General features: G+C 39.2%; 2 protein-coding genes across 3 annotated transcripts; one reads left to right on the top strand and one right to left on the bottom strand.

Annotated features, from left to right (window-relative positions):
* Window positions 1–20,620: 20,620 nt before the first annotated feature.
* Window positions 20,621–50,753, bottom strand: EPDR1 (ependymin related 1). 2 transcript variants are annotated; one of them, XM_028525763.2, is made up of 4 exons: window positions 50,160–50,753; window positions 23,396–23,604; window positions 22,042–22,234; window positions 20,621–21,096 (listed from the first exon to the last, which is right to left on the bottom strand). In XM_028525763.2, coding segments are annotated over exons 1-4 (702 nt in total). In that variant the 5' UTR covers window positions 50,459–50,753; the 3' UTR covers window positions 20,621–21,095. The 2 variants fall into 2 exon arrangements, with proteins under 2 accessions (XP_028381564.1, XP_028381563.1); XM_028525762.2 differs by having other exon boundaries at window positions 20,621–22,234; window positions 50,160–50,750.
* A 2,922-nt stretch (window positions 50,754–53,675) lies between these two features.
* Window positions 53,676–64,163, top strand: SFRP4 (secreted frizzled related protein 4). The gene is made up of 6 exons (XM_028525754.2): window positions 53,676–54,768; window positions 56,073–56,153; window positions 56,249–56,314; window positions 58,236–58,434; window positions 61,410–61,473; window positions 63,391–64,163. Exons 1-6 carry the CDS (start codon window positions 54,324–54,326, stop codon window positions 63,574–63,576), a joined length of 1,041 nt encoding a protein of 346 aa, XP_028381555.1. The 5' UTR covers window positions 53,676–54,323; the 3' UTR covers window positions 63,577–64,163.
* The last annotated feature ends 7,926 nt before the right edge of the window (window positions 64,164–72,089 follow it).

Below are 72,089 nucleotides of genomic sequence, written 5' to 3'. Positions count from 1 at the left end.
CATAACTGTATCACTACCTGGCTCTGTGATCTTGGACAAGATACTTAATCATTCTGTGCTTCGACTCCTTAACTATAAAATAGGTAAGGAAGATATTCATCTAATAGGACCACTATGAGATAGATGAATTAGTACTTGTGAAATACTTAGGACAGTGCCTGATGATTAGCAAGTGCTATAAACAAGCTGCCCGTTACTATTATTATAACTGGAAAGAGAGCAGAGTCCCAACTTCATCAGGGCAAAATAGGATATTGCCCAAGGCTTCTTGGATAAAAGTGAATACATCTATAACCAAATAAATATATTTTAAAAAGAACATTCAATACACCACTTCAACAGGTCATTCCGAGAAATCCTCCTGAAAAGAAAAGAAAAGAAAAGAAAAGAAAAGAAAAGAAAAGAAAAGAAAAGAAAAGAAAAAGAAAGGAAATCTCCAGAGGAGATACATGAGAAATGTTGGTTTTTAAAAACTTTTCCAGTAAGAGCTAATTCCTTTATTTACATCTCTCATTTCCCTCTTGTTTCCCCACAATTTCATTAATGATCTGGATAAACTGAACACTACCATCTTTGTTCCATGATTATCTACCATTATTACTGGAATCCTCAAGTAAAACCCATCCAGAGAATTTTAGAGAAGCCTCACCATCATTAAATTCTTCAACCTCAAAGTTTACTCAGCTTATCCTCAGCTATAAGTGGGATAATGGAAAGATAGGGATTTAGTGACATTCATTAATGGTCAAAGCACAAATCCAAAGTTGTAGCTGTGGTTGTAGACTCAGAACTTTCTATAGGTGCTTTCTTCTCAGAGTTTAGTGATTTATAAATTCAATTCAATTAGCAACTCTATATTGATCATTGTGCAAATAATTTGGGGGATTTCAAGAAAAGTTAAAGATGGGGTCTTGCTCTTAAGGAAAATAAAATCTAGCTGAGAAACCATGAATTGATCTCACATTAATAATAGAAGTGACTGTTGGAGTCTGGCTGGCATATTAAGAAGATAGTGAAATACTTCTTACACACTGACTAAAACATAATTGACACTTTTGCCCCCCAAAATCAGATGATTACTTGTCCTGCTCACCTTAGGAATAACTTGCTCCAGGCCAGTGATTCTCCAACAGCATCAGCATCACTTGGGAACATGTCATAAATGCACATTCTCAGGCCAAAATCAGATCCATCAAATCTGAAACTCTTGGGGTGGGGACCAGCAAACTATTTTATCAACTCTTTCCAGTAATTCCAATTTATGCTACAATTTGAGAAGCACTGCTGTTGAAATTTTACTCTGATCAATCATCTCAAACTGTGTTAAAGACCTGTGGAGGACACAATGTGATTTTTGCCTGAATACATGTGTTTTGAAGAAGAGAGGATTTAAAGATTCCATGGCCAATTGATGGAAGACCAAGATTTTAATAGCCCATCAGGTTGAATTAACACCCTTTGATCAAAAATAGAAAAGTAGCTCTGGGTGATGTGGCTCAGTGGATTGAGTGCTAGCCTGTGAACCAAAGGGTCTCTGGTTCAATTCCCAGTCAGGGCATATGTCTGGGTTGCAGGCAAGGTCCCTAGTAGGGGACATGGGAGAAGCAACCGCACATTGATGTTTCTCTCCCTCTTTTTCTCCCTCCCTTCCCCTCTCTCTAAAAATAAGTAAGTAAGTAAATAAATAAATAAATAAATAAAATCTTTTAAAAAATAGAAAAGTGATAGAGCCCTGGCCAGATTGCTCAGTAGGTTGGAGTGTCACTCTGTACACCAAAAGGTTGTGGGTTCGATTCCAGGTCCGGGCACATCCTAGGTTGCAAGTTTAATGCTTGATTGGGGTGTGTACAGGAGGCAATAGATCAATGTTTCTCTCTCATATATGTTTCTTTCTTTGTCTCTCTCCCTCCCTCCATCCCCTTCTCTCTCTCTAAAATCAATAAATACTCAATACATCCTCAGGCGAGGATTAAAAAATAGAAAACTGATGGATGGAAAGTTGCTCCAACTCTCAAGGATGAGTTGAATGAGTGCCAATGCATTCTTTAAAAAAATAATGTGGGAAAAAATAACATGGAGCCTATGCCAAGAAATAGTCAAATAAGTCATTAAAACTTAAAAGTTCTACAGCACACAGCCATACTGCAAGAATTCAGCTATAATGTGTTTAAAGTTGATCATGCCAAATCTTTGTCACAATCATTTAGGGACTGGGGTGGGAGATGGAGGCATAAGAAATTTTATAATGTTCTCAATTTCATATTATCAAAATTCATTCCAGAAATGCACCAAAGGGCAGGTCACCAGCTGTGTCTCAGAGCACTTATTTCATCATTAAAACCCTCTAACATCTTTGAGGATTATGAGCTTTTTAATATTTAAATGTCAAAGAAGGTGTAAATGGCATTGTATTGTTGTTTAACCTGCATATATTTCATTACTACTAAAGTTAGACATTCAAAATTGCTTATTAGCCATATTTCTTTCTTTGTGAATTGTCTATTTGTGTCTTTTGCTTATTTCCCAATGAACTATAAATATTAATTGATTAATAAAGTGTCATATTATGTAGGAAGCACAATGTAAATTTTTTCTAGTTATCAATTGTCTTTAATCTTCTTTATGATATTATATATGTGATACTATAATATTATATAATGTAATATTCTATATCTATTACATTTTACATTACTATATCATATTTATAATACTATTCATATATTTTTAAGTATACAACTTTCTATAGTAAGTTGTTTCTCCTGTGTGATTTCTTTCAATGCTCCTTTTTTTCCTTTTTTGCTTAAACTTTTAATTCCAAAATCAGGATGTTTTTATGTATGTTTTTAGTAAGCTTAAAAAATTCTATAGTGGTCTTATACTATTTATATATATGTATACACACACATATATATCTTTAATGCACTACAATTTATTTCTATGCATGGTATGCGAAAAACTACAAGTAGATTTTGTTTCTGAAAGAAATGGATAGGGAGTACTTGTCAATATGGTAAGTAGGGTATTCGAATCCTCCCACAGCCACATCAAAATTACAACTAAACTACAGAACAACCATCAATCAGACCCACCTGAAATCTAGCTGAAAAGAAGTCCTACACTTAAGGATTTAAAGAAGAACCTACATTGAGACTGGTAGGAAGGGCAGAGATGTGGAACAGTCTGGTCCCACCCCCATGTGTGTTAGAGAAGAATCTAAAGGGATATCTAGGCTGAAAAAAAATCCCCCCTGAGGAGTCATATTAGGCAGCCCAGCCCAAGGTTCCAGTGCCAGGAAGAGAAAAAGTCCTAATAACTTCTGTCCATAAAAACCAGCGGGGGTTGTGGCTAAATAAGATGGAAGGCTTCTGGGGTCCCAGGTTTTCCTCTTAAAGGGCTCACACATATATCTACTAACTCACTCTGAGCTCCTGCAATGGGACAGCAGCTCAAGAGATATGAGGGACAGAGAAGGAAGAACTGAATTGTCTGGTTTGGGGATGAGAGCTGGAGGGGTAGCTTTCTCCCAGACAGAAGTGATAGCAGAAGGCATTGTTCCTTTGCTGAGCCCTCCACAGAGCCAGCAGGCAGGCACCATTTCTGAGTCTCCAGTAATCTGGCTAATATTGTTTTAGCCCCACCCTGGTGACTTTCTGAGACTCCATCTGATCCAATTTTCAGGGCCCATCCAAACTATTTCTAGTGGCTTTTCTATACAAACAGCCTCTCTTGGATCACACTGGGTGAATCTCTCAAACAAACAACAGCAGTCCTTAGCATAATCCATACTTCTTGTTAAGTGACCCCACACCTAGCACTAGCAGGAACCAGCCTCAGTTCACAATTTGGATCCTACCAGGCACCTCCAAGTCCAGCACATTTATCATCCATCTGTAGATCACTGTGTAGCTCATGCAGCTGGCCCCAGGCAGGGCTCAGGTGGTAGATGATATAGGAGACCATTCTGCGTGGCATGGGCCCAGCCCCCAGTGGCAAACATTTACTGCAAAATAACTTTCTAAAAACCATGTTAAACCTTCCAAGGACCAGTGTAACCACTTCAACCACTTTTGCCTTTTAATTTGCAAATATCCCTCTTCTGTGATGTGATTACCAGCATCCTCTCCTTTGTTTTCTGTATAAGGTAACCACCTAAACTGAGCCTATGCATAGTTAGTAAGGACCTTCATGTAATGTGCCCAGTAAGACAATAAAAGCCCATCAAAGCAAGGGCTGAGGATTTTGCTCCCCTTAGGAGAGAAGCTGCTTACCCTTTTTTCCCACAGGATTCAGTAGTCTGTGTGAATTTCTTTTGTTTCAGCTATAACACCGTGGACCCCACAAGTGGGGGTCCATGACAGCTGGTGCCCAGGAACAGGGACCCAGAGGCTATGAGCCATTGTTGTGGACAATACACCAACTTGGTTGGAGTGCATGTATTAGCCCAGGTAAGGGCCGATAACACCAAGCGCTTTTCGGTAAGGTTGTACAGTGTGTTGGATTACAGAGGAAAAGGGTTTTCTTCCTAGGTCGCTGTCTCTTGTGACCATTTTGCAACTGTGCCTTCTTTAATAAGATAGGAACCTTGCTCTCTCTCCCAACCTCGCAGGCATGGGTCAAGCAGTTAAAAGCCACAAGGGTGCTTGCCACTAGAAGCCACCCATGACAGGATTACCTGGTATGTGGACCAGATTAGAACACTAAGTTTCCTGCCAGGTGCAAGTAAAAGTCCATGCAATGCAAGGCACACTGTAAAAACACTCACAAGCCTATCCCTACAGCACAACCAACATCTAGGTCTAGGCTTGGGAGAAAGAGCAAAGATTTTTCCCTTTAATTGGCTTTAAAAATATCAACTAGTTACAGGACAATTTACAAGCATCTCAGCAACTTTTTTCTTTTAAGCCGCCTCTTGCAGTCCTTTTGATTTTGCCTTTTCTTGCTGTCCACCTGCGTAAGGAAAAACAGATAGTGAATGAGTGTTTCTGTTTCGACCAGACTCCGAAGATCGATTTCCAGAAGAATTTAGTGTTAGTTACGGGCTTTTTATGAGAGCTTTTGACATTCACCAAGCTCTGAAGACAAAAGGCACTTCCTCCCCTCACCTGAGAAATCGGGTGTTCCCACGTGAGTCAGAACCTTGCGAGGGTGTCTGGGATAAATTCCTGAGTTGTGCAGGGGCCTAACAGCGACCTCCAACACTGGTTAATATAACTACTGGCTTGTCTTGGAAGTGCCATATAAAAGTTGGTCACCTAGCACTAGGAGCCCACCCCCGCCCCCACAGTCCTAAATGCTTGGGAAGGAACCCAAAACCCATAAGCGGAGTGAGGATACTCGGAAAGTCTGATATCCCTCTCCCTGACTGTCTTTCACCAACAATACATCTAGACCCACCACACTATATCCCTCAATAGCTAACTAGTTAGGGTTCAGCACAGGCAGCAGAATTTGAAAAGACAATAATCGAAAGTGAAAAAGAGCCTTTTAATAGTAAGAATAGGCTCTAATTCATTTAAAGAGCGAGAAGTTTATCTGAGGATATTACAGCAGCCCCTCAGGGGAGTGGGCTACAAGGTGAAGGAAAAGCATCTCATTCAGCTTTTAGAAATTATAAAGGAATACTACCCTGCTTTTCCTGATGAGGGAACCTTAGATATAAAAACTTGGGAAGAAGTAGGCAATAGGTTAAGAACTTTACAAGATGTCGGTGTTTTTATTCGAACTCAAACCTTTGTAACTTGGGGGCTGGTAAGGAATGCTCTCATGCCCATATGGTCTGGGAGATCAGAACTAGTCAAAAGGGAAGATAAAGAGTTTAATTCAGAGGAGAAAGTTGTATGTGATATAGTGGAAGAACCAGCTATCAAAGTTCTGTCTACAGCATCACCTGAGGACCTGCTTCATAACCATCACTCCTTACATCAACCCTGAGAGAATTCCTCCTCACAGGATTACTCACCACCAAGGGAACCAGAAAATCTAGAGAGATATCCTCTTAGGGCCATGCAACAGTGCCTTCAACAGGCAGCAGAGGCTGGAGATTTAGATGCCCTTTCAGCCTTCCCCATTATAGCCAGGGGTCAAAAAAAATCCACGAGCCCCTTCCTTTTTCCCTTTACAAGGATCTAAAAAGGAGCATTAAAGAAAATGGGCTTCAGTATCCTTTTACTACTGGACTATTTCAAGCCATCACTGACAGCTATAGAATGGCCCCTGTGACTGGATTGCTCTGGCCAGGACAGTCTTAACCCCAGCTCAGTTCACAGTCTGGCATTCGGAGAACTCTCAGTGAGCCGGCCACCAAGCAGCTGAGAATGCACAGATGAATAATCCTGTCACCCTCCCTATGCTGTTTGGGTCTGGTAATTTTGTCACCGCTGCGGCTCAAGCCAGGCTTGATCCTCATGCTTATAGTCTAAGTGCTCAAGTTGCTCTTGGCCTTTGAGGGCTGTGCCTGAGTAATTGTAGCTCCCACTGGTGTCTGGGGACCACTACCCCCCCAAAACAGTAGGTTTAATCTTAGGGAGATCCAGTATTACTACCAAAGGCATTTTTGTTCAGCCAGGGGTCATTGACTCAGACTATCAAGGGGAAATTAAAATCACGCTTAAAGCTTCTGGTTCTCATGTTATTCCTGCCCAAACTCGTATTGCCCAGCTGCTCCTGCTCCCCTATATAATCTCAAAGACTCAGAATACAGTGAAGGGGGAGGGAGGCTTTGGTAGTACAGGCAATCAATCAGTTTTTTGGACAGAATCAATAAAATTAAATAAACCAATCTTACAAGTAAAGATAAAGGATAAAACCTTTCATGGCCTCATAGATACAGGAGCCAACATCTCTGTTACCTCAAATCAGTTTTGGCCTCCAGAATGGCCTCTTAACAGACAGCAGAATGCCTGTAACAGGGGTTGGAGGAGTTTCTCAACCACGAGTCAGTGTATGGTCTCTTAAGTGTTATGGACCAGACGGACAGATAAGGATAATTCGACCATATATCCTGCCTATGCCCATTAATATTTGGGGTGGTGATCTCCTCAGTCAGTGGGGGATGCAAATCTCTCTGCCACATTTTCCCTAGTGGTCACTGCTCTTATAACTCCCCTACTGCTTACCTGGTTCTCCAGTATGCTGGTATGGGTTGATCAGTGGCCACTTAAAGGAGAGCAACTTGAACAGACCTGCCTTTTAGTTAAACAACAATTAGAAGCAGGTCATATTGAACCCTCTAACAGCCGTTGGAATACACCTATTTTTGTTGTGACAAAGAAATCTGGCAAATGGAGGCTTATTCATGATTTAAGAAAAATCAATGAATCCGTCCAACCTATGGGCCCTCTGCAGCCCAGAGTCCCCAATCCAGCTTGCATTGGAAAGGATTGGCCACTTTTAGTTATTGACCTAAAGGATTGTTTCTTTACAATCTCTCTAGCAGAAAAGGATTGGGAGCATTTTGCATTTTCCCTCCCAGTCATTAACAATTCTCAGCCTTTACAGAGGTTTCAATGGAGAGTTTTGCCTCAGGGAATGCTTAATAGCCCAACAATCTGCCAGCATTTTGTTCATACAGCCATTCAGCCAGTAAGAGATCAGTTTCCTAATTCAATTATCTATCATTATATGAATGAAATCCTGATTGCAGCTCCTTCACAAGATATTTTAGCAACAACTTCCTTTCTTAAAAATTCTGTAGCTTCTGCTGGACTAGTAATTGCTCCAGAAAAAATCCAGCAGTCAGAACCTTGGAAATAGTTAGGCTATATTCTTTAATAGGACAATTCGGCCTCAAGTCCTTCAAATTAATCCTCCCAAAGATTTGACTCTTAATTGCCTCCAACAACTCCTGGAAGCAATCAACTGGGTGCAACCCAGCCTTGGAATACCTACCCAACAATTAACTCATTTATTTAATGCCCTTAAAGGGGACCTGGATCTTAATTCCCACAGAAAACTATCCTCCGAGGCCCTACCAGAATTAACTATAATAAATCAACATATTCAGCAGCGACAACTAACTAGAATTAATTCACAGTTTCCTGTCTGGCTTTTCTGCTTTCCAACTTTAGGCACACCTACGAGCCTTATAGGACAGTTATATCCTCATTTAACTATGATAGAGTGGCTTTTCCTGTCTCGCCAGCCACAATGCACTATTACCACCTATATAACTGTGTTGTGCCATCTTATTATAAAAGAACGTGAGCGAACACAGTGGTTATTTGAATACAATCCTGCTTTCATTCACGTCCTCTTAACTCAAGTCTATTTACAACAATTGGCAGCTCAGTCTTTACAATTTCAGTGCGCCATAGCTGACTCTGTAGGAGGACTGGAAATCAACCTGCCCTCAGATAAATTGCTTCAAAACATTCTATTCCTTCAAATAAGGCTAGCAGAAAAAGTCAGCCCAACGCCAGTAACTGGGGAGCCAGTTAGAGAACTGTGTTTCTTGATGGGTCTGGAAAAAATAGACAGGCTGCTATTGCCTGGCAAGAGGGCAAAAACTGGAGAAATTTTGTATCCTGAGGACATTCCTCTACTCAAAGGGCTGAGCTTTTCACTGCAATCATGGCCCTTCAGCAATGACCCCAAGAACCTCTGAATATAGTCTGTGACTCAGGATACACTGTTTATACTATTCTGCATCTAGATCAGGCATTAATTAAGACTTCTATTGACCCCAATTTACTTAACCTATTTTTGACCCTACAGTCCATCCTTGACAAGCGAGAACACCCCCTCTTTATTACTCATATTCGATCCCATTCAGGCTTGCCTGGCTCCCTGGTGGATGGTAACAATAAGGCAGATACCTTAGTCAGTGTCCTTACTGTGTTCCAGGAAGCAGCAGCTTCTCATCAGTTTTTTCATCAAAATGGCCAGGCACTCCAAAAACAATGTAATATTCCTCGTCCCAAGCTAGGCAAATTATTAAAGAATGTCCCGATTGCCAAGCCTTTAACAAGGCACCCCCATCCACAGGAGTTAATCCTCAAGGACTAAGTTCTGAAATAATTTGGCAAACAGATGTCACTCATTACGCTTCTTTTGGAAAATTCAAATACGTTCATATTTCTATTGATACATACTCTGGTGCCCTACATACATCTGCCTTGACAGGGGAATCTGCTAAAAATATACAAGCCCATTGGCTTGAGGCCTTTAGTCTCTGTCAAAAATCTGCATCAAATTTTGCATTAAGCTTGAACATCCTCCCACCCCCAGAAACTATTCAAATGATTCAAAAGCCTGCAGCTATGGACAGCTAGTGATTAGCAGCTTCATCATGACAACATGCCTGTTCATGCATCACATCTCATGCAGAGTTTTTTGGCAAAACATTAAATCACCCAGGTGACTCAGGTCCACAACAGCTCAGATTTCATGCCCTTCGACTTCTCTTTTCCCAAAACTAAAATCACCTTTGAAAGGAAAGAGATTTCAGACCACTGATGAGATTCAGGAAAATATGGGGCACCGGGTGGTGACTGGGAGAACTGTGTGAGATCCCAAGGTACCTACTTTGAAGGGAACTGAAGCATCACTGTCCTATGTACAATGTTTCTTGTATCTTGTATCTTCTTCAATAAATGTCTCTATTTTTCAAATCACATGGCTGAGTACTTCCTGGACAGATTTCAATGTATATTATCCATAAAATGTTCTCCAAAGTTCGAATAGTTTACACATACACACACAGCTAGATACTACACTGAGGGAAGATTTTTTTCCTGTTCATCTCTGAATCTGAGATAAATTTAATCATGACTTACACTTGACTGGGATTTCCTTGACTCCTTCTTCCTCCTCACTTCCCACACCTAATCCATTAACATGTCTCACTGACTTCCAAACATATTCTGATCCTCTCCCTTCTTCCCAGCTCACTGCTGCCACCCTCATGTAAGCTTCCTTCCTTTCTCTCTCTCCTGGTGGCTGCAATAGCCTCCACTCTTCTTGCTTTCTCTCCCATCCCCTACCATCTACTTTCATACAGCAGAGGATCTTTTTAAAATGTCTTTTTATTTTTATCATACATTTCATAATCAGATTTTTTTTATTTTCCTCATCTCCCCATTGTCTTTAGAATAAAGTCAGACTCCTTGCTCTGTTCCACTAGCATCCAGGATTCTTCCCTTTTCTTTCTCTTCATCCTCATCTGGAATCACTCTCTTTGAAGGTCTTGATGACAAAGCTCCTTCTACTTGGGCCTGTATGTTTCCTCAAGCAACATGAACTCATTGTAAACTGATTCTGGATCTTTTCATGACTAGCTGCTTTTTGATGTTGAGATCTCTAGTTAAAAGGCACCTCCTCAGAGAGGCCTTCCCTGACCATTATCTAACGTAACTATTCACTCTGTGCTATTACTTTCTTTTCATTCTCTTTTTAGTTCTTGTCACTCTCTGGATTTTTAAATGGCCTCTCTGTTGCTACCCCTCAATACACATACACCAGAATGGAAGTTCCCTGAAGTCAGGACCTTGCCCAACCAGTCCTCCATTGTATTCCAGTACCTCAGAGAGTCTCTCATGTAGGAGGGTCTCAGTAAAGTTGAATGAATGGATGGATACCTGATCTTTTCAACAGGTAACAGCCCTTCTTCAGCCTGAAAGCTGCAGTTCCCAGAAACTGTCCTATTTCATCCTTGTCTGCTGCTAGAAATAGTATTACTTGGAATTGACTCAGTAAAGTGATGCTGTTGAGGAGTGAAAATAGAGAATAAATGGATGGCTTCAGTTGTCCTAGAAATTTTCTCTCCCAGTAGGGAAGATACATGCTCATTTTCTGACTGATCAAGCCAGACCTTTGGCAGAAGTGGTTACAGTGGGTAGGGACATTTTTCTGTTATTTTGGCTTGCTGTGGTGCTTTTCAGAGCCTAGTCATGAAATGGTCATGGTCCCTGCTCAGCTAGCCCCTCTGCTAGCTAGTTAATGATAACTTTCGCACCAGTTGGCAAACTGCTGATGGATATTTCTTGTTTCCCACACTATTGTGACTTTATATCTTATCTTTCTTTCTTTCTTCACTTGTATAAGTAGTCATTTGACCATGAAACTTGGGAAAAGATAAGAAGGTGCCATGACAACCCAGAAGTTCACAGGTATTGCTATCAATCAAACAAAGATGATTTTGACATAGTTTTATATTGAGACCATGTTCAAAATTGGCAGTAAAGAATGTGTTTTTAAGACTTCCGGCAAGATGGAGGAATAGGTGGACGCACCGTACCTCCTTGCACAACCAAGATTAGAACAACAACAATTTACATCTAGAATAACACCCACAATTGATAGAGGATTTATCTGAATGAAAGTCGGACAGCCAAGAAGTAGACGTAGACCCGTACATCCAGGCTGGTAGGAGAGGATGAGCCGGGCGGGCGCGCCGAGGTCGGGGAAAGCTTGGTGCTAAATTGGCGCGAAAGCCATCCGGCGCGCAAGAACGCAGTGGTGGTCCCTGAGTACGCAAGCTGTGGCTGGCAGACCCAGTGAGGCGGCAATTGTGGACCAGGGCAGAGCTCACAGCCCAGGATCCCAGAGAAGGGACTGAGATCCCAGGAGAACAGAACTACCGCCATTGTTCCCTCCCGTCCCCGCTCCCGGCCCCGTCCCTGCTCCCGCCCCCGCCCCCACATATAACGTCACAATCTAGCGACTGGGGTGCCCAGCCCTGGCGAACACCCAAGGCCCCGCCCCCCACCCTAACAAGAGCGACCAGACCAAAAAAAAAAAAAAAAAGGAGAGACAGGGAGAGATATGTTTCCAACAGAAGAACAAATCAGTCCCCCAGGACTCATCCTTTTGAGTGACCAAGAAATAGCCAATCTATCAGATGCACAGTTCAAAACACTGGTGATCAGGAAGCTCACATAATTGGTTGATTTTGGGTTTAATTAGATGAAAAGATGCAGGTTACCATAAAAGAGATGCAGGAAGATATACGGAGGAGAGCCAATAGTGAAGGGAAGGAAACTGGGTCTCAAAACAATACAGTAGACCAGAAGGAAGATAGAATCAACCAAGCAGGAAAGCATAATGAAATAAGAATTCAAAAAATCGAGAAGCTTCAGAGCATCCAGGACATTTTTAAACGTTCCAACATCTGAATTATAGGGGTACCAGCAGGGGAAGGGGAAAAGCAACAAATTGAGCACATATTTGAACAAATAATAAAGGAGAACTTCCCCAATCTGGCAAAGGAAATAGTCTTCCAAGAAATCCAGGAAGCTCAGAGAACCCCAAAGAAGTTGCACCCAAGAAAAAACACCAAGGCGCATCATAATTACATTAGCCAAGGTAAACACGAAGGAGAGAATCCTAGAAGCAGCAAGAGATAAGGGGACAGTCACCTACAAAGGAGTTCCCATCAGACTGTCAGCTGATTTCTCAAAAGAGATCTTACAGGTAAGAAGGGGCTGGAAAGAAATATTCCAAGTCATGAAAGACAAGGACCTACATCCCAGACTGCTCTATCCAGCAAAGCTCTCATTTAGAATGGAAGTGCAGACAAAGTGCTTCTCAGGTAAGGTCAAGTTAAAGGAGTTCATCATCACCAAGCCCTTATTTTATGAAATCCTAAAGGGACTTATCTAAGAAAAGAAGATAAAGAAAAAACATGCATAGTAAAAGGACAGCAAACTCAAAATTATGAACAACCACACCTAAAGCAAAACCAAAAGAAACTAAGCAAACAACTAGAACAGGAACAGAACCACAGAAATGGAGATCACATAGAGAGTTAGCAACGGGGGGTGGGAGGAGGAGAGGGGGGAAAAGGTATAGAGAATAAGTAGCGTAGAATGTAGGTTGAAAATAGGGGGAGGGCAAGAATAGTACGGGAAATGTAGAAGCTAAAGAACTTATAAGTATGACGCATGGACATGAACTAAAGGGGGGCATGTGGGTGGGGGAGGGGGTACAGGGTGGAGGGAAGAGAAGGGGGGAAATGGGACAAGTGTAATAGCATAATCAATAAAATATATTTAAAAAAGAATTGTGTTTTAGTGTATTCATTGCATTTCTGCATTTAACAAATGTGACTCTTAAAAGTAACACATTAATAACACACACTTAGTAGGTAAAATAATAGTTGAAGATTGTCACTAGCTATCTTCTTCAGTCAAGGGCATTTAAGTTAAATTTCAGACTTCTCACTTCTGATTTAGGGATAATTAATAAAATAATAATAATAATATCATCTAGCTCAAAGCAGGGGTGTCCAAACTTTTGGCATCTTTATGCCACACTGGAAGAAAATGAGCTATCTTGGGCCACACATTAAATATATTATAACATGTAATCACAAAAAGTCTCATAATGTAAATTTAGGATTCTGTGTTGGGCTGTATGCATAGGCATTCTGGGCTGCATGCAGCCATAACCTGTGGATTGGATGCCTGTGAGCGTAAATGAGATGATCAGCACAAAACTCTGAATAAGACCCTGACACAAAGCAAGTGTTGGTAATGTTCTCTAAGACTGAGACTGATACTATTTTTATTTTTTCTGCCCTTAAGGTGTTGTGTACAAAATGCCAAAAACCATAAAAGCCGTATTTATTGAGAAAGTCATTGCTATTCTAAAAACTAAGCTTTCATTATTCCTGATGGTACCTGAGTGTGGGATAGGTACATGCTTTTGCCAATGGGTGTGAAGCAATGGAGAACAGAATTACCTCAGAGGGAATACCAGCTAATAAGCAAAAGGGAGCCCAAAGAGGGCACAGTCTTCAAGGGTCACCACAACTTTAATCTTTAGCAGATTTCCACAGTCATAAAAGTTTGAATGTGTTGGTCCACAGAGGATTGGTCTGACTCTCAGGGGAAAAACAGTGAAGGTAGGAAGTTTCTAAAATTTTGAGTGCCTATTCCTTACAAAACCATCTGCTGCATACTGTATAAATACTATTTCATTTAATCATATCAAAACCATTTAAAGTAGGAAGCAGAGAAAACATAGGCTCATAGGAAGTTGCAATAACTTGTCTTAGATAAGGGGTCTAATCAGCATTTGAATTCAGATGTGTATATTTCAAACCCTGGTCCTTTCTATTGCACTATGTAGCCTCTCTCAGAAACTGACATTTATTATTAGGTGGCCTAACTTTGATATGAGACTAGTGTATAAACCAAAACAACAATGTATTATTTTATAATGGTGTTTTATGTAAATATTCCAGTGAGTGGAATATTTAAATCTGCCGTTTAGGTCATTCACCTATGATAAATTACTGAGAAGCAAAATTTCTAATCAGAAAGGAATCCACCTAGTCAGAGGGAATAATTCTTTCAGGCCACTGAGTCCATTGAGTTCTGCCTGACTCACAGGCCTTGCCAAGTCTTTGTCTCGATTTTGGGTGTTCCGCTTCATGCAGTTTGGCTATTGGTCTGACCAGCCAAGATCAAGGGAAGGCAGCAGTGGGCATTGAAGCAAATATTTTCTTTCTGTGGCCTTGTTCCTTTCCTCTGATACCAGCAGGTCTGCTCTGTGGGCCCTTTTGCTGAACTGGGAGTTATAAGATCTATCTGAGTTAGCATTTGTAATACAATGGACAAACCTAGTAATTTAGCCTTCTCTGGCCATGGCTACTTTGACCTTCTTCCATTTGGTCTAGCCTAGTTCAGTTCCAGCTACATAATGGTGATGGTTTGTATGTCTCTGTCTTCTGAGCTTGCTCAGTTATAAATCTTTTTCAGAGAGAAGGAAGTAAAATCTGGGTACTCCTGGATCTTTGCCAAAGTGACAACACATGACATTTATCTTAAAATTGTCCCCAACATCTTCTGTCAAATTCCACAATTTTCTCTTCTGGACACAGTTAAATTAACATTAACAAATCCTTTGACTTAGATTTCCTATCCAAATTCCATGTAACTCAACCTCCTTCTGATAAAACAGTCTTCAGGCAAAATAATAGTTTTTCTGTGTTCTTTCACATGAACACAGAAAAACCCATTTTGACAACAACTTAATGAGATGATATTCCAATGGCAATCTTGCTTTATTAGGTCTTCATGATTTCACCATTTTTTCAGCTCTGAACAGGCAGACTTTCTCTTTCCATGGCTTAAATATCTAAATAGCTCATTTATCCCTGGCCAGCATGACTCAGTGTTGTGCCACAAGCCAAAAGGTCTTGGGTTTGATTCCCCATCAGTGCACATACCTAGGTATGGGTTCAGTCCCCAATTGAGGCACACACAAAAGGCAACCAATTGATGTTTTTGTCTTCTGTTGATGTATCTCTATCTCTCTTTCTCCCTCCCCACCCCCTCTCTAAAAAATATATTAAAAAATGAAATAAATAAATCATTCATCTATTCATTGTATTGGTCCTAATCTTTCAATTACATAGCTTAACTTTATTTTCAAGTTTAGAGACAGCTAAGTTTAGCCTATTTATGTCTGACTTACTGAAATTTGTTACTAACACTCTGCTAGAGAAACACTGATTCAGCTAAACAGAAAATTTATTAACAAACATTTTGAACAGACCAGTTGTACTGAAAGATTATAGAGGGCAAGAATCTGGGGGAAAATGTACCCCCATTCCAGGATCATCTGCTGCAAATAGCGTAGTAAACTCTATCACTCTTGTTTTATCTGAACTATCTGAATTATCTGAATGAAATTGTTTCCCTCTTTTCCTAACCCTTAACCTAGGAAATACAAAGTTTTCATTACTGAATTGGGAAGGTAAGAGGTTTAGGATAGTGAAATAGACTAGTTTTCAAAATCACATGGTAACCTATTATTACCCAAAGACTATCTACATAATAGTGTAACTTCCATACAGAGTTAAATTGAAAACTGTCTTCCAAAGTTCAATTTCTACACATGTAAAGCACACCAGAATACTGAACTTTAGTTGTCCTGAATAGACAAAATAAAATCATTTTAAATTTATTGAACTGAGAAAGCAGAGACAGTATTCTCCAAATCAGTAGGCTCTCTAATTCAGGCTATTTACCTGTCTCATTAAGTGGCAACATCTTCTACAATATGCATAGATCCACAGGCATGGGAATCATTCTGAATTTCTGATAGAAGGAGCCAGTGGTTTGTGGTTTAGGGAGGAACATTTGGTTTGGAAATGCTCTGTATTAGGATAACTGTAAAAGGGAGATATCTGAACTGAAAATCTGTAAAGTGCTGCCACAGTTTTGATTGAACTGTTCTCATGTTAATTCATCAATACACATCAATAACTTTGGATTGAGAATTATGATGATAAATCAAATAGCATCTCCTCCTCTTCCTTGTGCTCTCCTTCCTTACCCTTCCTCCTCCTCCTCATATACTTATTCTCCAGTTACCTTTGCTGTTTAGGACATAGATAGTTTGAGCTGGAATTATAGAATTGCTATAATCATATTTGTTGATATTAGGTAGAACACATAAGGATATAAACAATATCCTTAATATCAAGCTCTCAGGCATATTAGAATCCATCTGAAATATTTGTAGTGCTATGGGTTGCTTTTTATATAGTATGAGTTATGGTGATAAGAAAACATGTAGAGTTCTTGATTTAGGAGGAAATTATGAATACTGTTAAGTGAAAGGAGGTTTCACCAAAACACTTTATTAAAAACATACACATTTTTGGACTGGAGACATTACTTGACTTATTCCTATGATGCTAATAGACACCATATTCATTATAATTTCCTAAGATCATGCAAGAAGACCAATATATGTGTTCACTTTATCAACCCCAAGCCCTTAGGGAGGTGAGAGCTACTAAGGAAAGGTCACTTTAGAATGAAAAATTTCTGCAAAAACCAAGGGCCCTACTAAAAAGAAACTAAATTGCTACTGCCAATCACACGTGCCCTTCAAATAAGGTGATTACAAAACATTTCAAAAGAAACATTTATCTTAGTCTTTTTCTCATCAAAAAGTTTTCATTTTATTCCTTATACAACTTTATGTTTCCTGTATGAGAAGTCTGCATTTTATAAAGGAATTTAGTGAGAAACTTGGCTTGGCTAAGATGTACTTGTTTATAAGACAGGACAGATGTACCAATACTCCATAACAAAGGTGCCATTTCTGCCACTAGAAGTGAAACAAAACAAAGAGACCCTAAATTTACATATATATATTTTAATATATTTTATTGATTATGCTCTTAAAGTTGTCCCATTTTCCCCCCTTCATTCCCCTCCACCCTGCACACCCTCTCCCACCCACATTCCCCCTTTGGTTCATGTCCATGTGTCATACTTATAAGTTCTTTAGCTTCTACATTTCCCATACTATTCTTATCCTCCCCCTGTCTATTTTGTACCTACCATCTATGCTACGTATTTTCTGTGCCTTTCCCCCACCTCCTCCTCCCACTTCCCTGTTACTAACCCTCCATGTGATCTCCATTTCTGTGCTTCTGTTCCTGTTTAGTTGTTTGCTTAGTTTGTTTTTGTTTTTGTTTTAGGTGTGGTTGTTAATAATTGTGAGCTCACTGTCATTTTACTGTCCATGTTTTCTATCTTCTTTTCTTAGATAAGTCCCTTTAACATTTCATATAATAGGGGCTTAGTGATGATGAACTCTGTTAACTTGACCTTATCTGAGAAGCACTTTATCTGCCCTTCCATTCTAAATGAAAGCTTTGCTGGATAGAGCAATCTTAGATGTAGGTCCTTGCCTTTCATGACTTGGAATACTTCTTTCCAGCCCCTTCTTGCCTGTAAGTTCTCTTTTGAAAAATCAGCTGGCAGTCTGATGGAAACTCCTTTATAGGTAACTATCTCCTTATCTCTTGCTGCTTATATATTTTTATATATATTTTTATATATATTTATATTTATATAACATATACTTTTATATACATTATATAATACAACATAAACATATATAATAAAATTTTATATGTGTGTGATATTATATCACATATATATAATCTACATATGTCTTAGCCTAAAACTATACTGTTAATGAAATAGATTTCTCCATATCTGTATTTAGTTAAGTGGGAACTTTCTAATAGTTTAAACTGATGGGAAACCAATACTAGTGTTTTCCCTACCTTTCTCCAGGCTGATAAACCTAATCAACCAGGCTGAGAGGTTACTAAATAACATGCTTTAGGTTTGAAAAAGGATTTCAAAAGATAAGATCATTTGTGATTTTTTAAATAATTTTATTTATTTAAACTATAGAGCTCAATGGAAAATTATGATAGCAGGCATGTTTTAGTAAGAAGGGCACCTATTTTGCCATCAAAAATTATCCTGATGCAGGAAAGGAACACTTAGCTATAGGAATTGAACAAATATATGCTAAAGTAAATATATACCATGACACTGGGAGTGATATAGCTGCAATTGCTGCATAGCACACACACATAATCAGGTTACCTAAGTACTGTGCATGCCATATCCACTGCAAATTATTCCTAAACTATAGGATAATGATAGCCCACTCCTTAACTGCTGAGGCTACAATATGAGGCTTTCATATTGTAGCTGAGGCTGCAATATGAAAATGATACTGTAAATATATGTTAAGTTTAGCTCTAATTAAAAAACAATATAAATTTTAATTGGGATATTATAAAAGTAAGCATCACTCTCCCTGAACAAAATAAACAACAAATTATAAACCCAATATTTTTCTACACATGTAACTGAGCTAACTAGGACAAATAAATATACATTTCGGTTATTATTCTAGCATAGTTCTTAAAAGACAATATTACTGGTTCTAGAATATCCATATACAAAGGTAAGATTGTCTTTTAAGGAGATGTTTATTTACAAGGCCTTTAAATATCTCATAAATTTATTCACAAGGCTGGCCTACGGAGGCTCACTCTCTCCTCTTCACTTTAAGTGAAGTCATTTTCACTCAACAAGAAGGGCAAGGGACACTGTTCCTGCATTTGAGGAGCCTTCCATAGATAAGACAAGAGCTACAAACTAAGAAAAACTGAAAACACCCTCATGTATATGGGTGAGTACACAGACAAATTGATTTAAATAACAGCAGGAACATTGAAAGGCTAGACTTTGTAAAGAAATCCAGCAAGAGGGGGTGTTGGGTTTTCACATGGTATGGAATTTAGCTTGGTAAGAAATTAAGTGTGCTTCATGGGAAATTTCCTCAGAGACCTAAACATTTTGGCTTTTAAAAAATATTTAAATAATTTTAAAGTGTGAACACAATATTAGGAAAAGTAACATTATCTCAATTAGCAAAGTGTCATCTAAGAAACTCACCCTGATAATAGAGCAACTGGGTGCAGAAAGGCCAGGCCCCTTTGACTCTACAGGGGTCAATATAAGAGAGGAAAGAACAGCTCTGTCCCAGGACTGGGCCTGCAGAGTTGAAGGTAGAGGATAGCAAACACTTCAGCACTTGCATAAAGGCTGGCATTTTGCCTTGGGAGAAGTGGAAGTAAGTTGTTTTTATTTCTTGTAGCATAAAAGCTACATGGAGCAGGGTATGCACAAAGTGGCACCCACTCCTAGATCAGGCCCATTGTCAGGAACACCATTTCTGCAGGTGAGACTCAGGATGTTCCACTTTATTAATGGGATAAGTCCCTGCCCTATTTAAGAGCTCTTCTATTTCTGACTATAGTGGCCACTAGAGAGTTTTATATAAGATTGGTGACTAAGGGAACCCTCCTGCCACCCACAGGTGACACAGGCCTCACTTCTCACACTCTGTGACAACTGGGAAAGAGGGCAGTGCCAAACACTGAGGCTGGAAAAGAAATCAGGAACCTGATGGAAAGGGCCTTGATATCAAACTAAGGAGACTCCACTTTACTTTGAGACAGTGGAGAACCATAGGAACAGGACACCATCAAATGTGTACAGAGGCCCCACTAGGTGTAAAATCCTTCCAGAAGAGGGACTTTTTAATCATTGCTGTGAAATAGCTAAACTGCTAAAACAGGCCAACTGAAAAATGAAAGGCCACACACTTTCTATGTTCCTGAATAAAAGGAGTTCCTTTCCTCTGTCCTTTGAGTAGGAGTGTGGATGGGTAGGGCACAGCAAAGATCCACAGCTAAGGGAGATGCATATTCTGGAGAGCAGCAGAGCCATCCTGCAGGTGGAGAGATAAGAAGTGGGGCAAACATTGTCAAAGGCTCTGTCAGACTGGCCCATATTGAAGGCCATTGTGAAAGTCCCCCATCTGTGCATTCTTCATCTGGGCTTCACACTGCTCTGTGACTCTAAGAACCAGCATGGGCATCGAAGATAACAAGGGTCAGTATTGGCTTATGACTGACTGAATGAACAGAGGATGTCTTCTAGAAGAAAAGACCAAGGAAAGGACAGAGGGTATTAAGATCTTGCAAATCCAGGGATGCTAATAGCCTGGACCTGAATAGTGGCTGAGGAGATGGAGAAGAGGCAGCAGCTCTAAGACCTATTTTGATAGGACTCAGGACACTGATTGTGAGAACTAAAGTAGAAAAATGGGTCAAGAATGACTCTAATGCTTCTGACCCAGGCAACTGGAATTTAAGCAGAAGAGCAAGAAGGGATAATGAACTTGGTTTAGATCACATAAAGAACTTTATTCACTAAATACTTTTAACTCCCTTATAACCAAGATAATTTATATTTATTACAAAAGCAAATATATCAAAGAACACTTTGAAATACAATTAAATTTGTTTATTGAAATAATATAAACAGTGGGTAATACAGATTGTTTTCAGCATAACATAGGTGTCACACATTTCTCCTGGTAAGAGATAGTAAATAGATAGGCTGGAGAAATACAATAATAGAATATTATAGAATAATTAATTTTATTACTGGGAGTGTCCGTATAGATCAGCAAACTGAACCCCATTAACAGGCGAGGAAACTAAAAACTAGAGAGGCTGGCATTTTCCACTGGACTAATTTTTAGGGCATTCACCATGTGCCAGGCACTTACTTGGTGCTGGGCATATAAAAGTAAACAGCACAGTTCCTATACTGAAGGAGCTCCTAGCCAAGCAAGTGTGTGATAGTGTCCAGTAAGCAGGAAATTAACACACAGCCGAAAACAGCATGCTTCAGTTGCAAGGTGCACCTGATCCAGGCTTGGAAGAAGTTCTCTGAAGGTCTTGTGTGAGCTGATCTACAAAGGATGAGGAGAAATCAAGTAGACAAAGAGGTTGTACCCAAGCAAGGCCAAGATGAGAAAAAGCATGGAGCATTTAGTTAGCCAAAAGCATTACTGTACAGGGAAATGTTAGTCCTGGATTTTGGAGACAATAGTCTTCCTGTTCCTGGTTCAATTCTATTTTTAGAACACTACATGTCTCTGTGGGTCACCTGACAAGTATGTGATGATTCAGCACAAGTATAAATACACTTGATTGAAAAAAGGAAACAGACATGGCTCATGCTTACCCAGTGATAGACATCAAGATTTTCAAACTCTCTTGTTTAAAATATCCCTTTAGAGGAATAATTACTTTGTATTATAGCATTTCATTTCCTCCCAAAACGTTTATATCAACTGGCTCATGCCATAAACTTAAGGTTGGATGGGATTTTAAGGCACCGCTCTTTCAGTAGCCTAGGGAGCATGGGTTGGGGGGCAGTGAGACCAGTCAATTCCTTGATGGAGACAATAAAGGGGTCATTATCCGCAGAGTACTTAAAAATTAATAGTAAAACTAACCAAAACTGTTCTGCTTGTTATTATCACCATGTGCCAGGAATCTGATGGTTCTCAGTAATGTCGGTAATAAAACATTCTTCTCTCTCAAGGCAAACTACTCCCGCTCTCAGCCCCACATAAGATGCTGCATTTCCTAGACACTGAGCACGTAGAAAGCACCGCACCCAGACAGGCTACCCAAGTCCCCATATTCATTTCTCCAGTTCACATTACCACAGCGTCTCCATCCTATTCTCTCTTGTAAACATAGGTTGAGTAGTTAACATCATATGTACAAAAAAAAATCAATGTATATCTTCAAAGACGATTCTCATCTCTCAAGTCTCAAATCTGTTTTGAACTAAGGCCACCAGTGTCTGATGTCCAATGCTGTCATTCCTGCATTCTCAGGCTTACCAAGAGCAGTCCTCACTCATCCTCTCCAGCCGGGCTGTCTGACATGTACTTGGGGGAATAAACACCGCAGGGTCCGCAATGCCCAGCTGTATGTCGAAAAAACGTGTGGACAGTACCACACTGTAATTTTTGGTGAAGGTTTCCTGGACAGGATAACAATCCTTGACTGTATAAATGCCAATCCAGGTTTCATCTATAGGAGGAAGGGAAGTTGACACTTTAATATATAAAACAGGCAAAATACCTGTATTTTTAATTTTGGTAAATTATACATAAAATTTAACATTTTAACCATTTTTAAGTACAGTTCAACGGCACTAAGTACATTCACATTGTTGTGTTACCATCACCACCACCCTCTCCAAAATTTTTTCATCTTCCCTAGTTGAAACTTTATGCCCATTAAATGCTAACTCCCCATTCCCCCTCCTCCTAGCCCCTGGCAACTGCCATTTTCTTTCTGTCTCTATGAACTTGACTACTCGGTACTTCATATCAATGGACTTATACGGTGTTTGTCCTTTAGTGACTGGTTTAGTTCACTTAGCATAATGCCCTCAAGGTTCATCCATGTTGTAGCATGTGTCAGAATTTCCTTCTTCTTAAGGCTGAGTAATATTCCATTATATGAATATACCACATTTTGTTTACTTATTCATCTGCTGATGGACACCTGGGTTGTTTCTGTTTCTGGTGATTATGAATAATTCTGCTATAGACATAAATGTTCAAATATCTGAGTCCTTGCTTTTAATTCTTTTGGGCATATGGTCAGAAGTGGGATTACTGGGTCATATGGTAATTCCATGCTTTTTTGTTTTTTTTGCGAGCTGCCATATTATTTCCCACAGCATAAAGGCCTGTGTTTTGACACAGTCTTGGGGTAGGGTATTGGCAACAGAACAGAGAAGAGCTTCACATCTGTGTATAAAAGCAGACACTAAAAATAATGGCAGTAAATCTGGTTAGTGTAACATTAGGAAGTGATGTGAGGAAGGAAAAGAAGGCACTCAATTCTAATGTGTGCCTTAGATAAACACCTTCCATGTCACTGGTCCAGGGAGGTGGGGTGATGGAGATCATTAAATGTCAGAGTCAAGGCCAAGTCCATAAGACTAATGTGGCAGAAAGGTACAGGTGGTGCTAGAAGGCTGAGGTATTTCAAATATGATGCTTAGTTCCCAGTTCTGCTAGCAGAGTATATGTGGGGATGTCAGTGGGGCTGTCAATGAGGATTAAACAATTCGATTATGCTTATAAATTTCCCTAACTACTACTTTCTTTAATAGGCTTAAATATTTTTTCCCATGATGCTTTCTGAGATGCAACCATCTCATATTTTTTGAACACTTACATGATCTAGCCGACTTTCTGTCGGACCACTCCTGGACAGTGATCTGCTCCTGGGGCCCCCCTATGGAGTACTGATCCTCAAAGGTGGAGTTCTGAGGAATGTTAAGAGGATCCCAGGGGTCTGTCAGTGTGATCTTGGAGCACTGCTTGGTGGCTTGTTCAATCTGAAACATCACTCCTTCTTTATAGAGCAAAATATATTCAAATAATCTGGAAGACAGTAAAAGAGAATAGTTCAGGACTTTACATGATAATCATCATGGATTTTATCAGCACAAAGGCCAAAAGCTTTTGATATAAATTACTCCTACAACAGAAAATAGCTTGTAGGTAATCATTTACTTATAAACACAAGACATATGAGTACAGAGCCCACAACTGAATATTCGCTAGACAATTACTTACCAAGCACCATATGCCAGACTCTGTGTTTAGGATACAAACATGAAGAAGACCTGACCATAGATTAACAGATATTCGTGACCTCTTTAAACACAGATACAGGAAGATTTGATCATTGGCTTGGTTGAGCTCTCCTTATAGCACTAAGTCAAAGAATTACATTTACTGAATGTATAATGACAAGAACACACTGATAGACCAGGCACCTCAGCCCCATTGTCTAGACTGTCAGTCATGAATAAAGAAAGGACTTTGGTGAGGAGATACAGCAGCAATGAGAATGGACACACTTCACATACTGGCATGAGGCTTAGATAAGCAAGGACAAAAGCTGAGGGGACCCAAAAATGAATGGCTTTCTGTGCAGATTGTCTGCATGCTCTCTGCCTCCTCTCTCACAGCCCTGGGCACTCCCTACTCCCAGGCTGTGCCAGGAATCAGCAGACCACCTGTGATCATCTTACATACTGTGTTGTCAACCATACTGTGTCATTTTTAAATCTAAGCAATCTGGAGTGAAGCCCACTGAGTTTCTTTTTTTTTTTTTACTTTAAATGATTTTTTATTTTTAATTGTAGTTGACATACAATATTATATTAGTTTCAGGTATACAACCTAGTGATTAGATATTATATAACTTATTAAGCGATCATCCTGATAAATCTCACACCCATCTGACACCATACATATATTATTGACTATATTCCCTACACTGTACTTTACATCACCATGACTATTCTGTAACTAGCAATTTGTACTTTTTCACCCATACTCCAACCCTACTCTTATCTGGTAACCATCAAAATGTTATCTGTATCTATGAGTCTGTTTCTATTCTCCTTGTTTAGTTATTTTGTTTTTCAAATTCCACATAAAGGAAATCATATGCCAATGGAGTTTCTACGTGTTTGACTGTCAATATAAAACTCAGGCCACGCTGCTGGTTGAGCAGCATGAGGATGCAGCCCTGACCTCAAAAAGTGAAATTTGCAGCACCTGAGGGTGGCAGAGCCTAGAAAAGTGGCTTTTCATGAGCAAGTAACTCCACTTCACAGCCTTCATGAAGGATACCTGCTCACCATTCCAAGTCTGAGCACAAAAATTACTTTCTTCAGGAAAAAGTATTATAAATGATCACTATCTATGTGGTTAAAATAGTATTAGGGCTTCTGTTTTGTAAGAGCTATTATAGAAATATATACGTGACCTCATTTTATATATTTAAATATATCTATCCTGCTTATTACAGAAAATATTTGAAATGGTGTACAAGGGTAAAACTCAAGCACAGCCCTTTAGAAGTGAGAGTGCATGTAGACAGGAAAGGTAGTGTTCATTTTATGCCACATTGCTCAAAAATGGAGTCAGCCTCTTATAACACACCCAGGGTTCACATCAAACTATAAGCCCTTCGGAGGAGTTTGGGGTTGGGCTGTCACTGTTTTCTCATGTCACTGTATTCTTGTTAGGCTCCTGGCACTTCAGGGTCTAAACATTCATGGAAGGAATACAAAAACAACATCAACTTCAGAGCATAGTCCATTTGTAAACATGGGAATTTTTCTGCCCACACAAATTCTGTTCCATGGTCCTTTTAATGACAGCAGGCCCCTACAAAATGCCTGTATTTTTTGCCCTCAGGGGTGGTCTTTGTTATTCTTCTCTTCATCATCAGTGTCATCCTCCTGTGCTTTCTAAATTTAAGGTGTTTAGTGAAGAGAGTCATTTCTAGCTTTTGCTGACACTCCAGTCAAGTGCTTCTCAAATTGCCATGATTGTCCCTTGGAAGATGTACAGTCATGTTCAGGAGGGGAGGTTCCTTCTTGAGAATAGCCTGCAGCCCCTAAATCCAAGATCACAGAAGTGAGGTCCCGATAGCCAAGTCTGCATACATGACTTGGTCAAACTCAGCAGATCTTGCTCAACAAGAGATGGACACCTGACCTAGGCAGGACAATCAGTTGCACTCCCTCAGACATGTGGTATGTTAACAGAAGTTTTGCCAGTCCGTCTCATGTGACTGGATACATCATATGTAAACACAGAAGTCATGGGAGGCTATTTCCCAACAAGTGAACTGAATAAGAGCAAAGAATGAAGCAGAGAGAAGCACAGAGCAAGCTGGGATTCCAACAGTTGTTCAGTTCCTACATGCATTTCTTTTCTGGGGCCCAGTGCCTAGAGATACCCTTGTAAAAAAGTTATATGTTTCCTTTGCTCTAATAAACTTTCCTTTTTCTGCTTGGAACTTTTTGTGTGACTCATAAGCAGGACTCATTTATAATATAGTTGAGGATTCCACTGTTCCATCCAGAGTCCTGGGTAACAGCTACCAGTACAGCTGTTCTGGGAGAGGCATGGCATGGCCTGCTGCAGAACCAAGGGCCACCAACACCGGGGTGGTCACCTGACAGGGAAGGGAAGGTGACAGCAGGAGCAGAATGGCCAACTTTACTGTTTTCCTGAGGCCAGCTCTGCCTATACCAAAAAGTACAATTTAATTTTAAAATGAGAATTCTAGACTTGAAACAATCATTATAAAATGTTAACATTTGTTAATTCTGGGTGGTCTGAACACAGGTGTTTGTTATACTGTTCTCTGTTCTTTTCTGTTTTCAAAATAAAAAATGTTTTAATGAGTGCATGGTCTGATATTGAGCTATGTCAAGAGTATCTTAAGTAAGACAGAAAATATTCACTTAATTAGAAACAAAATAGAACAGTAAAATTTGTTTTACAAAATACACGTGTATATAAATGTGAGTACTACTCTGCAGAGAGTTTTGGAAAAGATTTTTATGATGCTGTAGTGGCTTGTATGTTTATGTGAACATATGCACAATTAAGCTTCAGGTTCTTCATTGCCAAAAGGATACAGCGCCTGGAACCCAACAGAGCCACAAGGTCAAAATGCAGAGGTCAGCCAGGGTTGAAATGAATCATCAGCCTAGGATGCTGTGTGGGTAATAACCGTAGACCCAAAGAACCGACCAACTTCAACAGAAACTGGATTCTGGGAGGAGAGATCAAAGCCTGGCTCTGAAATGAAGTAAGCTGTCACAAACTATGCCCCTGGGGTGCAATCAAGCAAGGTGAGGTGCTGGAATGGATGTGGAGGGAAAGGCAGGCAGGCCAGCCCTGGTTCACCAACAGCATGTAAATTCCTCCTTGCTGGCCAGACGCCACTGTAAATACAGTTCCAGGAGGGCCCTACCACTTACTTAACTCCCCCAAAACCTAACCATTTTTACATTTTTGGGAAGAGGAATTGAGTTAAATTTATATATTAATGTAGAAAGTATGGATATCTTTACAACGTTGAATCATCCTACACCCCCAAAAAATCTTTCAATGTTTTCAAATATTATTTTGTCTCTTTGTATATTTCAGGAGTGTTTAATTTTTTCTGTATAGACTTTGTACATCTTCTTTAAATTTATTCCTGTTTGCCTTTTGTTACTGCTGATACTGTTTTAAATAAAATCTTTTCCACTGTAGTTTCTAGCAGATTATTGTTTCTATATATTAAGAATACTAATTTTTCACATTAATTGTATATACTGCTACCTTACTAAATATGTTATTATTTGAATGTTTTATGTTTTAAGTCTTTTATGTTTTCCAAATATGCTGCATTCAATGGCAGAGATAGTTTTTTATCTCTTCTTTTATAACTTTTGCACCTCTAATTATTTTATCTCTCTGATTATATTGGCCAATAAATCCAACACAATATCAAAAAAAAAATAGAGATAATGCACATTGTTGCCTCCTTCCTGGGTTTAGTAGGGAAAGAGGCTTTGGTTCCAATACTAAGTAAAGTAAGAACTGTACAGATGGTATCATATTAAGGAAGTATCCATCAATTGCTACTGAATACTTTGTATCAGAAATGTTTGCTTAATTTCATCAACTGGATTTCTGGAAACTAAGTGATGATCACATGTTTATTTTCATAAATGTTTTTGGATTCCTTAAAATTAAATTATCCTTGCATTCCTGAACAAAGCCTCACTAGGTCATAATGTATTCTTTTCTATTTTTATGTGCTGCTAGATTCAGTTTGGCATTTGGAAATTATTAATCAATGATTTTTTTAATTTTCATAAATGAGATTGCTTTATAAGAATTTTACTAAATGCACATTTCTCATCTACATGAGAAATATATGAGATTAAATTATTTCCGCAATTTGTTAATATTAACACCATTAACAATGCTGACTAAAAATGGGAGATAAACCCTTCTGCCTGTATTTACAACAAAATGGAAAATTTATAGACTGATATTGTTGGGTCAAAGGAAATTCCCATTATGTATTTTATAAGATAATGCCATCCCCTGCCCTGGCTGGCATAGCTCAGTGGATTGAGCATGGGCTGCGAACCAGGCATCGCAGGTACGATTCCCAGTCAGGGCACATGCCTAGGTTGCAGGCCACGGCCCCCAGCAAGCACACATTGATGTTTCTCTTTCTCTCTCTCTCTCTCTCTCTCTCTCTCTCTCTCTCTCTCTCTCTCTCTCTCTCTCTTTTTCTCCTTCCCTTCCCTCTCTAAAAATAAATAAATAAAATCTTTAAAAAAAGATAATACTGTCCCTCCTCCCAAAAAAAGCACGTTGTAATTTTTAACTGAATGTACAGCTTCATTAATTTCCACCCATTACATAAAAGTTTTTAAATATATTTTATTGATTATGCTATTAGAGTTGTCCCATTTTTTTAACCCTTTATTCCCCTCTGCCCTGTACCGCCCTCCCACAATCATTCCCCCACCTTAGTTCATGTCCGTGGGTCACATACATAAATTCTTTGGCTTCTCCATTTCCCATACTGTTCTTAACCTCCCCCTGTCTATTTTGTACCTATCATTTATGTTTCTTATTCCCTGTACCTTTCCCCCGATTCTCTCTTTACCCCCTCCCTGCTGATAACCCTCCACATGATCTCCATTTCTGTGAAACTGTTCCTGTTCTAGTTGTTTGCTTAGTTCATTTTTGTATTTGTTTTGTTCTTTTTAGGTTCAGTTGTTGACAGTTGTTTGTTGTCATTTTACTGTTTGTATTTTTTATCTTATTTTCTTAGATAAGTCCCTTTAACATTTCATATAATAAGGGCTTGATGATGATGAACTCCTTTAACTTGACCTTATTGGAAAGCACTTTATCTGCCCTCCCATTCTAAATGATAGCTTTGCCGAATAGAGTAATCTTGCATGTAGGTCCTTGCCTTTCATGACTTGCAATACTTCTTTCCAGCCTCTTCTTGCCTGCAAGGTTTCTTTTGAGAGATCAGCTGATAGTCTAATGGGAATTCCTTTGTACGTGACTGTCTCCTTTTCCCTTACTGCTTTTAAGATTCTCTTCTTATCTTTAATCTTGGGTAACATAATTGTGATGTGCCTTGGTGTGTGCTACCTTGGGTCCAACCTTTTGGGGACCCTCTGAGCTTCCTGGACTTCCTGCAAGTCTGTTTCCTTTGCCAGATTAGGAAATCTCTCCTTCATTATGTTTTCAAATAAGTGTTTGATTTCTTGCTCTTCTCTTATCCTTCTGGCACCCCTATAATTCAGATGTTGGAACATTTAAAGTTGTCACAGAGGTTCCTAAGTCTACCAATTGTTTTTTGAATTCTTGTTTCTTCATTCTGCTCTGGTTGAATGTTTACTTCTTCCTTCTGCTCCAAACCATTGATTTGAATCCCAGTTTCCTTCTCTTCACTGTTGGTTCCCTATACATTTTCCTTTATTCCACTTGGCATAGCCTTCACTTTTTCCTCCATTTTGTGACCATACTCAACCATTTCTGTAAGCATCCTCATTACCAGTGTTTTGAACTCTGCATCATACAGGTTGGCTGTCTCTTCATTGCTTAGCTGTATTTTTTCTGGAGCTTTGATCAGTTCTTTCATTTGGGCCATTTTTTGTCTCGGTGCTCCTGTTGCATAGTAAGGGGTGGAAACTTAGGTATTGGGCAGGGCAGTACAACCCACATTGCTGTGTTGTGGCACTGTATGTGGAGGAGAGATCAGAGAAGGAACAATGCTGCTTGTTCAGCTCTTGGCCAACTTTCAGTCACTTCCTCCACTACAAACAAGTAGATTGGGCCCTTTTGGTGCTGATTCCTGGGTGGGTGGGTTTGTGTATGTTCTAGGACCAATTGGTCTTTCCAATGAACTCTCCTGTGAGGCTGGGAGTTTCTCCTGCTGCCTCAACCTCCACAGGTATTTTTCAGTCAGAAGTTTTGAGGCTTTATCTCTCCTTGCTGCAACTCTGGTTTATGTGGTCTTGTTCCCCAGTTTTTCCTCCCAGTTTATCTGCACGCATATGTGGAACCACACACCCCACCAGTTGCCACCTCGCCCGCCCTGGTTCTCCAGCCACTACCTTGCTTCAAGTCCTCTCTGCCCCATCTTCCCATCTCCACTCATCCTACCATTCAGGATGAATGTTTCTTCTTTAACTCATTGGTTGTCGTACTTCCATACAGCTCAATTTTCTGGTAATTCTGATTATTTTTCATTTTTAAATTTGTTGTTGTCCTTTTTTTGGTTGTGCAAGAAGGCAAAGTATATCTACCTACCCCTCCATCTTGGCCAGAAATCTAAAAGTTTACCTTACTATGATAAAACAAAAACTTTTTTTTAATTTAAATTATTTTTTTTCTTTCAATTACAGTTGATATACAATATTATATTAGTTTCAGGTGTACACCCAAGTAATTTGACATTATATAACTTACTAAGTGATTATCCCAATAATTCCCATACTCATTTGACACCATACATAGTTACATACACAGAATATTATTTACCATATTCTCTATGTTGTACTTTACATCCCCATGACTGTTCTGTGACAACCAATTGTATGCCTTAATCCTTTCACCTTTTTCACTATCCTACCAACCCCCTCCCATCTGGCAACCATCAAAGTGTTTTCTGTATCTATGAATCTGCATCTGTTCTGCTTGTTTATTTTGTTTTTTAGATTCAATTTTTGGAAGATATATATTTATCGGCATTTTATTATTTATATTCACATTTTTTATCTTTCTTCTTCTTCTTCTTCTTCTCCACCTTACTTCTCCTTCTCCTTCCTTTTCTTAAAGAAGACCCTTTAAAATTTAATGTAATACTGGTCTGGTGATGATAAACTCCTTTAGTTTTTCTTATCTGGGAAGGTCTTTATCTGTGTTTCAACTCTAAATGATAGCTTTGCTACGTAGAGTAATGTAGGTTGTTGGTCCTTGCTTTTCAGCACTTTGAACATTTTTTGCCAATCCCTCTGGCTTGCAAAGTTTCTGTTAAGAAATCAGCTGACAGTGTCATAAGAGCTCCCATGTAGAAAACTACCTGCTCTTCTTTTACTGTTTTTAAAGTTCTCTCTTTGCATTTCACCTTTGAGTTTTAATTATGATATGTCTCAATGTGGGCCTTTTGGGGTTTATCTTGTTTGGGGCTCTCTGTGCTTCCTGGACTTGTATGCCTACCTCCTTCACCAGATTAGGGTATTTTTCCATCATTATTTTTTCACATAGGTTTTCAGTTCCTTGCTGTCTCTGTTCTCTTTCTGGCACCTCTATACCACAAATGTTGGTGTGCTTGATGTTGTCCCAGAGGGGGCAACCCTTATACTAACCTCATTTGTTTGGATTCTTTTTTCTTTTTGCTGTTTTAATGGGTCTTTTTTGCTTCCTTACATTAAAGCCACTGATTTGATTCTTGGCTTCATCTACTCTTCTTTGATTAGTTACTCTTCATTTCAACTCTGGTGGTGAGGTTCAGTTGGTTGGAGCATCATCCCATAAACCAAAAGGTCACAGGTTTGATTCCCAGTCAGAGCACATGCCTAGGTTGCAGGTTTGGTCTGAGGTCAAGGTACATATGAGAGGCTGTTTCTTGCATCAGTGCTTCTTTCCCTCTTTTTTTCTTCCTTTCCCTCTCTATAAACACAAAATCAATAAGCATGTCCTCAGATGAGGATTAAAAAATTCTTCATTTCAGTTAGTATATCCTTCATTTCTGGCTCTTTTTTTATGGCTTCCATGTCCTTTTTATGCTGTTGATATTCTCACTAAGTTCACTGAGCAGTGTTTTGAACTCTGCATCTAATGGATTGCTTGTGCATTTGTTTTTCTGGAGTTTTGTTCTATTCTTTCATATGGGACATGTTTGTTTTTTTTGAATCCTGTTCTGTTCTTTCATTTGGGTCATGTTTCTTTGTCTCCTCATTTTGGCAGCTTCCCTGTGTTTGTTTCTATGTATTAGGTAAAGCTGCTACAACTTCCTGGCTTGGCAGAGTGGCCTTATGTGGTAGGTGTTCTGTAGGGTCCAGGGGCAGAGCCTCCCTGATCACCCAAGCTGGCTTCTCCAGGTGTACCCCACACCCATGGATTGTGTACACTCTCCTGTTGTACTTGAGCCCAGATTGCTGTTGACACATCAGTGGGAGAGATTTACCCCCAGGCCAATTGGCTGTAAGAGCTGGCTGAAACTACTATGGAGGATCAGCTGTGCAGTACCACCACCCCCCGCCCCCTGCCACAGAGTAGGACTTACTTCAGCAGGGCTCTGGTGAATGCTGAGTCCAACCTATGTCACTGTAGAGGTGGTTAGGTAGTGATACACCAATGTGTTCTAAAGCTTTCCACTGGGTGCAGTGGCTCTGGGGCCACCCAGAAGGTGCAGGCCAAGGTCAGCTGCTGCCTGTGTTTTATCCAGGGTCACCTGGCATGAGCTACAAAGCAATTTTCATATGGCTGCTGCTTATGCTGGTATTGGAGGTGCCCAGGTGAGGCCAAGATGACAAACAAGGCTGGCTGCTACTAGTGCCAGTCCTAGAGCTACTTAGCAAGGGGTATGGGACATCCTGAGGCCAGATGGTGCTTGTTTTGGATATTTTAGGGTAGTATGAAGCATGAGCCAAGATATGCCATTCATATAAAAAAGCGACTGAGCACAGCTTGGATGAGCCAGCCAGTTGGGTATAGCAGGGTTTCAGGTAATCACCAGTGTTTGTAGCTCACAAAGAGTGTGAGCCAGATAGATGGGTACTCAGATATGATGCCTGCCTGCTAGCACTGTGGGTGGGGTCTCAGAAAAGGAACAATGGCCTCTGGCAGCATTTCTGTATGGCTAAAATCTTACCCCCAATTCTCAATCTGATGTCAGACAATTCAGTTCCTCTCCACATGTCCTTGGTGCCTTTTGAGCTACTGCCCCAGCACTGGAACTCAGAGGGAGTGAGTCTGTGTACCTTCATACATGGGCCCTTTAAGAGGAACTGCCTGGAATTCCAGAAGCCCTCTGTCCCACTGAAGCACAATCTACACTGGTTTTTACAGCCCAAAGTTATGAGGACCTCTATTTCTGGTGCTAGAGCCTTAGGCTAAGGGACTTGGTATGGGACTGGGGCTCCTCACTCCTCAGGGGGGCACCTCTGTAGCTGAGATAACCCTTTCAGTTTTTATCAGCCAGTTCCATGTGCCCATCCCTCCTACCAGTCTCAAGGTAGCTTCTTGTTTAAATCCCTAGTAGGACTTCCATTTGACTAGATTTCTGGTGGTTCTGAATGATGGTTGTTCTGTACTTTCAATGTAATTCTGGTGTGGTTGTGCGGGGATGCTAGTACCACATTAAGCTACACCTCCATCTTGACCAGAAGTCAGTGAGAAAACTTTTATGTGTAGTTTTCCTACTTCAGGTTAAGGTTTATAATGTGAAAAGCACTGTAAAGAAGCTTAGGTCAAAGAATCAAGGTTCCCAGTCAACCACTGATGAGTTGTATGATCATAGTTTTAATCTATTTATCATATGTAAAGAGAGACTAAAATTTTGAAGGTCATAGCATTATTATAAAGATGATTTGAGATAATGGTTATAAAACTGTTATATAAATACAAGGATGTACAGCTTTGTAGGAAAGCCTGGTTATAACAGTATTTACTATAATGTTTAATAAAGAAACTACTTCATTAACTTGTGTACTTAACACTTGATCTAGTATGTAACAAAGAAAGGTTAACTCATCCAGGTGAAATGGAGAAGTAAGGAGAGAACATTTCTGAATGCTATAGTAGATCCTTTTATAGAAGACCAGCAGGCATTCCCACCCCTTCTCTCTTGCTGGCTTCTTAATATAGATGCTGAGAAAGTATGCTCATACACTCATTTTCTTAGTCTCCTTTGGAGCTAGGGGTATAGATCATTCTGGCACTGGAAACCTAAAAGCAACATGATCACATGTGGGGAGAGGAAATTCTCTGGACATTTCTCTTCTTTCAAAAGAAAAGGAAAATAAAGATGTGGCACACATATACAATGGAATACTATTTGGTCATAAGCAATAAAACATTGCAATTAGTGACAACAAGTATGGATCTTGCTAAGTGAAATAAGTCAGACATAAAGGGATAAGAACTGTATAATTCCATTCATATATAGGATACAAAACAGAAATCAACAAAAGAACAATCAAAATAGACAAACTCATAGAATAGTGAAGGGAAGTAGAGGGAGGACAAAAAGGGTAAAGGGTGTCAAATACATGGTGATTAAAGGAGACTAGACTTTGAATGGTGAACACAATGGAGTGTACAGATGTATTATGAAATTGTACACCTGAACATTAAATAATATTATTAACCAATGTTACCTTAATAAATTGAATTTAAAAAATTAAAGTTTAAAAATTTCAGTGCAAAAAAAAAAGAAACAAAAAGAGGAGAGTCTCTGTCCTATTCCTCTTCATTAATTTCTTGTCTTTGAACATAATTGGGTAAGAACATGTGCTTGGAGTGGCAGCAGCTACCGTTAAACAATGAGGCAACAAGTCAGTATGCCATCTTGCAACTAAAAGCCAACATTCTAAGAATGTCAGAGTAGGTGAATGGAGAAGAACATTGGGCCTTGATGAAACCAAATATCCTCATAGTTTAAACCTCTGATAGATTTACTGCAACTGAAACACCTGAAATGAAATAAGTAAAAACCACTGCTTTACAAGGTATTATCTATAGGGTTCCTTGCAATAAGTTTACAAGTCTATGAGAGTCTTCGCTTCCAGAATGAACAGGGCCCAAGAATTTGGCTAATGTTAGAATCCAAAACACCAGAATCTAAGCTGGGCACAGAAAATTCTGAACAGCCACTGCCTTTACAGCCAAGAATTAATATAGTCAGAAAACAAAACAAAACAAAACCTGAATTAGTATAGTCAGAAAAAAAAAAAAAAAAGCAAACAACAACCAAAGAAGAAAAATAGTCTTAAGACTGGAAAATTCAGCTGACTGACATGTTATTAACTTTCTTCTCCTTTTTTTAACAAATGAGAAAATATGAAGCTCAGAGCATATCTTAATAGCAAATATTTGTGCCAAGATTTAACCAAAGATCTGATCTCCAATGAGCCTCATTCTAATGCATTAACACCATGCTCCTTCTCTCCTTCCACAAGGGGAAAGAATGATTCTTCCTGTCCATGTAAAATTTCTTGACTACCCAAGGTATATTAAATTACAGAAAAGAGAATGGACAAATACTATATTGTGATTACAAAAGGACTTTGGCTTTTATAAAAGAAATTGGACAAAGTTTGGATTTGTTTAATATGCAACATAATAGATTAGTAATGCATGCCGGCTCTCTGACTCTTAGCAGGAAGAATTGAGCTGCGGCCACTTGCCGTTCTGGTGTAAAGCAAGACAGAGTTACACCCTGCAGTGATTATGAGACATAAAAGAAAAACGTTATTTTGAAATTGCTGTGTTAGACACAAACTCATTGTGCAGGCTGATGCCAACCAAATACGACAAAAGGAAAGTTAAATTGCTTGAGAATGCAGCCCTAGGAAAAGTAAAATCAAAGTGCGATTATGTGTGCAATTTAAGAACGTGTAAGTGATGGATCTGTACTACTTGGATTCTAGTTCAAAAGAGGAAAACTGCTCAAGAAATTGAAATAAAATTTCCCCCAAAATGTATCTGGATGGATATTGGCAATGTGTAGGCATAAATTCTTTCATCCTATGAAACATAATAAAAAACTTCTCATGAGACAGGTCAACATAACTTTTCTTTCCACTATCACTAAAAGAAACAGCCTCATTAATACTGAGATATCCCTATTGCTCTGGTACATAATGATTTCTAGAATTACATGTCAAGGGGTATTAAACAGGTTGGGAGGGTACTAGAATAGTCATGTTTATAGAGCCAGCACTATGCTTTTCAGTAGAAATATATCAGTTCTATCCATGTTGAAATACAAACACATATACACACACCCTTCCAGCTAACAATTAATGAAATTAAAATATAAATGTTATTTTTTACATTCACTGGGACTTGGGATAATTCTGCATTTATGCAGTATTTTATGCTACATAAAAGGAATAATGTGTGACCACAAGAATACCTTTCTAGTGAAAAACATGATTTATCAAAATAGAAAATGCAGGAGAGGCAGTGTACTGGCTACAGGAAACAAAAACAGCAGCAGTGAATTAGAAGGTATACCAGAGCTAAGACAAAAACATAAAGTGATGAAAGGTTAATGAAAAGATAAGAAATTTGGGGGACAGATGTAAGAGAACCAATACATGTAAGTAGAGAAATATTGCAAGGAACAAAGAGAGAAGACAGAATATTAAACCTCCAGAAACAGTAGATAAAATTTCCCTACAGCCATACATAACCTGGAAATATTAATTAATAAAGTTCAAAGATAATGGAAACAACCTACAAAAACTTGGGCAGGAAAAATTATTAACACTAAACCAAAATTACTTTAAAATCAGAGTTCTCTTCTAGATCTCTAAATGCCATAAAAATTTTTAAGCAGAAACATGATTTTTACCTAATGAATTGCGTACTCCTCAAATCATCATTATCTAAGACAGCAGTAAGTAGATGTTCTCAAACATTCAAAGTCTCTGAAAGTATTCTGTCTGAAGAAAATTAATTGAATATATTTTCTAGTTAACTGAAACATGAATCAAAACAAAGGATTCAGGCAAGGTAAACAAGAATATTAGTATAAATTACAGTGACAAATAAATTGTGTAAAATAATAAATGTTCCTTTTTTAATAGTAGACCTTGTGGTAAAGTTACTTATACGTTTGTACAAATATACACATTAGAAAAATTTAACTGTCTTTCAACTGGCAAAGAAGTTGACCTTTTAGAGGTTTGAACTGCATGATAAAAGAACAGAAACCATCCAAACACTTTAAGTTCTTTTCAACATACCTAGTGATATAGAAATAAATACATGTCCTTTATGAAAACAACCACCACGACCACAGCAAATCTGTATCCTGGCATCAGAAAAGCAGATTTCCAAGCTTCATTCTCTAACTCCTTAAAAATAACTGACACCTCACAAAAGTGGCCCCTCTGGGGTCACATGGGTAAGACAGACAACACCTGGAGGTGGGTCAGGAGGAGAATCATTGTCCAAAATACAGAGTATGTGATAAAGGGGACAAGTAGAGACTCAATTCAAAGAAAGAGGACTCCCACATCTAGAGGAAACATATGAACCTCAACAGAACACAGCACCTGTGTTCTGTGTTCATGATGTGGTATTTCAATGGATATCAAATCCTGGGTAGATTCTCTCCTCAGCATCTTTTGCTGAGTGTGGGCTGATAGATTTGTCCACTGGTCCATTGTCCTGTTTCTCCTGAAATTACAGCTTCCATCCTCTTGTACTTTCTGCACATTTGCTGCATTGGCCTCCCCACTTCCTCCAGAGCCTCTCTGCAAAGAGTTTTCCAGGGGCAGCTACCTTCTGTTTGGAGGCCATCTGTCCTGAGAGCTTCTTCTTTCTTTGGAGGGTCTGAGAGCAACCTAAGCACCTGTTAGGGGGTCTGATTTTTCAGATAGCCTCTCAGCCCAAAGAGGAACCAAGAAAAGAGGAAAAGAACATGGCTTCTGAAGAAAACCACTGACATTTGGAAAACTTTCAATGCCCACATTGGGGGAAATTCCCCAAAACTTAAATTGAGGAGCAAGAGAGACATTTGGAACAGTGTTTGATAAGAGAACAGCTAGGGAGAGGCTCATACATGACAAGAACACATGGGATCCATTTTCGGAAGTTGTGAGATGCCCTCCAAGGGAGGGATCCATTACAACTCTGCTTAGAAACTTTTAAAAATATGGGTATATGGTGTAATTTGATGTCAAAAATTATTCTTAATAAAGGAGCTATATGATATAAAATATAAATGAATAATACACCATAAAACCATTGTATAAATCCATTGGTGTATTATTAAAATGTAATTGAGAAGAAACAGGTATCAATAGACAAGGTGGAGTTGTTTACAAGTTATGTACAAACATAATGAATAGAATCTGGATGAAATGGAAGATTTCATAGAAAAATGTAAATACTGGTAATCAAAAATGACTCAGAATGAAACAGGAAGTTAAGTGGACCAATAACCAGAGAGGGGGAAAATCCTTAAAATGACCTAATGATATCTTACATCTTTGATCTTTGAACTTAAAAATAAATCAAAGATATTTTTTCAAAAGAAATTGAGTCCAAATGGTTTTATGAATTAGTATTTTCCAACCTCAAGGCTTTAGAGCATAAAGAAATATAGAAAGCTTGCCAATGTTTTTACAAAAAATATGAAAAACCTCATATTAAAATATATAAAGCATAAAAATAAAGACTACAGATCAAGCTAAGTTGTGGCTATGGATTAAAAAGAAGTCTTAAGAAAAATAATAGCAAATCAAATCAAGCAAAGTACTAAAATATTATACATACTGATAAATTAGAATTTATTTCAGGAATGCAAAGATGGTTTAATGTAAAGTGATCTATTAGTTAAAATCACTAGGTTGCTAAAGTTTAATATCCTTCCTGATTAGAATAAATTCTTCATAAAATAGCTCATAAAAATATTTACTGAGCATGATAGAGTAACGTTGTAGGAGACCTAACTGAAATACTAAAGGCATTCACATTAGAGTAGGAATCACGACAAGGAAGTGTGACATCACTATGGGTACATCAATTTGCTCTTCTGTTTCTTATCATGTTAGAAATCACTAAGAGTTAGACTCCTTATAGGCATGGGAAACACAAACACTCATACTTTGCCAATTGAAATGTCAATTGGAACAACTTTCTTGAAGGGCAAAATCATCAAAATTTTTAAATGTGCAAATCCCTTTTCTATCATTTTTTATCTAGGAATTTATCCAAAATATATTTTTAAATGGTACACATATATTACACAAGATTATACATGCAGTTGTTTATACTGGTGAAAAATTGAGGATAAAGAAAGATAATTGTCCCATAATAAGGTACTGCTTAAAGAAACAATGTTCCATCCATTAGCTAGAATACCACAGTCACTAACAATGATTCTGTTAAAGATTACTTAGTGGCATGAGAAATACACACAATATTTTGTTAAATAAAAAACTGCATAGCGTGTTTTTATTTTAATTTTAAAATTGTATATATACAAATAAGAAAAAATCCAGAAGCACATTTACCAAAGTTGCTAAACCTGGATAACAAGATTATGAGCAATTTTTAATCTCTTTATGTTGCTCTTCTGTGTTATCTAAATTTTTCACCACAAACATGTATAATGTTAGTAACCCAAAAGCCATAAAAATAGCATTTATTCATTTAACATACATTTATTGAGACTTCTTGTGTGCCAAGCACCTCTAGGTTCTAGGGAATTGCTGTTAACCAGGTTGATAACATCTTCCCCTCACTTTAGGGAGGACAGATGGACAATAAGCACCAGACAATTAAAATGATAAGACAATGTTACACAGTGAGAGTGTCCTGAGAAAAGCAGAATGAGGTGTGCTGTATAGTGGCTTGTAGGGACAGGTTTGTGGAATGGTCACAGAAGTCCCCTTTGAGGAGATGACAATGAAAACTAAAGGAGGAGGAGTCAGGAGTTGAAAGATGATAGAAATAAACTAGTTGGTATGGGTGAGTTTGCAGAATGTTTTGAGGAAAAACTTAAAAAGTATTAAATATTATGCTAGATGGTGGTTAAGAATCTTGAACATATAGGGGAGTAAGGTGGGGTGTATAAGAATGTGGAAAAGAAAGACAGTCTTACTTGGAAGGTGGCCATGCAGCTTTTTAGTAAAAAGGCTTTCTGGGCAGGGGGAGCAATAACACAGTGCAAAAGGGTCAGAAGCATGCTGAGGCCATGGGCTAAAGTGAGTGAGCTGATGATGTAATAATGGATAGACAATGGAGTGATGAGGTCATAGACAAGGTATGGAGGGGATGGAGGAGCTGATCCCACAGTACGGTCAGGTCATTGTAAGGCCATTTACTCTGGGAGATGGCAAGGCACTGGAGATTCTTGAGCATACAAGTGACATGATAAAACATTTTTTAGCAGAATCACTTGAGATCCTGTGCTGAGACCAAAAGGGGCAATGGCAAAAGTTGGGGAACTCATGAAGAGGCTATTGCAATAAATACAGGCGAGAATAATGAAGTTTTGGGCCAAGATTATAGTAAAGTTGTGTTTTCATAAAGATTTTGGATCTATACTTAAATTAGAATCAATAGGATTTATTTATGGATTACTTGTGGCAAGGGGAGAAGAAGAAATCGACAATGACTCCAAGGGTTGATCCTAAGCAACTGGAGTTGCTATTGGCTGAGATAAAAAAAAAAATCAAGAGAAAGAACTTTTGTTTGTTTATTTGTTTATGGAGAACCATTAGTTTTGCACATGTTGAGTTTGAGATGACTACTAGAGATCCAAGTGAAGAACTCAACAAAGCATATTCAGAAGAGACCTATAGGCTGGAGATATTCACGTGGGAGTTTTCCATGCAAAGGCAGCATTTAAAGCCATGACCTGGACAAGATCAACAGAGAGGAGTATAGACAGAAAATCAAAGAGCTGGAAAGCCTGAGCCATGAGACATTCTACCATTAATGGTCCTAGAGGAGAGGAGGAAGAACAAAGGAGACTGAGAATGAGAAAAAAAGGAGGTAGAAGAGGAAATCAGAAGAGCGTAGTGTCCTGAAAGTCACGTGAAGAATGTATATCAAGATGGAAGAACTGTAAAATAAGAACTGATAAAATATCAGTTGATTAGTAATGTGAAAAACATTTCTCTTGACTGTAGCAGTTTCAGATGGTGAAAGTTTGGAGAGGATTCAAGTGAACATGGGAGGAAAGAAATTGGAGTTGGCATGAGATTTGCTTTCAATATAATGAGAAAATGGGGGTTCAACTAGTAGGATCAAGAGAAAAAATATTTTCTTCTTTAAAGATGGGTGAAATAAAAGAAATTATAAAAAGGGTAAATAGAAGATTTTTACTGGAATTGGGGAAATATAAGACTATTGCATTTACTCCAGGAAAAACAAACCACTAATTAGTGGAATATATTCAGATCTTTGGGCACTTTGCCCCTAACCATCATCTTTGAGGTCAGAATCAGGAAGAAAGAGCTCAAGATTAATGGAGAAAAGTAAATATGTTTTTGGAGCAGTATGGTGACTTCCCCAGCTTCTATTTATGTTAGTCTTTATGTTGTTATGTTATGTCAATCCTTTCACTTTCCCGGGCTTATCTTCCTTGAAACTTCTTGTTCTTCACTGTCTGCTTCCCCTCCACATCATCCAACATCAATCTTCTGAAATCCATAGTCAACAGACCCACCGAATTAAGATTCTAAAAGCAAACTCTACATGCTTCCAAGAAAATCTTATTCTTGAAGAAAAAGTCAGTATTGTAACTCAGTATTGGTTTATTTTTCAAGGATCAAAAGACCACAAGCAGTCAAACTTCTGATCTAATAAAAAAGGCTGTCTCCAGCCATTAAGGATCTAGAAGAAGTAAAATCAAAAGGAGTCATTCTTCTGAAATTCTGGAAATCATGTTTTCATAAAATGAAAGCCCAATTCATGCAAAACAGGGTTTGTGATCAAATAATTTATTGGGCACTTCATACTAATTTACCTCAGCCACAGAGACACATTCTGAGAATTTACAATGCTATTACCCTGAGAGATCCAGAGGGAAACAAACATAAAAAAATAACATGATCTCCCCATTCCTCTCATTAAACAAATAAGAGCCCTTAAATAGTGCCAAAGAAGGCAGGCATCCACATGGCCTGGCCTGGTTTGCAGAGCCCAAGCACAGTCAGAAAGACATCCATGCAAGGAAGAAATATCATAGCAGTGCCTGATTGGTTACCTACCACATCTGAATAATGGGAACCAATTTCCTCTGAGCAGGGAGTTACAAAAATGAACTGGAGATGACTACAATATACCATGCAGTGGTAGATTAGAATTAGTGGTATTGGTATAAACACCTCTATGAACTAGAATTGGAAGCTTAGAAATAAATGTAGATGTAAATGTGTGAGTAAGCGACTATGTAGGGGGGTTGGTGTTTAAACCTATATCCCCTTGCTTTGTCTACTGAGAGAGCCTGGGAGCAGCCCCACCCAAGAGCCAAGATCATAACTACAGCAGAGATCTTGGCTTCCAAATATTATTCTCCAGTAAAAGTAACTAGAGCTTCTTGAGAAATGGGTTATTCCAGGACTATGGCGGGGAAAGTACAGGTGATCTTGGAATATCTTGTGGTTGCTGAAAACAAGGAAATCCTCAAAGACTAAGAGAAGCATATCAAATGAACACAGAAGCCAACTTGAAGAAGCTTCCACTGGCCAAATATGGAACAGTGTGAACATCAAATAAACAATGAGAGCAAATGAAATGTATACATTGACAAGCCTTGAGTCCATGTTGATATAAATAAATGGATAAATTGAAAGAATGGAATATATACATAGTTTCAAAACATCTCCCTCCAAAATACTATTTACAAAATAACAAAATGTCACTTCACATTGAGGAAATCTTCCAAACAGCAGTTAATCAAAGTAAACATTAGGGTGCATAAAGAATAAAGTATTACCTCTGTGATATTCCTGCCATAGGTGAATAACTTGAATCTAATTAATTATAAGGAAATTGCAGATAAACACAAATTGAGGAACATTCTACAAAAAAAATGTACTGTAATCTTCAAAAGTACTGAAGTGCAAGAAAGAATGAGAAACTGCTCCAGACAGAAAGAGACCAAAAATACACACACCTAAATGCAATGCTTGAATATAAACTGTATCCTTTTGCTGTAAAGAACATAAAAAGAACTACTGCCAAAATCTGAATGAGACTTTAATTGCAAATGGTAGAAATGAATATACAAGATCTGTCCAGAAGGTATCCATCCATGTAATATGAAAAATAGAAGCACTTACTGAAGAAGATACAAGATACAAGAAACATAGTACACAGGACAATGACACCTCAGTTCCCTTCAAAATTAGGCACCTTGGGACCTCACACAGTTCTCCCATCGCCATCAGCTGCCCTGTTGTATTTTCCTGAACCTCATCAATAATCTGAAATCTCTCCCTTTTCAAAGGTGATTTTAGGGAAAAGCCAGAAGTCTCAGGGCACCAAATCAGGGCCAAAGGGAGACTGAGTCACCTGGGTGATTCAATGTTTCACCAAAAAGCTCTGCATGATATATGCAGCATAAATGGGCCCATTTTTGTGATGAAGCTGCTAATCACCAGTCGCCCACGGCTCTGGCTTTCTGAGTCATCTGAATAGCTAGCTCCTGGGGAGGAATGTTCAGGCTTAATGCAAAATTTGATGCAGATTTGTTGCTCTACTCAGTCATTTTGGATGTGATGTCTACACAGTACTCATGCTCACTCAACAACATCTACCACCTCCACAGACTAGTACAGTGAAGTCATAATTGTTTACACAAGTGCATTCCAGTCCACTCTCCTTGGCTGCCAGGTTACATCAATATCACGCAAACCATTCTCATTATATTAACAATGGCTGGAATTTTTCTGGACAGGCCTCATCATAGATTAACTTCCTGATTTTTATGCTTGTGTTGCAGTTATGCAGGAAAATTGTCTTTAACAACAATAAATGTACACTGAGGTAATTGGGAGTTATTGAGATATCAAGTTGACAACTCATTCAAATAGTTCGGGTGAAAAATGGTAACTATGGACTATAATTGCAACTTTTCTATAAGTACAAGATAGTTTCAAAATAAAATTATATATTTAGAGAAAAATGATTCATTTGATTTTTAAACACATATGATCCCTGAAGTTAGCCAGTGTGAGAGCATGCCTTTGAACTGATTTTCCTCAGTAGATACCTGAAGGAACACTTCCATGAGCAGTCCCATTCAGTCCTTTAGAGTATACAAGGAGCTCCTCAGACAGGAAAGCTTTCTGAGTTTGGGTCCAAAGTATCTTTTCTGTACCTCTAAACACAAGCTTAGGTGAAAAGGAGAAGGAAGAAAAAGAACTGAATTTAACTACATGAAGAGACAAGTCGAGAAAAATTTCAGAATATATGTCAAATTCATCACATCATTGTATAAACAAGAATTAGCCTGATGTAATAAAATGATAGCTTTCATGCTATCATTTAATCTTATCTGAACCCAACTTATGAAAGAAGACCTAAATATTTAGTATCACCATTATAGGTATCATTAAATCAAATCAAAAGATAGAAAACACTGCTGTTCTGAGAATTTAAGGACCTTGTTGTGAAGCCAAGATAAGAAGCCACATTTGGTAGCCCATGACTATCTAAATGGATGCCCATCCTCTCTCCACTATACGAGGTGATTTGCTGAAAAAAAAAAAAAAAAGATGAAAGTGATACTTTGTTCTCCAAGATGTAAAATATTCTGGAAAAATTAATGCAGTTATGGACTGATCAGAATTTGAAAAAAAAAAAAAAACAACAAAAAACAGTTATCCCTGGCTGGTGTAGCTCAGTGGATTGAGCGCAGGCTGTGAACCAAAGTGTAGCACGTTCAATTCCCAGTCAGGACACATGCCTGGGTTGCAGGCCATGGCCCCCAGTAACCGCACATTGATGTTTCTCTCTCTCTCTCTCTCTTTCTCCCTCCCTTCCCTCTCTAAAAATAAATAAATAAAATCTTTTTAAAAAAGAAAAAAAAACAGTTGCCAATACATTTAAGACATATTTTTCGATTCCCAGCCAGGGTACATTCCTGGGTTGCAGGCCATAACCCCCAGCAACCGCACATTGATGTCTCTCTCTCTCTCTGTTTCTCCCTCTCTCTCTCTCTCTCCCCCCCCTTCCTTCCCTCCCTAAAAATAAATAAATAAAATCTTAAAAAAAAAAATTAAAAAAAAAAAGGACATATTTTTCTTTTCATCATTTACCAGGAAAAAAAAAATTCCCAGATAGGTATGATTGGTTGTTTGGTTGTTTTTTTTTTTTACTTTTTCAATTATGATTGACATTCAATATTATATTAGTTTCAGGTGTACAGTATGGTGATTAGACATTTATATAATTTACAAAGTAATCCTCCTGATAAATCTCACACTTATATCTGACACCATACATAGTCATTACAATATAATTGACTATATTTCCTGTGTTGTACTTTACATTCCCATGACTATTTTGTAACTGCCAATTTGTAATTCTTAATCCCTTCACCTTTGTCATCCAGCCCTCAACCTCCTCCTATATAGCAACCATCAGAATGTTCTCTGCAACTATGAGTTTGTTTCTGTTTAGTTTGATCATCTATTTTATTTTTAGATCTGACAAGTACATTATATGGCATTTATCTCCCTCTGTTTGACTTATTTCACTTAGTATAACACCCTTTAGGCCCATTCATGTTGTTGCAAATGGTAAGATTTCACTCTTTTTTCACTCTTTTTTATTTCACTCCTTCTTCTTTGGCTGAGTAAAATCCATGGTATATATGTACCACTTCTTCTTTCTCTAATTATCTATCATTGGACACTTAGGTTGCTTCCATATAGTGGCTATTATAAATAATGCTGCAATGAAGGTAGGGATGCATATATCTTCTCAAATTAGTGTTTTGAATTTCTTCAGATAAATATCCAGAAGTGGGATTGCTGGGTCACATAGTAGTTCTATTTTTAATGTTTTGAGGAATCACCTTACTGTTTTCCACAGTGGCTGTACTGGTCTGCATTCCCACCAACAGGGCACAAGTGTTCCCTTTTCTCCACATCCTCTCCAACACTTGTTGTTTCTTGATTTATTGATGATAGCCATTCTGACACGTGTGAGGTAATACCTTATTGTCATTTTAATTTGCATTTCTCTGATGATTAGTAACACTGAGCATCTTTCCATATGCCTATTGGCTATCTCTATGTTCTCTTTGGAGACATGTCTACTCCTTCAGGTTCTCTGCTCATTTTAGAATCAGTTGTTGAATAGTCTTGTAAAATTTATCCTTGACTTATCAATATATATTATCTTAATACCTCTCTGCTCATTCTACATAAGTGGCTTTGTTAATTGCAACAACACACCCCAAGGCACTATTTTGAAGTGGAAGCAATAAATTATTGATAGCCTAACAAATTCATTCAATATCTACATTGCTTATTCAAAGAAGTTCAGTGTGTTGACTGATTATGAAAATAAATCTTCTTGCTTTTCCTTGTCTTCAAATATAATACTTATGAGTTTAGTCAAGAGATCAGGAAAGAAAGATGGAACCAGAAAACAAAACAGTATTAATTACTAACATTTCCCATTCTCTGCTAAGGTTTGCCTTATCTGACGCTTATAAAGTTGTTTAATCTTTTCCATCTTCTCTGGGTAAAGAGAGCCCGGAAAATCCTAGTCATTCCACAGTAACTGTCATAGGATTTTCCATAACTATCTGAACACAAAATAAAAATCTTAAGAAGTTGATCCAATTCTAAAACTTCTCAACTTATGAATAAATATGAAGAGACAACCCCCCATATTTTCTTCAAATAACATCTGGTTTCTTGACCAGACTGCTAATACCTGAAAAAATTTCTGAGTTTGTTTCAACCAATCTACATTTAGGGAGTTTTAAAATGCATTTATGCTTTAAACATTCTTTTCTACATCTGATTTTGGGCCATGAGACAGAACCTTGCCAAGAAATTGGAAAGAGGGGGAATAAAATTGTCTTCTGAATGTTAAAGTGTGAAATCAATTGATGGACCAGGTCAGGGAAATAAGATAATACCACATGGGACAAAAAAGCTTTTAGGCCAGCAAGGTTTAGTGTGGCCCCACTAAAGATACAATATGTACATCTAAAGACCATATAGGCCAACCATGGAGCTATAGAAGAAGAGCTGCTAAAGCAGACCTGCATAGATTCCACCAAGGCTCTGTGCCGAGTCGAAGGAATCTCGACCAGCAATGAGCCAGGGAGACAGCATCTCTGTGGTGAAAATGAGTGCATCATTTTATCTTAGCCAGATTTCTCTGAGCGGGCCTGTGTCATTCATGATGGAAAGCTCCATATTTAGCATACAGCCTAGTCTAGAGCAGGCAAATGTTAGATTCAGTGAATCTGTTCCAGCTATTTGCTCACAATCTCCTGATTATAATTTGGCTCCCATACAGTTCTGCCTACAGGGAACAAATAACCTAGTCTTGCAGATTTGAGAATTCTGGCCCCATACCAGCTACTGCACTCATTGAAATATACAGTTTAGCATTTGGGCTTGCTTACTTGACTCAGCTCCCAAAGGAAGAGCCCTTGAGTACTCTGAGAGATTAGGTTTCTGAGCCCACAGGGCTGGCAGTGAGTCTCTGGGCCATGGTAAATTCATAAGGGTGGTGATGATGATGGTGGTGACAGGGACAACTACAGCCATTGCTGAACAACCTCTATGTGTCAGACACTGCACTGTGTACTTTACACACTTGAACCCATTTAATCCCTACAACAATCAAATCAGGCATTATTGATATTCCTACTTTGTAAATGAGAAACATAAAGCTCTGGAAGTTTTAGTAATTTATCCAGAGACCCACATAAGAAACCTGGATTCAGAACCAGATCTGTCTGACTCTAAACCTTACTCTCCTAAATTCTGAAAATACTACCTCTGGAGGATGAGCTCTATCCTTCTCCTGGCTGCACTCCTCTACTTCATCAGTGTGTTTTGGTCCATCCAGTCTATCTTCAGCATGACTATTCATCAATACACCACTACTCTACCAGCCTTCACATCAATGCACATAAAGAGTACCAATCAACCTTTAACCAGAAGTTCAGAAAGCCAAACCCTATCTCAGTGAACAGTGTCACCATCACCATCTATTACATTGCATCATATGGTTATCTTCAGAAATCAAATGATGCTTCCCTGCATGTCACCACCTCAGCCACACACTGTTGAATCATTTGCACATTATGTCCTTCAATAAACCTCTTCAACACTTCTTTAGTGTGTCCACTTTTCACTATCACCATTGCCATTGCCTGTCTTTCACCTGGACCTCTACAAAAGTCTTCTGGGCATGTTCTTCTTTCCATTCCTACTCTCCTTCATTCTCAACCATGCATCTAGTGATTATATTATCCAATCACAGCATTTCACTGTTTAGAAATCCTTTAAGTGGAGCCCCAACCACTTGTCATACTCTGTGCTTCAGTTCTAACAGTGATAGGCCTACAGTTTTTGGAATAGTCTCAGCAATGTCTGCTCCAGGATAACACACAAGCCAAGCCTGGAATACACTCATATTTCCCCGAACCATTCTTCCCTGCACACCTCCTCTGGTCAGCTTATACTGGAGCTTTGGGGCTCACTCATGTTTCACCTTCTGCAGGAAGCCTGGGTTAGGTACCCATCTGAGGCATCTCATCACATGCCTCATCTCACTCATCCCTCAGCTCAACCCTCATCTCACTCTATGAAAATTGTTTATTCATGTGACTCCAGCCCCAGACTATGACATCCCTGAAGCCCAGGACCCACTCTGTTTATAAACAATGCCCCCCCACACACAAGTGCATGTAGAATGAATGAATGAACACAAACAAAAAGTTGGTATATGATAGGTGTAAAAATCTACCCTGCCTCTTCAAGTCCCAGCTCTGTGATCTTAAGAAAGTTGTTTCATCTTCCTAGACCTCAGATTCTCTGTAAAATAAGGGTCATAAATCTTATACTGTCAAGTTCTTGTGAGCTTTAAACCAAATTACATAATATGTGGAAAGTCCTCAGCACCATGCTTGGTATACAACATGTTCAAATTTTGGTTGTTACTATTACTATTACTGAGTCCTTAGAGATCTAACAAAAAACATTCGTGTTCTTGAAAGGCCTCATAAATAGTCCCGGACCCCAAGATGACTCGGCTGTGCCAGGCCTCCTCAGCACTCGTGCTTTACATTTTATAATGTATTATTTTGTACTCTTGAAAGTACTGCTTTGAAAGCATCCTACATTTTCTCCCAGTTGCCTAATACTCAACAAAAGCTTTTAGATGAATTTGATATCAAGATTTGCTGCATATGTTACTCCCCACTGGGGCTTTAGACCATGGACAATCTCATGGCTCCTCCTTCTGATAAGGCAGATGCCACACAGAAAAATTAATATAACCTGAGAGGAGCACACAGAGAAATGGGAAGACTGGAAAACTGACAGGTGGCGATCCCAAAATAGAAACCAGGGCTTATAGGGGTCAGAAGTAAGACAGGTCTCAGGAAGGGGATGTCCTTTATCACAATAGATATGGAAAGGTGAATTATAGACCAGTGGTTAAAAATATATACACAAAGTATAGCCCTTTGATGGAATATTGTGCTGCCATTAAAAATAGATAGGAAGCCAACTAATAAAATGGCAAATGACACATAAGACATTATGTTATATAAAAAAAGATATAGATAATACATGTTTTTGATCCAAGTATGTAAAATTTTCTTTGAAAAAATTTAAGGGGGTAGACCAAAATTTTAATAGCTGTAACAGGGTGATGAATTTGTGGGTGCTGTTTTCTTTGGTCGATTCCCCATACTTTTTGTAGTGTTGTCATATCCTTTAATATGTAAAGGCTAATTCTTTAAAAATATGTGCTCTCGCAGATTGTTCCTGGAAGAAATGTGGCAGTGCAGAAGACATACCCTACCTAGGCTGAACGAGGCTCCAAGAACCTCAAGCCTGGGCACCGGGGCTCGGGCAGTGTGATCCAGCTCCTGCTGGGCTCCTTTTTCACCAGCCACCGCCCCACTAGGTCTCGTTTAGTGCCTGAGGGCAGGCTGCCCTCGGTTGGTCAGCCCCTCCACCCACCTCCCAACAGCACCACCTCGGAATGATCCTCCTGGCGAAGTTCCTCTTTGGTAGGAGGAAGGCCCCGCAAATCGCTGGAAATCGAGAGCCTCAGAGCAGCCCCCACAAGCCTTACCCCACCGGCCGCCCGCGCCTCCCCCCACCCCGCTCCAGCTCCCGCTCCCCGTGTACCTCTTGCAGGGAATCAGTGCCTTCCTCTCGTCCAGCACCCGCACGCGCTGGTTGAGCCCATCGTAGGAGAGCAGGGCGCGGCTGTTGCGCCCGCTGCTCTGCTGGTACAACACCTGGCGCCCCTCCCACTGCTGCGGCGCCTGGCAAGGGCGCGGCGTTCCCGGAGACCCCAAGGTTCCGGCTCGCATCGCTGCTGCCCCTAGCCCGCAGAGGCCACCCAGCACCCAAACCCAGAGGCCACCCAGCAGCCAGGCGCCCAGGGGCCCCCTTGCCCCACGGAGGGGAGTGCGCTCTGGCATCGGGGTCCACCACGTCGGCCAACTCCTGAAGGCCAGTTGGAGCCCAAGGGGCGGCTATGCAGAGGGCGGCTGCGCGTGTTTCTCCCGCGCTGTGCTCAAATGCTGTCTCGGCCAATTTGCTGTCTATTCCGGTGACAGCCTGCCCCTACAGCTGTTGGAAACAGGATGCGTGAGGCCAGGAGCCTGGTCCAGGGGCCTGTGAAGGCTTTGGTGAAGCACGCAGGAGCTATTTCTGCCCGGGCTGCTGCCCACTGAAGCTTCGGCTTTCTGCTCTCTGCTGCCAACAGGAAATGCAGTGGCAGTGGTGCCACTAGCATCCTGAAGGGCATCCACGTAGGGGGAGGGGATGGTGAGAAGGGATAGGTTTTTCCAATAATTTAAGGGATCAGCAGGTAACCCACACAGTGCGGAACAAAGTCAAGGTCAGGAAAGCAGTGCAGCTGCACTTGTTATTATGTGCCACATGCCTTCCTTTTTTGCTAAAATTGCTATCTTCTTCCACAAAATTAAAAATGTAAAGAAAGGTTCCTTGCTGAAGAAATGACACCAATCACTCGTAAACACACCCCAATTCTTGCTCTCAGCATAGAGCCTAGGGGACTACAAGATAGGCCCTTGCTCCTAGCCTGAGGACTCAGGGGCATTGCCTCCACGACACACTTTCAGTGACACTGCTGCCCTCATGCATCACCTGACAATACCTCAAGCCTAGATATGTGTGGGTCTGGGAGTTTGGCATCTTCAAGAACAAAGTTAATTGAGTTTATGGTTTATGTCTATGTAATGTTAGGATCTGTAATGTGGAATCGAGAAAAAAAGAAGCAACTTTTAAAAAAGACCCTTGCTTTCCAAGTTTATAGCATGTTTTACATTGATCTGCATCTCAAGGATGAGGAGGAGTGAGGCAGGTGAAAGTGGGAGAGAATATTTCCAGATGAAAGACATGGGGACAAAAGAAAATGAGTGTAATGTTGAGGTTCAATTATGAGGCAGAGGGCAACAAGGAGCCAGATCACTCAGGGCCTTGAAAGCCATTCTAAAGATTTAGCATTAATTATGAGGGTGGTAGGAGCCATGGATAAATTCAAAGCTAGGGAGAGGCATCAGCAGGTATACATGCCTTAGGGAGCTCACTCAGGTGCCACTGTGGAGAATAGGCAGGGCAAGGCAAAAGGAGGGAAGAAGAGGGAAGAAGATGCTGTCACAATCCAGACAAGAGATACTGTCAGAAGTAAGGTGGTGGTCACCAGAATGCAGAGAGTGGAACAGAGTGAACTATGAAGGATTTAGACTCAGAGAGAGTTCTGGTTTCAGGCCACTGGAATTCTAATAGTCTTGAGCTATACAAGATAAAAGCAGTTTAGAATTGGTTGATTTTGAGATGATTATGGGATGTATAGGTGGAAACAGCCCAGAAACAGTTGAATAAGCACTTCCAGACAGTTGAATAAGCAGGGGTAGGGGTCTGGATGGGAAACCATTGGCATCTAGGCTATCAGTGAAGCCAAAGAGTAGAACAGTGGCAATCCACCCAGGGTGACTTTGTCCCCCAAGGAAACAGTTGGCAAATCACCAAAGAGAAGCTAATGACCAACTGAGTTATACAAGCTTTCGACAAATCAGTGTCAAGTATGAACTAATGGATTGGGTGCTAAAGCAGGACATGAAAAGGGAAGTGGGTTGACAGAATCTCCTTGATGAATCCCTCACTGCTCCTCCTCTCCCTGGCCTAAAACACTACCAACAGACTACCAACTGACATGATGAGATGAGTGAAAAGCTTTATGGATAAGAACTCTTAACTTCTCACCTTTTCGTAAAAGACATGCCATGGAGAACATCAAGGAAGCACCTGAAATGTGAATTGGTACTTGCATAGTTAAACAAATGCAGCAGCTTCAAACTGGCTGCATATGTATTAGCCCTGTCCAAGTTGTCCCTCCTCAACCAGCTCACAGGAAAATGGCAGGCAGTTCAGCTCTTTCTCAAAACTATATTTTCTTCCCTCATAAGAACTTAGGTTGAAAATATTTTTCACTAAGCCGGGGATTTAGTCTGATTGTACTTTACTGCAGGAAATACTGGAAATCTCATTGGGCACTCCCCTTTGCTTGCTATCTTGCTAGCTTGGCTTGGCATTTTGGAAGCTTAGTATCTGTCTTATAGAAAACTGAAATACCTCTCTGGACTGGCTGGGGATTCCTCTAAATAAAACTGGACCCCTGAAGTGAATCCTGAAATACATTTGTCTCATTTACCCTTTAAACTTACATGCTTAATTCATGCCCTTCCACCTCCCTCCCCCCACAATAAGATCATTTATTTAAGGCACTTGAAACCATGCTTAGCCCATTGTAAATGCTCAATAAATGCCAGTTGTGCTTTTTATTCCTTGGGCTGTTTAGTCCTCAGTTCTGACTGGAGTCAAAACTAAACTAACTTGGTGGTTCTAAGTTTTGGAGAGAAAAGCCAGTCTGCCTTAAGTTCAGATTTCCAATGAAACTATGTCATTAAATATTAACATTCAGAGAAGACGTTTGTCATATTCTAATGCCCTAAGAAAATAACATATACCAGCAATCTTACTGCCCAAAGATCCACGTATCCTTGCAACAATAATGCTGCCCTTTTCTGTGGATAACTGAGCCAGCAGTGGTTTTACCACCTCTTCTTAATAAAAATAAGATAAAATAAAAAACAAAACATGCATAATTATTTTCTATGGTACATAGCTTCTTACTCAATTTAAATAACAGTTTCCAAGCACATTAAAAATCAAGATTCTAGGTTGCTGGGTTGGAATCTCTTGTCATGCAAGGCTGTGGTATCCAGACTTTTCTTTGTTTTCTCCTGGGTTTCATTTACGTTGGAGAGAGGAACAGAGAGTTAAAAGAAGATAGGGGAAACGTTGGTAGATGGAAGGTATTTCTCAAACTAAAAGATGCTATTGCACCTTCAGGGAGTTCTGTTCCTGGAGCAGGAATAGACCAAATGCCATTCTGGAAAAACCTTAGCCCAAACTAACGTCTATTAGCCACTACAATAACAACAAAACAAACTCCATATAACACCCGGGGGGGGGGGGGGGTGTTTACGTAACATGTCCATCCTCTTCCAGCAATTACTACCACACTCTCTCATCCCACACAATCTCACTACACAGCGTTTCTCATGCCCCCTACTGGAGGAAACATGTATCTTTGAGAATTAAAGGTCAGCAGAAGTTCCCAGTATCCTCCAACTGTGTACTTGCATAAGATGCAAAGTTCAGCTTTGACTCGAAAGAGCGTCTTTTCCTCTCTTGAAGTGCTCTCTTACACCCTTTTGGATCCGGTGCCAAAGGCTTTTACTTGGTACGAGGAGAAGGGACTGGCCAGACCAAAAAGGTGGGACTTCGGGGGAATGCCAGAGTCCCAGGGTTGCGGCCCAGAGGAGATGATGTCACCACTTCTGTAAAGAGAGCACGGGGGTGGAGCGGTGGAGGGGGTAAAGGGGGGAGCCCTTGCCGCGCCTGCAACTGCCAAGGGAGCGTTAGGAGCCCACGTCAGGGGAGGTATCAGGATAAATAGGGTCCCGCAATGGCCGTGACTGGTTGCATTTGGAGCTGCCGGGTCCGGGGCTGGAGCTGCCCAGCCGGGTTCAAGCCCCGGAGGCTGAGGGCTGGCATTGCTGGTGCACTGTGCTCCAGACAGTGGACTTCTCCCTTAAGCCCCAGCAGCTTCGCGTCGCTGCCTACAGGATTTTGGGGAGCCCTGTGCCCTAAAGGACTACCTCCTCGGAGAGGGGAGAGAGAAATATTAAAAGGAGGGAGAGAAGAGAAGGGACCTTTCCGCCTGTCGAGGTCGCAGCGCAGGAGGACAGTGCAATGCTTCTCTCCATTCTGGCCGCTTTATGCCTGTGGCTGCGCCTGTCCCTGGGCGTGCGTGGTGCTCCCTGCGAGGCGGTGCGCATCCCCATGTGCCGCCACATGCCCTGGAACATCACGCGGATGCCCAACCACCTGCACCACAGCACGCAGGAGAACGCGATCCTGGCCATCGAGCAGTACGAGGAGCTGGTGGATGTGAACTGCAGCGCTGTGCTGCGCTTCTTCCTCTGCGCCATGTATGCTCCTATCTGCACGTTGGAGTTCCTGCACGACCCCATCAAGCCGTGTAAGTCGGTGTGCCAGCGAGCGCGCGACGACTGCGAGCCCCTCATGAAGATATATAACCACAGCTGGCCCGAGAGCCTAGCCTGCGATGACCTGCCAGTCTACGACCGCGGAGTGTGTATCTCACCGGAGGCCATCGTCACTGACCTGCCGGAGGGTGAGGCCTGGGGAAGGACTGAGGGGGTGAGGAACCACCCTTGGCTTTCGCTGCCACGTGAGAACCATTACGCCACACCTACAGCTACCTGCCTTTGGTCTGTCAGCCCCCTTCCCTTATCCCACTTCGGAGGGTTTGGAGGAGTTGGGAAGGGCTGGTGACTACTTTTGGAAGAGTCTGACTTCTCGATAGGAAGAACATGTCCCATAAAGGGAAGGGGGATTTTGCTTACAAAAGGAGTCATTGGGGACAGTTTCACTTACATTAATAACAGGATAGTAATTGTAGCAGTAGTAAACAGGTATATAGGTCTTATGGTGGATCTGAGTCAGCGTTAAGCACTTTACATGTATCATTTAATCTTTAAGATCTTTAAAGCAACCCCACCAGGATTCTCCACTTAATGTTAGCCCTTGAAAGCTCTTTTTGAAAAAGTATTTCTAGCCATCACTCCCCACCAGCACTGCAGCTGGTAAATGTAGTCGCCCTGGAAAATTGTGATGTCTGTTTCATGGTCTTTGACCAGGAGCCAACATCTGTGGCATCTTAGTTAACTGGATCTCATCTTCCACTTCCTTCTTTTCTTTTTGGTCATTTTGCTGGTTTTTTGTTATTGTTTTTTTGGGGGGGGTTGGTTTTTCTTTCCCCCTAGGAAGAAGGAGCAGGCTTAAATCCATTTGTTGAAGTAAAACCTAAGAATATTTTTGCATTCTTTTATACCTGACCCAGATTGCTGCACATTTAAAAAGATTATGGTGTAGTTTCTCAAGTTACATGGACCTCACAGCATTGCCCAAAATATGAAGAAAGAGAAGTAAAGTGAAGGGAAAGATTGAAACTCCTCTCTAATTCAGTTTTAGAAAAAAAATATTCCTTGCTTAAATTATATGAATGATAAAGGAATGTGCTTGTGCTGGATTACATGCCTGTGGACTGTTTCTGCATTGCAAAATGGAAGATGAGGACTGGGAAACACTCTAGTTATTTTGATTAGTGTAGGCTGTCAACGCATAAGATCAACATTTTAAATGGATTTGAAAAAGAATGACATAATTTGTCCAGGTTGGCTGCATGTATCAGGAAGGTTAAGTGGATGTGCGTTCACATTAATTTGTGCTAGATAGGCAGTCTCACCTGAAAGTCTTTCTTAAGCCCAGGGCCGTGTATATCAAAGAAGTAGTTGACAATCAAATTTTTGTGTGTGTGACTCTGTATTAGTTTATGTCTCTGGATGGTTCCTTATTCCAGCTGGGTGAACAGACCAAATCACTGACCACATCCATGTGACCCTGTGTGTGTTTCAGATGCTAAGTGGATAGATATTACACCAGAAATGATGGTACAAGAAAGGCCTCTTGACATTGACTGTAAACACCTAAGTCCAGGTGAGTTCTTTGTCCTCAATGCTCAGTTTCCTTCTTCCCAGACTGGTTTCTCCTAATCCTTTTTCAACATTTTGTTTCTTTCTTGTCTTCTTTAGACCGGTGCAAGTGCAGAAAAGTGAAGCCAACTCTGGCTACATATCTGAGCAAAAACTACAGTTATGGTAAGTCACCTAATGAGACCATTCTCTTTAGGACTTGGCACATTCCAAAGCCAGATCTGCTGGTCATTAAGTAAAACAAGAGGTTTGGTGATTTTTCTAGTTAACTGTGAGGGTTTCACATGGCATAATAACAACTGTAAAATTTCTTGCTTTTCTGGGTAAATCAAGTAAATACAAAAGTAAATTATTCAGATGAGAGTGGTGATGTGGCTCAGATTGCAAGTTTGACATCATGGTCTTACTTGTCTGGGTGAGAGGTCCTGCTCAGCCAGGATAGCATACCCCACTTGTTCTTTTCATAAGATCTTGTTGCTACAGGAAGGATGGGCTAGTGATCCATGGGTTTGGTTATCTTAGGCCCAGATACTGAGTAATTAAGATCTGCCCCTGTATCTTTTTACTTATAAATAGCTATGAATATTTGACATCTTAAAAAAGCTGTAGAAATATGTTAATCTCAAGAGCTTATGACTACAATTATTGACATAGCTTAAATACCCTCTTCTCTTTTATTTGAAAAAACACAAAACTAGTCAGCATTTTCTTTGAAGAATAAGTCAATCATTCTATTTTGAGTGTTTAAGTAAATTTAATTTTACTATCATTATTTAAAAGTAAATTTAATTAAAAATATGTTCCTATTTTAAAATATCCATTTGGACTATTTTATGGTTCTTTGAATTTATTAAATAATTTTTCTGAAATAACAAAACTGTTTTGGGAAAAAATGTTCATTTTACTCACTAACTTTGTTTCCATATTTGGAGTGATATTTTATATCATAAGAATCTTTATACTATAAACACACATGAAAGTAAGAAAAATATGGCATTATTAAGGTCTGAAAAAATAACCTTTTTTTTAGGTTGTCAGACTTGAGAATCATCATAACTAATGTAGGTAATTCAACCAAAAAATACTTTCTTTTCTATTTAGCTTTTTGCTGTTGTTTAAAACCCTTTCTATGTAGATATACTCATATTGTCTTAATCTGATCTATTCAATCCGTTCATCTGAGTTTTACTCTCATGGTGTTCTCTGGGGCGTCATGGCCTCATAACTACTTTGATGATGAAACCATTTCTGTTTAAATCCTTTGGCTTCTTCATCAACTATCTTCCAAGGATGGAATCTGAGATAGATCCATACTAGTCTGATTAGAACTCCATGGCACACAGTAAGAGCAAGGGACCAAAAGAACCAGAATTTAAAGCTTGATCAGACACAGTAACATAAACAGCCATCTGTAATAACAGTTCTACCTCTACTCACCACAAACCTCGCTTTGACAGTATGGGAAATTTAAAGATTGAGAACAGTGATCTTCAGAGACTCCTTCCAATCTAAAATGTTTTGACACTAATGACTTACGCTGGAACAGAGGAAGTTCAAGCCTCAGATGGGTAATTGAACCACACAAACTCTAAGTTGGCTTCTGATTCTGAGAATATATGATTCTCACTTCAAATATAACAAAGCAGATTATAAACAAATATTTATCTCTGTGAAATTTTTATTGATAGTCTTATGTAACTAAATTTCCTGACATGTTTTTTGACAAAAAAAAAAGAACACCTAACTTTAGGACTATGGAATTTTAGAACTCAGAAGAACCCATGGAATTCTCTAATCAAAGCCTATCTATTGCCCAATGAGTGGTCACTGACCCAAATAAGCCTGCTTGTCAATTTACTTGTGTGTCTTGCAGCATGATTCAGAACTTTCAAGACAATGTTGACAACATGTGAGGCCTTATATTTAGCATGGGATTGTGGGCTTTTTCTCTGCATTTGGGCAACTTGGACATGACCATAATTACAGAACTGATTATTTTAGAGAGGCTCAGGAGTTGGCATGAATATACTATCCCTATTTTTCTCCAAAGGCTTCAACAACACTTATACTGATTTTTAAATTTCAGTCATCCATGCCAAAATAAAGGCTGTACAGAGGAGTGGCTGTAATGAAGTAACAACAGTGGTGGATGTGAAAGAGATCTTCAAGTCCTCATCACCCATCCCTCGAACTCAAGTCCCACTCATTACGAATTCCTCTTGCCAGTGTCCTCACATCCTGCCCCATCAAGATGTTCTCATCATGTGTTATGAGTGGCGCTCACGGTAGGCACAGGGCGGATAGAAAAAACTGCAACACAGCTTACAAAAATATGAGCCCTATTTAGTAGCCATGGTTAAAAAAAATGGCACCTGCTTTTTAAAAAGCTATTTCAATAGATGCCATTGTTGAGATAACATATGTTTTAAATATTAATTAATTCTTCATAGAATTAAGAAAAAGCATATGACTTTTTGAATAAAATCTTTAAAAATGAATTTCAGAATTTATTAAATGATTTAAAAAATATATAGGAAGATAAACAGAGTAAAACCAATTAATTTCAAATCATTCAAGTCAATCTTACTGTGGTAAATACTGAATTTTTAAGGTCTCTTTAATAACTTACAGATCAAGTAAAGATGGCCATTTGAGACTACAGTTCCACACTTTTTTTGTTATATACACTTAGTTTACAATTTTTGCTACAGTATTACACACACATGCTCACAAACATATGTACTCATATCTCTAATGGAAAGTATGTCTCCCCACATTTCTTTTCTTGGCATCTTTTTATATGCCAGTATATTACCTGTAACATAAAGCTCAAACACTTCAGCACAGGTTCCAGGGTGAGCCCAATATTTGCTGTAATATACTTCTCCAGCAAAATTATTCATTTTTTATAACAGGTCTTCCCTTTGATTCCCTGTCATTAATGCTTATCTGTTTGTTCCTTCTAGATACAGCTCAAGACTCTATTTCTCAGGAAAAAAAAATTGAAAATTGACCTCACTTGAAAACTTTCTTGTTCTGTACTCTATCAGGACTTGGGTATCCTCCTCATACCACATAGAGCACCTTGTGTTCTTGGTTTTAAAGCTATTCTTCTTATAACTCACCCCTGTAAAGCAGCTGAATGAATGAATGTTGAATAATATTTCTGAGCTTATCTCTTGCATGGTATTTGTATCAGCTACCGTATTAGATGCAGTTCTGGAGATGTACCATGTTGTTAGTCATTAAATTCTATTAGACAAATGAATGAATATAAATAAATTTCCCAAATTAGTTTGTAAATTTAATGTCATTCTGACCAAACCCCCCCCAAAAAAAATTTGTGGACAGTTGGAATTTATGTATTCACAAATGATGCTAATGGTCATTGGGAGGAATAAACTAGTAAGAGCATGTAAAGAGAATTATGAAAATAAAAGGGATGAGAGGAAATCTGCTTTATAAGACATTCAGATTGGTATAATGCTACACTTGTTAAAACCATGTGGTACAAGAGTAGACATAAAGATAAATAAAGCAGAGGCAAAAGTCTTGAAACAGATTCTTATGCATAAAAGAACCTATATTAAAAAAACAATAAATAAATAAATAAATAAATAAATAAATAAAATTTTAAAAAGAACCTATATTATGTAAGTAATGGAAAATAAAAATACTCAGTGAAAGATGCAAATATTTTTATTTGGAAAAATGCTAAATAATTTCACATTATACTCTAAAATATATTTCAAATATATTAAAGAAATTAAATGTTTAAATAATCAAAGAAGATAAAATTAAGTAAATAAACGTATGATATCTAAATGGAAAAATACTTTGCAAACATAAAAGTAATGTCAGAAATTACAAGGGAAATAAATTTAAAAACAAATTACAAGGGAAAAATTAGTACACATATTTGACCACACATTAGCATATATATTGAAATCACAAATGAAAATAGAAAGACAGAGAGTGGTGGAGGGAAAATGGAGACAACTGTGCTTGAACAACAATAAAAAATATAAATAAATAGAAAGACAAAAATTGAAAAAATACAACAGGTATGACAAAAGAATGGTAATCTTACTATCTAAAGATTTCATGTAAGTTAATATTTAAAACATTAAGCCTGCAACATAGAAATATGTGTACATAAAACTTTTTTATTCCATTGTATTGTTTAAGCTATTACAGCCATGCCTGATTTTTGTTCCTTTGCCCACCTCCACCCAGCCCCACCATTCCTGCCCTCAGGCAATATGTTGTCAGCGAGCATGGGTCATGAAAATATGTTCTTTGGCTAATCCCTTCACCTTCCTTCTTTCAGTCTGTCCCTCCTTCCTCTCCAAAAGCTGTCAGTCTGTTCCTTGCATCCACACTTCTGTTTCTATTTTGTACATTAGGTTATTTTGTTTATTATATTCCACATGTAACTGAGATCATATGGTATTTGTCTTCACTTAATGCTTTATTTCACTTTGTGTACATATATCTAAAGAGACATGATCCACAAGAAATACAACTAGTAAATAAAACATTAAAAATGTTATCACCTTAATTCTCCCATCCAAAAACAAGATTTAATTTTTACTTAGTCTTAATGTTAGTGAATTGAATGAACATTCAATCATTTTGAAAACACATATACACAAAAAACATGTATACACAATGCATAGTGCTAGATTGTTTTCAAAATTATGTATATGTATATATATAGAGAGAGAGAGGGAGAGAGAGGCAGGGAGGGAGGGAGAAGGAGAAATAGAATATATTATAGATATTCATGGTTGTAATATTATTTGGTTATTAAAGTGATATTTTTGAATTCTAATTATATCAGAGAATGCATACAGGGTGGAGCAAAAGTAGGTTTATAGTTGTGAGTACACAAAACACAAAATTTATTCTTGTATTATTATTTATTAATTATTATGTTATTTTCCATGTGAACAATGTAAACCTACTTTTGTCCACCCTGTATAATACAATGATAAAAAGAAATGTACAATATGATCTAAATATACAGTATGGTCTATAATATATAGAGATATACAGTAAATAGAAATAAAAATAAAGAATAACTTCTACATGAGAAAAAATAAAATATGTATATAGTTATAAGGGAGAATGAAAAGATATATTAAGAAAAAATAAATGGTGGATTGTGAGGTTATTGAAGAATTTTTTTTAATTTTCGCAATTTTAAACTTCTTTCATAATTGGGAGTCACTTATTAAGATAAATTACTCTTTTTCAGGATGATGCTTCTTGAAAATTGTTTAGTTGAAAAATGGAGAGACCAGCTTAGTAAAAGATCCATAGTAAGTATAATTAACAATATTGGGAATATGTATGTAAATGCATGCAAAGAAATTCTGTAGAATTTAGGAATTCTTTCCATTCTTTTGAAAAGGTAGTTATGAGTATAACTATTCTCACTTCGAATTTTTATTATCTCTCTCAACTTCAAAGTCAATTTGGTTGCATTCGATACTGACCTATTGGTTATTTCCAGATTAAATTTTTTTGTTTCTTTATTGTATTACATTTAATTGTTTTAGCAGTCAGGTACTTGAGCAGAATTAATGTCCAGAGGGATTAAAACAGACATATGTTTTATTTACACATGCAGGGGTGTGAATACCTAATTCTAAAACTCATCCTATCACTGTACAAAGCAGAATCTCTCCCTGTATTTAAAATAATTTTAAGACTTTTATCAAAATAAATCATATACAAAAAGTAACTATTTTGTATTTTGTACTATCCATGATTTAAGTGATAATATCATAAACATACTGGTAATTCAATTAGAGGAGTTAGAACAATTTATTACCCAGACATGTGAAGCCATACTAGAACCTAGGAAATAAACTCATTTGTTTGAAATTTTTTAAATATCTCCTCTTCTGAAATATGTTTAGATATATTCAGGAGAATTTGTTTTAAGGTTCACAAAGGTATTGCCACTGCCTATGATTTCTTTGCATGAATAAAACACTAGGTAAATGGGAGACTGTATGTTAATACTGAGTTATGTAACATAGCCTCTCCTACACAGTGCATTTCTGAATAAAAGAACCAAACACTACTGTTATATCTGAGCTAAAAACTTATTAGTTGCTCAAGAGTATGCCTCAGTGTCACTAGACATAAAATTCTGGAAAAATTAGCTATCTGGTTTCCAAGACTGCAGTAGATTAGAAGCATCAGTGAAGAAGTTAAGGCTACCATAAGGATCTGAAGGGAAAGAAAGCTTTCAAGAATCAGCTATCTGGACCACTTACTTTGGCAACACACATTATAACATACTTCAGTAAGACTTTGAAAATATTACCACAAAATACTTATGTATAGTAATGAGTTTATTACTTAGAACACCTTAGGAGGGTGGGGACAGTGTTTTCCATTTCATTGTTTTTCTCATGCCTCGAAGAATTCTTGGCCTGCAGTTGTGCTCAAACTTCGCTGATTGAGATACAATCTAATAAAGTAGGGACATGTGTGTTAAATAAAAAGTAATGTCTATTTAAGTGGACTCACTTTTTCTTTTTCCTTGTATGCAGCTATTTAAATAAATAATATTTATTTATGCTATAAATAGTAAGTCCTTTCCTATCAAGGAAACTTGACTGTCCAGAGTGATTAATTTCCCATCAGTTCTGGATAGCTAACACTGAGTGGATTACCAGATGTGGGTGGTGCTTCTGTCTTCTATTAGATGTGAAAGAATCAAGTGAATCTCTAAGTGTGGGGAGAGGCCCATGATTTCTGGTGAGGCTGGATAAATTTCTGCTTTTAGCCATGTCAACCCTTTTTAGAAGGGTTTGCTATGTAGGAATGTTGCATTAGTGGGTCAATCGGAAAAACTGAATGAGTTAGGGCCTTGGGCTCTGGAGCCAGACTGGTGAATTTGAATTCTGCCTCTGACATTTATCACCCGTGTGACCTTCTGCAAATAACCTTGGTGTGCTTGTTTCCTGGTCGTTACAGTGGTGCACACCTAGAAGGGCTGTTGTGAGTTTCAATGAAATGAGTGCACGTCAAAACTTCATCATATATTCAGCACTTTCCAAAATCTCTGGTACATGATAAGTGCTCAACAATGTAGAGTAGCTATTGTAACTTTTGTCATGATTCGTATGTAACAGTGGAAAAACTTCGTTAGTTCTAATTTTAGATTAATAGCATAAAGGGGTGAGATGTACTTGACAGTCATGTTTACAAATGCCTCCCAGCAGTGGGAAGAAAGGCTGCGGGAACAGCAGAGAACAATCCAGGACAAGAAACGAACAGCCGCGCGCACCAGTCGTAGTAATCCTCCGAAACCAAAGGAAAAGCCACCTGCTCCCAAGCCAGCCATCCCCAAGAAGAACATTAAAGCTAGGAGTGCCCAAAAGAGAACAAACCCAAAAAGAGTGTAAGCTATCTGCTTTATAAAACGGAGACTTCCTCTTAGGATGAGGCTAGGCATTGCCCAGACAGACTATGGAAGGCCACACACCCCTTGTCTTAATGACAATACTCTTTATAGACACATCCCGCAGCATTTTTCTTAATGATATGCTTCAGTTTTTCCTTTTTAAGCCACTACAAGCCATAGCAGTAGGAATGCCATTTGGTATGGAAGGTATACAAAAGCTGATCAAAAAAAGGTGTATAGTGTTTGGAGTAGCCTGTGTGCGCACTCCATGAGAGCTCCACATGGGCAGAAAATACACTTTTGTTTTTTCAGTTTGACCTCGTACGTGCATGGTAAAATAAATGCCATATTACAAACAAAAGACCTAATTTGTTTACAATATGTTTTCTTCCTCTTTGATTTTTGTAGTTAGAATCTTAGCAATTTTTTAAAATGTGATTGAAAATATGCTTCTAAGGAGGAAAGCAAGGGGAATGAATGTTTAACAGATCTTTGTGTGTTTATTGTTTGTAGAAGAATATTTTTTGATGAAGGGGGACTTCTGAACAATCTACAAAAGTAGGATATGGAAAATTGTAATGATTTTTTTAAACAAAAAGCCTTTCTGCTCTGTTTTCAGCTATAAATTCTAGAAAATAAGATAATGATGATATAAATAAATAAAAAGGAAAGGCAGGCAAACAATGTCTGGATCCTTGTTTTCTGGTTACCATGCCATGGTAGAGATGCTTGGATTAATATTCATGATGTTTCCCATCAGTACCCTTTAAGTATCACTGAAACAGTTTCTGCTGTTATGATTGAGGTACCAGCTAGTCAAACCCAAGTATTTTACACCTCTGGGTGTGGTACTTGTCTCACTTCTCAGGACATCATAGGTATCCTGAGGCCAAGATTCTCTGCTGGTGCTTTCAAGGAGGCCATGGGCCTAAGGTGGAAGGGTCAAGATCCAAAACCTCTGGTTGTCAGTCTGCTATGACACTACTGCCACACACCAACTCTGCATCTGGAAAAGGTGACTATGGTCACTTGTCCATTCACACTACTCAGGAATGTAAAAGAACATTCTGGATGCTTAAGAGGTAAATCTCCCTTAAATGTACCATTGTCCCTGCTTCTCAGAGAAGATAACTAAACAAACAATTTTCTTTTATCCCTATAGCTGTGGGACACAGAAGTGAGGTGTGTGAGTAGGTGAGAGGGGAAAAAGAGGACAGACACACACATCTGTCTCTGAAGTGTAACTTTGCCTGCACTGCTACTCCTGGTCAACAGAGTTACAGGAATCCAATAGATCAACCTTCCCAAGAGTATCAATAAAATATTCATTGTCTGTTTCTGCTGTATGAAGAGAAACCTCTTTGGACCTTAAGGAAGCCAAATTGGTGTTCAGCATGGCTTCTACAGTAAAGAACTTAGGAAGGGCCATTAAAAGGCATTGCTAGCCTAGTTTACCTTCTTAGCATAGTAGGAATTCTTTGGGGGAGAGGGGTTATATATGAAACTCTCCATGGAAAGGAGAAAAAATGCTATGGAAAACTTTTTTAAGTGCAAAAGAAGGCAAAAAGAGTTTGGAGATGACTTTACAAATTTAAACACTGCTTACTTTGAATATTTAAATAATATACTGATTATTACACAAAAATTTAATCAATCAGGCACACTTATCAATTTGATTAATTGATAAAGGATTAGCCAGGACACTGTCTGGTTATTCATTGTGAAAAAGTTGAAAATGAACATTAGCCCACAATATAACAAATATGGGTTTGGCCTTTCTGTGAGAACCAAAAATGTATTTTTCTCACTCAAATATTTCTCCACCTAAATACATGTGACAAGAGTTAAATATAAATATAATAGGGAGGAAAGTTGAGGTTCTGCTTCTGAAGTAGGGATTATTTGAGAGTTGGGTTACTTTAATGAAAAAAACTTATGTTTATCAACACATTTTATAATTGAGGACAACTGGAGGCATTTATTTTTAAAATAATTTTGTTGGCCTTTCAATAATACAGTAAATATGTATTTTCTGTAAAGCATTCAATAAATACATGAAATAAAAATAATGGAATTAAAATCCTACCTCATCCCACTCACCATTATTCAGAGGTAATCCCTGTTACTATTTTGGTATATAATTTTATAAGTGTTACCTATGCATTTATATAATGGTTTGAAAAAATAAAAATGTAAGACATACTGTTTCACAACCCGCCCTCTTCACTGAACGCTTTATTGATATTCATTCTCATGTCAATAAAGCTGACACCACTTCCTTATAATGGCTGTGTTGTATTCCATGGTATGCATTACTCAACAAGCCCTTATGGTACTAGAGATTTAGTTTGTTTCTTAATGAAAAATCCCAAATACTTCAATAAAAATCTTGATAGCTAGTATCTGTGCACATCCTTAATTGATTTGGGGAAATTTTTGTTTCAGTAGCATTGTTACAGAATGGACCTGGGGGTTATGGAATCCCTCTGTCACTCGATTCTTTGCCCACTGCCAGGAATTGGAGTTATGGCTCTCAGTGCCAGAGGTTGGTGAAAAGGGAAGGAGCTATTTATTCGAAAGTTATACAGATTTAGAGTAATGGTGCAATGTCGCCATTAAAAAATCCCAAAGGCCCTTAAAACACCCACAAACACACACAGTCCTTCCTTCCCCTCTTTGGGCAGTCAGGCCAGTCAGGGGTACCATATCTCAGGTGAAAAAATAGAAGTCCGTGGCTCTGGTAGCTCCTGGCTCCTGTCAGTAATCTGTGCTTAGCTAGCAGACCTCCTGTGGTTCCCAGCACCACATCAACTGTGTTGCCCCAATCTCCAGGTCTTAATCCAAACCCACATGGAACCTTCTCATGGTCCACCAAGAGTCCTTTCACCCCTTTCCTTCCCTCCAAGGTCTCACATTGTCTCCATTCCTAGTCCTGCATTGTCTCTCCTACATTCTTCTGAACTGCTAAGAGAGAGCTCTGCATATCTGGTACATCTTGCTTTCCTGCTTCCTAAGCTATGTGGTAAAGGGAGCCCCTAAACACCATGGTTAGTCCCTGCATGGCTGCCATAGCTGGGTTTAAATCCCAGTTAGAATCTTACTCTGCAACCCCATTTCCTATTCCTCCCATAACTGGCTATACCTGCTGGCACTTTCATGTTTTTCCAGCCTTTCGGGGCTACCACAGTGAGTCTGGGCAGGTATGGCCCCATGGCATGGAGCCAACCATCTCCAAGATCTCCTGCAAGCACTGTAAAGGGGAGCTGCCTTCCAGTTACAGCATGGGTTGAAGTCACTCCCATCTCCTGGGCTCAAAGCATGGCCACAGCTACTTAACATATCCATGAAGCTAACCAGATGTTATAGTGATGCAACATAACCTTTTTGCATATCAGGTATGAAGCTGGCCAACTGTTAATATGCAAAATAACTCTCAATAGCCCTGCTCCATGTGTCCCATCCCCCAGTCCAGACTTGTGGGAGTGAGAATATCCTATATTTTTATATTTCCTGGACACCCTGAGTTTTGGACCCCATTACAAACCCCTCTTTGTGAGGGGCCCTGGCTGCACACTATTAAAGCATTGCTAGGCTAAGGAGTATGACCAATAAGCGAAGTTCTGAATTATACTGTCAGTTATCCTCCAGAATGCTTGGACCATAGATGTATCAAAGTGCTGACTTTCCAACTCCTCACTAAGATTGTTTGCTCCTTCCAGTTTTTATAAATTTAGCTGGGACCTGGATATCATCTTGGGTGAAGCTCCTCTCTTCATCTGTGAACCATCAGCTGACAACATTCTCATCATTCCCAACCTCCAGGCAGCTGGGAAATAAATGAGTGAGCACCTCCGAGGGGTAATGGTAGCAACCTAAGTACACAGCTCCTTTCCCCATTTTTCCTTCCCCAGTGCCTCCCCTTGGCTCAGACTACACAGCGTGGGCCTGCCATCTCTAGGGCTCAGACTGAACTTGGGTCTGACGCCCAGAAGCTTCTTGGGAATTTCCCCTCTTCCAGCCATCGGGTGACCCTAGTCCCTTTGGGCTTAAGGTGTGGTCAGGTTGAATGGGCCCTTGGCTCCTCACACCCCTAGCCCTATGGCCTGCTTCTGCACAGCCTAGGGCTGGGTGTCAGGGACAGGCACCAGCTAAAATGCTGCTCTCACACACACAACCTGGATGCAGAGAAAGGTGCTGGCTGGCACTGCTGCTTGCTCTGCCCCTAATCTGAAGCCCCAGTTCCCCCAGCAAATTCATGTTGCTAAGGCATCAAAGCCAGAGCATCTACTTGGGACTCGCCGCTGCTGTGCTTTTAGCTCCTACCTCAGACACAGTTGCTTGTCTGTGCCCATTGTTACCAGAGAAACCCTGGTTCTTCTCATGAATGCAATAAAGAACTACAAGCCTATTAGCATGCAAGCAAAATTTACTAGTGAATGGGAGAGCAAAAGCAAGGGTGGTAAAAGTAGGGTGGCAAAACTAGAGTGGCCAGGGGCCAGGTAGCTAGAAGTCAGGTGGCCAACAGAGCAAGAGAGTCCTATGTTCTGAGGACTTATATAATTGGTGGGGTAGGGGTGAAGAAGTTACATTTTGATTGGCGGGTAAAGGTGGTGCCAGCTTTCTGGGGAGATGTGACTACCCAAATGTAGGTATGGGTGGGGTTCTGTTACCCTGAATCCTTATCTTGTTCCAGATTCTATTTGCTCATTTTGCAAGTGACAGAAGGCAGACAGTTAACCAAAGTTGTTTATGGGCTTTTCTTTGGGCACTATAATCCCTCTTCTCTTCTCTCTTCTAGGCCTTGGGATGAATACACAGTTTCAAGGTTTTCCGTTTCCCATCTACTGGAGGTGACACACACAGACTTTCAAGGGCTGCCCCCGCCTCTACACTATCTTGTTCAGAATGCCAGGCAACCTTATGGAACCAGGCTGAGGATGACCGGGTCAATGTGTGAGCTTTTGCTTTTAGCCTCCAGTATTGAGTTCTTTGTTAGATTGTAATGGCAAGGGCCCTGCCTTTATTTCCCTTTTGGCCACTCATTTCTAGCTGCTGTTAAAAGGTGTTGCCTGGCAACCAGGATGCTAGCTGCTGGCCAGCAACAGCAGCACAATCTGAGTTCTTCCTATGCTATCTCCTGCAACACCAGGATGATCAAACCCTTAGCCCTCATTTATGCTCCAAGAGGTATACAATAACTTAAAAAGCCTCAGATTCAAGTGCTCACAGAAATGGAAGGTTTATATTGACTAAACTGGAGACTGATTAAATGTTTGTTAATCTATCTAGAGACAGGCAACATAATTTACCCCAGGACAAGGGTGTTAACCTCTGTCTACGGGACTGGCTAATTATCAGGATGGCTTAACAGGAATGCTCCCTTCCCTCCTGGTAGAGGCTTTCCTAACATTACTAGGCCTCCTGAAGGGCCAAGCTGTTGGAAATATAAAAGGCAGGGAAACAGGTCACTTACCCAACTAAAGGTCTTTAATTCTTAAAGACCAGAGTTATAGGACAAGTTTTCCTACCCAAGGTGACAAACACGAGGGTGGTAACCTCCAGTAAGATCAGTTAAAACAGAGGCCATCAGAATCGCCCATGTGGGGTTTTAAATAAACCCAATTAGCATTGCCACTGACTGTTGGTAAAGCTCCACATCTGGACAAATTATATTGCCACTTTGGGAAGGTCTTCACCCACATTAGTGGAGAGTCAAGACAGGCTGTGGAACAGACCACACAACTGGCAGAGGCTAGAACAGTCATAGCAAATGGGTCATAGGCCATCCTGGGTTTTGTTCTGTGATCAGGGCTAGGGAGCGCTGAGTATGTTTATGCCTCCATCAGTTACCCAATATAACCCTCTTTCACAAGGACCGAAGTTTTCTCTCCCCAAAGACTATACGCAATTCAGTCTCCATCCACAGTGCCCCGAAAAAACCCTGTTTTAGTGTGCACACTTGCCAACTGGCAAAAAATTTAACTCTAGATTCCTCAAGGAAAGGGTTTATAGACAATTGGCTTTATGAAACCAAAATCTGGCTTTGAAGTGCAAATAACCAATCTCCAAAAATTCTTATCTAGATCATCCTTTAAAATACAAAATTCTCAGAGGTAAATCTTTTTTGAATATATTTTATTGATTATGCTATTATGGTTGTCCCCATTTTTCTCCCCTTTATTTCCCTCTACCCTGTACCCTGCTCCCACCAGCATTCCCCCACCTTAGTTCATGTCCATGGGTTGCACATGTAAATTCTTTGGCTTCTTCATTTCCTAAACTATTCTTAACCTCCCCCTGTCTATTTTGTATCTACCAATTATTATTCTTATTCCCTGTACTTTTTCCTGCATTCTTGTACCTCCCCTTACCTACTGATAACTCTCCATGTGATCTCCATTTCTGTGATTCTGTTCCTGTTCTAGTTGTTTGCTTAGTTTGTTTTTGTTTTTGTTTTTAGGTTCAGTTGTTGACAGTTGTGAATTTGTTGTCATTTTGCTGTTCATAGTTTTTGATCATCTTCTTTTTCTTAGATAAGTCCCTTTAACATTTCATATAATAAGGGCTTGAAAATCTTATTGAGACAGAAAATCCTTGGCTATCTGAGCAAATCAATTTAACTTATTTTAGGTGTTTAAACTTTCTAGATCAATGAGCTTTACTGTATAATACCTGTCTCATGGAAGTATGTTTCTCAAAAGTGTGTTTGCCACTTTTGACAATTCTTAATGAATTTGGAAATTCTTAATGAATGAATCATGGCAATATATTTCTTTGCATGAAATTAATAAAAAACGGTTTCTAATTGTGGTTTTATTACCCAAGACTGTAATTGGAATGTCCTAAGAGAGACATGCCTGAATTCCAGATGTCACCAGAAAGCCTTAGGGAATGGAGATAGACTTTTGAAGCTAATAAAAGCCCACTAGAAATAGTTTGTTACCTTGCTTGGTCACATGGTTCATGGCAGTCTTTCTAGGTAAGGAACAAAGGTTGCTTTGCTGAAAGATGAAAAGGAAGGAACCTCAAGACATTTTTGGAGACATTAAGGACTTGAGGAACTTACCCAAACCTACATGTATTACAGGTAAAGACAGATGGCAATTGTGTGGCTCAGCTTCTACACCATGAGTGACTAAATTAAAGCCCAGGTTGAAGATTCCTTGTGAGATTCCAGCAAAGCAGATTTGAAAGAGCCTGTGTGATCAATTGTTATTCTTGTTGTGTTCATACCAATAACCAGGCCAAATTAAAAGTGGACTTAATGCAGGCTCTTTGATAAAAAACAAGGGTTATTTCAAGAAGAAAAATTGTGTTTCAGTGGAAATCACAATGCATAGCTGTGGATATTGAGCTTTAGTGAAGTTAATTGTCTTCAAAGTTTGTTTTTACTTGTAAGCTGAACTGGTCCCTGAATTCATCTGGTTTTCTTCAACCTTCCAAACTCATGTTTCATTTTTTTCTCCCATTTTTTGACTGGAAATTATTGGAACTAAAACTTTTTCTAAGGCTTTTCTGTGTATGCCATACAGAACTTACCTCAGCACCTGATGATATCACCAAAGATATTCACAGTGCAAACAAAGAGGATCTGTCAAATTGTCACTGCTTGCTTTTATTCTAGCAAAGCCTTGTGTTTAGAAATCTTCTCACCTGACACTTGCAGACTGATAAACTGGTTTATGATTTGCTGTGTTCATTACTCTTTGTATTTTTGTCTTCTATTTCCATAGGGTGTATATCAGTGACTTTGTTTACCTGATTGCTTGTTTACACAGTATAGGCCTCACTTTAAAAGCCCATGTACATCATCATCTCCTGAAATGAGACTCAACAGTTTGGCTAGATTGACTTTTCAGGACTAAACGACACATTAGTGAGGTATGGGAGAAGTCTATCAGCTTCACCTGAAAGTGTTTTCTCTTTTATGTCCAAATTGTTTCAGACAAAGGAGGCCCAAAGGTCTTCAGGGAGGAAATCTTAAAATGTTCACCTTTGCCTAGTTTAGATGTGGTATATAAGGGAACTTCAGACAGTGTGGCATACTTTCCTCTATGGAAGCCACTTCTCCAACTTAATCTGGGACACTGAAAAGTTAGTCCCTTACTTTATCATCTAGTTTTTACCTCTCACCAGACCTTTAGTTTCTATAATTCTCCTCATTTTTGGACTATGCCTATTTTTTAATATATTATATTGATTATGCTATTACAGTTGTCCCGTATTCCCCCTTCACTCTCCTCTACCCTGCACACCCCCTCCCACCCACATTCTCCTCCTTTAGTTCATGTCCATGGATCACACTTACAAGTTCTTTAGCTTCTACATTTCCCATACTATTCTTACCCTCCCCCTGTCTATTTTGTACCTACCATCAATGCTACTTATTCTTTGTACATTTTCCCCCTCTCTCCTCCTCCCACTCCCCTGTTGATAACCCTTTATGTGATCTGCATTTATGTGGTTCTGTTCCTGTTCTAGTTGTTTGCTTAGTTTGCTTTTGTGGGGTTTTTT

The sequence above is a fragment of the Phyllostomus discolor genome, chromosome 10 (assembly GCF_004126475.2).
Source record: "Phyllostomus discolor isolate MPI-MPIP mPhyDis1 chromosome 10, mPhyDis1.pri.v3, whole genome shotgun sequence".
Classification (NCBI taxonomy): Eukaryota; Metazoa; Chordata; class Mammalia; order Chiroptera; family Phyllostomidae; genus Phyllostomus; species Phyllostomus discolor.
The sequence above is the reverse complement of the archived record's forward strand: the minus strand, read 5'-3'. Positions and strand labels throughout refer to the sequence as shown.

Coding starts and splice junctions, on each gene's coding strand:
- EPDR1 (XM_028525762.2), bottom strand. CDS start 50,458: ATGCCAGAGCGCACTCCCCTCCGTGGGGCAAGGGGGCCCCTGGGCGCC. Junction 23,605..50,159: donor GCACTGATTCCCTGCAAGAG/GTACACGGGGAG, acceptor ACTGTCTTCCAG/ATTATTTGAATATATTTTGC. Junction 22,235..23,395: donor CAGAAAGTCGGCTAGATCAT/GTAAGTGTTCAA, acceptor TTCCTCCTATAG/ATGAAACCTGGATTGGCATT.
- SFRP4 (XM_028525754.2), top strand. CDS start 54,324: ATGCTTCTCTCCATTCTGGCCGCTTTATGCCTGTGGCTGCGCCTGTCC. Junction 56,154..56,248: donor CTGTAAACACCTAAGTCCAG/GTGAGTTCTTTG, acceptor TGTCTTCTTTAG/ACCGGTGCAAGTGCAGAAAA. Junction 58,435..61,409: donor TGTTATGAGTGGCGCTCACG/GTAGGCACAGGG, acceptor ACTCTTTTTCAG/GATGATGCTTCTTGAAAATT.